Below are 71,244 nucleotides of genomic sequence, written 5' to 3' on the forward strand. Positions count from 1 at the left end.
CTAGACCACCAGGGATACTTAAACTAACCCCATTATCTCCCTAGGCCTTCAGGGATGTTGACATTAACTCTTTCACTGCCACAGACCACCAGTGGTGTTTATATTAGATGGGTTTTTCGGGACTTGATCATTGATGTCCTATCCATAGACATACTTGTTGACCTCCCAGACAAGTGAGAAAATCCCCCGGGCCACCAGGATACATCACTTAATATGTGCCAGTCATGTCCAAAAAGGGGGTGTTAGCAGTAAATTTAGTGCCCAAAGTGAGTGTGACAATGTCGCAAAGAGAATCGGGCAACAAAATGTTGGCAAGGGTGTCCTTAGGACGGGTCATCAATTGGAGATCAGCGGGTTCCAACACCCAGGCCCTAACCCATTGTCTCATCCCGCTTCACACGCCAAGTGATGTCAGATTCATCAGTCATATGGCTTGTTCACTGCTCACTCCCATCCAAGTGAATGGGGCTGAGCTGCAATACCAAGCATGGCCACTATACAATGTGGGGCGCTGTACTTGGTTTGCTTCATGACGCCAAACCGATGCTTGTTGGGGGGCGCTGGTGTCAAACCATTCATGATCCTACAGATAGGTCAACGATTACTAAGCCTGGACTACCGCTTTAACCTCCTGACTACCAGGGATGCCGGCATTAACCCATTAAATGCCAGAGACCACCTGGAATATATATATTAACCTCTTCACTGCTCTAGACCACCAGGCATGGCTGCTATTAACCCTTTCATTAACCTAGACCAGACTTTTGAGTTGAACCAACTATGTGGCAGACCATTTTATTTCCACGGGGCAGAAACCCCTCATCCATAAGAATAAAACCCATCTAGAATATTTTAAGACGCTGCTACTGCCTCCTCAACAAGCACAGGACTGGTATCATAAATAACGCATGCGGCAAAATTCCATTCGTCGTTTCCCTTCCAGTTGTATCTGTCAGCGAAAAACTGTCAGAAATCTAAATGACATCTGTTCCTCCACCAACATGGCGGCGGGGGGCGGACAGCTGCGAGTCACGTGACGAGGCCCTTCCAGCGGCCAACTTCATCTCCCCTGCGCTCTGATTGGTCAGCTCCAGCGGCTAAGACGAGACATTCCTCTACCAACATGGCCATCCGTCTCTATAGTCGCGCTGATTGGACGCTCCGCCTCAGGATCCCGCCTCTCTTTCTTCTCGGCGTTATCTGATTGGCTCCGGTCCCGGGCCGGCCAGGATGACTTCCGGCCTAGCGGAAGGAGTGGAGGGCTCAGTCTGCTAAACGGGGGAGACGACAGAAGAGAAACGCCAGAGGCACCCCTCCCCCTGACCGGAAGCGGAAAGCGGGCTCGAGAGAGGTCCCCCCTCATGGGAGTGGTGAAGACTGACCTCTGACACCCCTTCTATATTCATCCCTGACTGGGTGTGGCCCCTGACACTGACAGGGGCCACATGTGCTATATATCTGCCCCCAGGAACCGTCAGGGCAATTACCGCCCATTTTATGTCTTAACCATTCATTACTGCAGCCCGTAGCTCGGCTCGGTATACAGCTATCCTGTATGCTGCCCTCTCCCCCCTATTTGTGTTATAATGGAATGCTCCTTATAATTGATTGCCCCCTTTGGGGTGGTGGGAGAGCTCACCCTCAGGGGGGTGTTCTGTGTTGCAGCTAGTGATTTTATCTGTATCTTATGTAGTGATGTGTTAGCCTGGCACCTCTACCCGCCGGGCGCAGCCCTGCCAGGACCTATAGTGCCATTTTATATACAATAGTCTGTGTTTTATTTGGGGTTTGGGGGAGTTGGGTCACATCCTGCCGGCGGTGTGACATGTGCCAGGAAAACAAGGGTGACGCAAAGAGACGATTGTGACAGCCAGTCGCAGCATGGTGAGTATGTTGTGTGCTAACCATCTGCCTATGGGGGGGCCTATATATAGGGTATATGAGGATGTAACGAGCCCCTCCCCCTCTATAGGGGATGTAAAGGTACCGCTCATACCTGGGCCCTTGTTGGGAGATTTTGGTTTGGCGCCGAGGAGTTTTATGTTACACCAATAGGTGCAGTAATGATTATCGGGGCATCTTTTGGGCAAGGGATCATTCGTGAGATTTAACATAAAAGCTCCGAGGGGCCCCCAAAATTAGCTGAGGATAGGAAGCGGGATATACATCTGTATATAAATTATACTCTCCTCTTCCTTGCCATTCTGGCGGCGCGGTCCGTCTTCTCCATCCGCTTGCGGTGTGCCCGCTATGACATGAGTGGCCACAGCATCCAAGCAATGGTGGTCCTGTGCGGTGGTTTGGGTATGTCATTGCTGCGATGATGATGTATCTGAGTACTGCACAGGGATTGGCTACGTGGGGGGCCATTGACGTCATCTCTGCAGCTCTCCAGAGCAAAGGGGGGGGGGGGGGGGTCTTCTGAATGTTGAATCAGTGTCTGGGGGTTAGTTTGGACTCTGGAGAGAGGAGGCAGAGCGAGTAGGTGACAGGTCTGATCAGGTGCCCGGAGTTAGAATCAGCCCAAAATCCCCAGGTCCAGCTTCATCAGAAGCACAGGGGAAGCCGGTTAGTTTTAAGTCCCTGGAACACCTGATTTGAGTGACTTAAAGGGATACTACCATATTATTTAAGGTGATTGTATGTCCCCACCTGGTATTCAATGGGGGGTCTGACCTCTGCGACCCCATCAGTCCTGAGAATAAAGGGGATGCAGCATTGACACCACAGGCTGCAGAGGAATCGAGGCCGCATTGCCGATCCCTGCACAAAGGTTGGGGGCAAGCTGTTCAATCGGTGCTGTAGCCCCTCATCTCTCCATATTGGTGGGGGTCTGATTGCACCAGTCATAAAGTGATGACCTATCTTAGTGATATGCAGCGACTTTATAGATTGGGAATATGCCATTAAGTGACAAACTTGAGTTTTCTATCTATTAGGTTGAGACCACACTTTTTTTTTTTTTTTTGCAGGTTTTGCTGCGATTTCTTGAGCCCAAGCCAAGAATGGCTTTGAAGGAATGGAAAATATAAAGGAGACTCTTATACATGCACCTTCAATCCACTCCTGACTTTGGCTCAAACCCCCCCCAGCGAGGGGCAACACTGTGGCTCAGTGGTTAGCACTGCAGCCTTGCAGTGCTGGAGTTCTGGGTTCGAATCCCGCCAGGAACAACATCTGCAAGGAGTTTGTATGTTCTCCCTGTGTTTGTGTGGATTTTCTCCCATTCTACAAAGACATACTGATAGGGAAAAAAATGTACATTGTGATCCCTATATGGGGCTCACAATCTACAAAAAAAAAACCCCCAGCAAAATCTGCAACAAAAAATCGGCTTTTACCGCAGCTTTACAGGGGTGCTGCAATCTTCAGGCCATGCCATAATGTTCTGGGGTCCAATCTTTGGAACGATTGCAGAATGGAGGGGCCCTTTGGGGCAATGCTCAGGGACGTGCACCATGCGGGGGACAGTAATCCAGCCATGTTTAGGGGCTAGTTCTGCAGCCCCCTCATCATGTGCGTGGGGTCGTGGTAATCGTTTACCGTAACCTGCACATCTCACCGTATAGTCCTAACACAATGGAAAGGGACGCGGCTTTCCTTGCCATGTCGGCTCCTCCGCAGAGTACGGCCTGTGGACCCTGTTACCTACTGGTATTCCTGTGGTTATAAGACGCCCATATTATGGAATTACTTTCATGCACGGAGCAAACAAAGAGTTAATAGGATCTAGTTGCACAGCGTCTCTCATGCTGGGACTTGTAGTTCTGCAGTCTAGGCAGCCCCGCCGCCATCTGACACTGTAATGCTTTCTATTTTCAGGCGTCCGAGGAGGCTTCGCTCAGAGCCCTGGAAAGTCTGATGAGCGAGTTCTTTCACACCAGCACATCCAATGATCGCAAGAGAGAAATCGGTGAGCGGCGCCGCTGATGACTTTATACATATGCATGGGGGGGATATTTTTAGGTGACCTTGGCCGATGCTGCTGTCTCTTAGGAGGCCGCTATTGGATAACCTGAGGGGTGTAGATCAGCTGGTGCCGGGAAGGTTGTTGTAAAGGTGGGGATGATAAATGAAAGGAACGAGCGGTCCGTGTGATGCGAGGGTCTGCAGTCATGTGATGGGTATATATGTATATCTGTTCTGACCCTGCATTCTTCTTCTAGTCATCTGCACATAGACCGGGCTGTGCCGCTATGTCACATGATCACTAGGCGGGTGGTTTAGGTGACCGTGGAGTGATGCTCTTTGGATGTTTATTTTTTCTGGGACTCTTATGGATGCCCTATCCTTAGGATAAGTCATCAATATCTAACCAGTGGGGGGCCAGACCCCCGGGACCCCTACTAGTCATTAGCAGTGCTTCACTTCATAGGTCACATGTCCCGCTTCACCTGACAAGGACTGAGCTGCCGCCCCAAACACAGCCCTGTCCATATCAAGTTGCACAGTATAGGAATTATAGCATTGTAGGTTCCTGGCTCTGGTATTAGACAGCTGATAGTCCTTAATGTTCTTGGCTGATGGACTCCATGTTGGATATGGCCTAAAGGCAGATGTTATACAGTTGGGGGAGGGGAGACACTTTACTTTTGAAGTGGTGCTATATTTTCTATAGTGGACAAAGTGTCTTTGGTAAACGTCTCCTGTGTGCATGCTGGGAGTTGTAGTTCTGTAATAGCTGGAGACCAATGACGCAAAGAAACAAGTCCCGCCGTCTGCCTCTGAGCGCTCTGCGGACAAGGGTGCTGTTCTGGCTGCGTTCACACATTTCGTATATGTGGCACATTACTGTGTAACTTCCTCTTGGGCCGTAAAACTACTAAACCTATCTGCATTGTCGCTGATCGGGGGAGATTTACCCCTTGTTTATTCATCAATGGGATTGTATTAATAGATACAGTGTAATGTGGACTCCTAGTAGCGCAGATCAGTGCGCCCTGCAAGGGGGTTTCCATTTTTGTTTGCAGTTTTTTTTCTGACACTTCTCTACCTGAGGTCAGTGAATGGGAGCGTTGTCATCCAGAGACTGAAAACCTAATACACGAACACACTCCACACTATGCAATCCTCTGAGTTTAAGGCTATAGCCAGATTTTCCGTTATACCTATAGGGACACCAGGGGAAATTCTGTAGGTATAAGTGACATGCTGGGATTTCCCAAAACGCAACAGTTTCTGCTGCGCCTATTGTGTGGATGGGATTTGCTTTGCAGGGACCGTAAGATGCCGCGGTTTACACCACGTGGGGCTTAAAGGGCTCCTATAGGCAATGAGTTAAGCGCACATTCCACTACCATTATATAATCTATAGCTCCCGGGTTGTCTATATGCTGCGATCGGTATAGGTGATCACTAATAGATGATTCACTTAATATCTCTTTAAAGGGATAGTCCAGGATTGGAATAACATGGCCACTTTCTTCCGCCTGGGCATTTCACAGGCAGTGTGTGGTATTACAGCTCGGCCGCATTTCTTTTAGGAATTGCAATACCAGACACAACCTATGGGCAGGGGTGGCGCTGTTTTAGCCCAATTTATATGCAAAGCTAAACCGTTCACATTGGAGGCATCTGTTGTTGTTCCGCAGCGAGCCCTGCAGTTGTTTTCAAGCTCCGGATAATTTTGCCTTCTCTCTCCCTGTGTTTTTCTGCCCGCTTCCTCACGGCTTTGCTCTTCCTCACAGAGGCCCTGTTGAATAACTTTGCTCAGCAGCTCGGAGCCTGGAGGTTCTGCTTCTACTTCCTGTCCAGCTCACACAATGACTATGTCCTGATGTACAGTCTCAGCGTGTTTGAGGTGAGTACTCATTGCTTATCTTATAGTATGACTCACCGCCGCCTTCCAGTCCTCTTAAAGGAATTGTTCATGTTTCTGCACAGTCTGTGATGTAAAGTTCAGAGCATATTTGGCCGTGAATGACCTGGATCTGGGATTTAAAGGGGTTTTTCAGGGCTCTTATCAGTTGATCAGCGGGGGTCTGACCCTCGGGACCTCTGTAGATCAGCTACATGCAGTGCTTTTATTTCCCAGGTCACGTGATGGCATGTTTATCAGTCGCATGGCCTGATCACACCTCAGTCTCATTCAAGTGAATGGGACTGATCCTCGATAGTAAGCACAGCCACTATACACTACCGTTAAGAGGCCACAGCTCTCACCTGAAGGCTATGATCTCTTCAAACAGCTGATCAGCGGAGGTCCTAGGTGTGAGGCCCCTACTGGTCTTTAATAGAGATGAGCGAGTACTGTTCGGATCAGCCGATCCGAACAGCACGCTCCATAGAAATGAATGGATGCACCTGGTACTTCTGCTTTGACGTCGGCCGGCTGCTTAACCCCCCGCATGCTGGCTACGTCCATTCATTTCTATCCGAGCGTGCTGTTTGGATCAGCTGATCCAAACAGTACTCACTCATCTCTAATCTTTAACGGATGACCCCCTCAGGACAGTCTCCGCTGATGCATTGCCAGGGCCCAACATGGACCTTGGTTAGGTGTAAATTAAGCCAAGAGTTGGCATAAGAAGGGGTAAAGGGTCAGTGTTCACCCAAGTTTGGCGCAGTTTCTGCCCGTCATCCCTTCATCTTTGCTGCCTACATGTAGGACAGGAAGGAATAAATTTGCCCGTTTATTAATTTTGCAGAATTTAATCAATAAGATGTGGCTGGGCGTCCCGTCAGAAGAGAAGATGGAGATCCGCAGCTCCTTGCCCAAACTTCTCCTGAGCCAGCACAAAGCTCTTCCCGGCTTCATCTGTAACAAGCTGTGCAAGGTGATCGTGGACATGGGCAGACAGGACTGGCCCATGTTCTACCACGACTTCTTCACCAACATCCTGCAGGTAAGGATACGGTAACTTATAGCATGCACGAAGAGCCAGTGTCTCGGCACATATTCACCGTGGGCCTCTGTTACCCCCGATTTAGCTTATCCAGACCCCCAGCACGACTCCCCTGGGGTTGATCATGCTGAAGACCGCCTCTGAGGAGCTGGCCTGTCCCAGAGAGGACCTGAGCGTGGCCAGGAAAGAGGAACTACGCAAACTGCTGCTGGAACAAGTGCCAACCGTGCTGGGTCTGCTGACAGGTAAGGCCGTCAAGTAATCTGGACTAAAGAGGGCGCTATAACTTCTCGGGGAAGGGATACTTTCTATAGCCTTCTAATTCGGATATCCTTACCATGATATGTATGACACTGGCCTCTGTTCTTCTGCACCAGTTATGTTAAATCTTATGTTTAAAGGGGTTGTCCAGGGAGTTCTGGCCCCGTATCGCATGCTCTGAATCAGCCCTGTGCCATGGGGTCCTTCTTTACTATAGTTATGGAACCAGACCGGAACTCACCGGAAAACCCCTTTAAGGGTATGGTGCTGAACCTCAAAGGGGGAATACGACATTCAAAAAAAAAAAAATTGTTCCAGCGGCCTTTGTTTCCAGAGTCTGAGAAAATAACCCTAAAATGAATAGTCATTTACTAAACGAGGCTGCAAATGGACTTAAAGGGATATTCTAGTGAACCACTGATGACCTATCCATGTGTCACCCCAACACCGCGATTCTACGTGCCGCAAATGGTGCTTTGCTTGTATTCAGTGAGTGCTAACCAAACACTGCATTCTCCTTAGACTACCACCATTTGGGGGGTCCTAAATTCCAGGCCCCCACCAATTGCATATTGTTGACCTATCCATATTGTACAGAACACGAGTTTCATGTGCCAAATACTTACTGTGAACGTACTCTGAATAGGTGAAACATGATAAGACGGCATCTTGGATATAAGAGGGATGTCCAGTTCACTTTTATTGATGACTTATGCTCAGAATAGCTCAATAAAAGATCAGCGGGGATCCGACACCAGGTCAGCTATTCGCAGGGTCTGCGGTTCCCAATCGCCACCTCTTCACTGGTTACATTGCCTGCCGTCTGTTTTATAGTGGCCATTGAATGTAACTACAGCCTCACCTCGGTCACTTGTCCGGGACAAAGCTGTAATTACATGGCATGGCCGCTATGGAGCAGATGGTGTGCAATATATACTGTATCCGCTCCCACGAATCCTGCAGCTGATAAGCATTGGTGGTCCTGGGTATTGGACCACCGCTGATCTCCTACTCATCATTAAAAACAACCCCTGTAACCTACATGGAGTATATACCTGCTACCTTAGGGTGCATTCACACTGTATATACTGGGATAGATCCCAACATGTACATCAAGCATGCCCAGACGCCTCCATGCACCCGGCAGAGGCCAAATCCTTATCAGTGAGGGCGATATCCGCCTGACTGCCCTTGTCCGTTGTCACCGGTTTACGTTCTATAATTCACCATTTGTTTATAGGACAGAAACAGGAACTTGGCCGCTTTCATTTTCGTTTCTGCCAAACAAAGGAGGGGGTTGTGTGACGATGACGTTTTTTGGCTCCTCGTGCTTCTTCTATTTGCATAGAATCTTGCCTGAGGATATTCACTTAATTTCTAGGATATTTAAAGGGTGTGTAAGATGTGTTGCAATGCCTGTACGTTACCTCATACACTTCTTTCTATTATAACCTAGGAGTTCTTGAAAGTATTTGGGATAAGCACAGCGTGACGGCAGCCACTCCTCCGCCCTCGCCAACTGCTTCGGATGCCGGTACGTGTATGCACGCCATTCATAATGCTATACGTCCTATCGAGGTCTCGGCAATCTTCTCCTTTGTCAGTACTGGACTGTGGGCTTAACCAGGACATGGTGTGTAGGGTTTAATTAACCCCTTGTGCTTAAAGGGGTTGTGCCAGGTTTACACCAGGGTAGCGGATAAGCTGTAGGTTGGTGCAGGTCCATCTGCTTTGCCTCCTACCAGGGTCCCAATCCCACTACTGCTCCTTTCACCTCTATGGGATTGCCATAGAAAGCAGCGTACAGTGATCCGCCATGTCTGGCTATAGAGAAGTGGTCACTTGACATCTACAGATGGTGCGACAGGGGATCCCCTTTTGGTCAGCCCTGCACCCACTGATCAGATCTTCATCCCTTATCCTCCAATGTTGATGCATGACGCAACCTTTCATCTTTTATGTAGGATTACACCGCTTGGCCATGCCTATGGTCTTAAAGCTCATGCCGCGTTCACTGCCAGACACGGCTCATAGACAAAGGTTGTGCCATCTTTAGGGGAAGGGAAAGCTGATCACTTCACCTCTTCTCCTTTACCTCATAACCAGCTTTCAGCATTAGCCACAAACAATGGGAAGTGTAACCCCTATCTGAGCAAGTTCTAGTAATATGGAGGACCTCTTACTACACAGCAGACTTCCTGCCCGGTCATAGTAGTATAAAGGACACAAGTCTGCATTTTCGTTTCCTAAAAACGTCCAATAAATTTAGATCTATTCTAAAAATAATGTTTCCTTCTTACATATGGGATTGTACGTGTAACGTTTGCTTTTCTGCTGGGCCATATTAGAGGTCTACATCCCGTTTCTGAAGGCTTTCAACCTGTCATAGAGACATAATGTCAGAAGTTTTGGTTGATGGGTGTCTGGTGAGAGTCCTTGCACCCATCACTGAAGCAGAAGCGCTGTGCCCCTTTAAGCTTTGGTCCGTGCCAGAATCGGTGATGGACTGGTTCATAGGAAGAATATGGGGGTAGTAGAGCAGAGCTGATGGGGCTGAGCGCCTGCAGGATTTGGACTAGGCATGAGAGATACATTTATTCACTGATCTCATATAATCTGGCTGCTACAAGGGAAAGGGACACATTTTGGGATGTCGGGGGCTGCATTAGTGTTGGATGAGACGTCCCCTTTAAAGCAATGAGTGCATTTCTTCTGTGCGGTGTTACACACCATATAATATTGTGGATATTGCAATTTCCCCACACCGTCTGTCATCGTCACAGTGCAGCACCCTATCCGTCTTGTAGTGTTTTCGTCACTTATGATCCCCTTCATCTTCCGGCATGTATGACATTTCCCCTGAGATCAATGATGTCTGCTTGTTGCTTATTTCCTTCCTGTTCATGAAGCATTTGTGGTTGCCTTGTGTAACGTGGCCGAGCGCTGTACACTGGTGTCTGAGGAAGGGGTGCCGAGCTGTCACGCGCTACACGAGAAGCCGCACATCTTACATTTCGCTGGTATTGAGACTATGGCGCCCTGCCACACCGTGACATACAAGCATGACATGACAACCTGCATGTCACCTGCAGCAATGGCGGGTAAATGCAGACGGCATCATAGCCTTAAAGGTCCAGGGGTCTGGTTTCTTCCCAGGAAATGGCACCTCTGCATTTGGCCCTAATGACCTGTAATACCAGGCACTGCTGCTAGTCAGGGGTGGCGCTGTTCCTTGTTCCAGATCCATGTTGTATGGATTCATGATATAGCACCTATAGAAGTCTATGGGTCCATACTGTACACCTGTGGCTATGTATATGATGTGTCCTCAGGTAGGTTTGTTTGCTGCACTACAGACCATGCCACTGCGTTACTTTGTACTACGAGAGGTTTCCTCATCGCCCTAGTATATATAATCTACGTAGTCCTAGGTAGCGGACTCGCTGAACACAGGAAAAGCAGATCTTTCCAAAAAAATAAAAAATATCCTTGGCTAAAAATAGGATGTCCAAGATTGTGATTCTGCTTCCCCGCATGCATTAGCTCCTGCCCGGACTCCATATTTCCATATTTCTTACAGTCGTCCATTTCATTCAGCTACACAAGTGCACAAATAAAAACTTAATATTTCCTGCAAATGAAGTCCTATGAGAGCTCGGGCTCGGGTGACTGGGCCGGTGCCAGCGGTGGGCAGTGCCTGCTAATGACTCCTGCCTTGCTGGAAGCCTCCTTGAGATGTGTAGGGTAATGATACGCACAGAAATTCCAGGCCGTGAGGAAATGTCAAGGTTTTACAGTAATAAAGCTTGGAAATTCTAGAGCCGGGAGACCTTGGAACTTCAAAGCAATGCATGGAAAGGGTCCTTGGATGGGTTGCCATAAAGCATGTCGTGGGTTGTAGTCTTTCACACTAGATCTGTGATCTTTAGCCGTTGCAATACTGATTCCAGGCATGCTGGGAGTTGTAGTTTTGCAATAGTTGGAGGGCCACGAGATGGCGATGACCGTCCTAGAAAGGTTTCTTGTGATGACGCTAATGTTGCCCAGCACTGACTAGGCCTCAAGTTCTAGACAGTCTCTACCTTACTAGATGCTTTAGTCTGCATTAGTACTTACATACGTTTCTTCTTCCCTTCTAGACGACCTGCTGAGTAACCTTGTACACACCCCCACCTTGGCCAAGCAGCTGAGCCAACCACCACCAAGCCTGGAAGCCGAAAGCGAGCGTATTTGTGCCCTGGCCCTCGAGTGCCTCTCGCATCTCTTTAGTTGGATCCCCCTTTCGGCCAGCATCACCCCTTCGCTGCTTACCACAATCTTTCACTTTGCCCGCCTGGGTTGCGATGCCAGGTCACGAAGGACACATGTCAACAACACAAACGCTGTCACCCTTAATGGTGGCGGCAGCAGCAGCCCTCCCCTACCATTGACATTGCCCACCTCTCAGCAGGACTGTAACCGACTGGGGGTCTTGGCGATGTCTTGCATTAATGAACTTATGTGCAAGAACTGTGTCCCCCTGGAGTTCCAGGAATATCTGTTACGTGTGTGCCAGCAGACCTTTTACCTCTTGCAGAGGATTACACGAGAGACAAATGCCCACAGTGTGCGCAGTCGGCTGGAGGAGCTGGATGAGAGGTACGTGTCGCTTCTATGCCCACATTCACACCCATTGCTTTATTGCTCCAGGGCTGGGAAGAAGACAGGGGAGACTTTGCAAATAGCCTTGGTTAAAACTCTTGTATCGTTCTGAGTTTGCAGCTCCTCTGCAGATCTAGGTGTTGTCTTGGTTAGACTACAGACCAACCCTGTGTAGTCCATTCCTGCAGTCACGCTTCCTTCCATCTGTGCTTTCTTGCTATATTATGTTTGGTAGGCAAGTAACAAAGGACAGATGGAAGGACCCGGGACTGCTGGATCAATATGGCGCTGACCTGACAACTGGGTAAAGGCGCTTGAGATCTGGAACAACTGGAGAGATTTTCCTGGTGAGAAATCTTTACAATTGTTGCAGATATGATATTAATAGAGGTCTCCATCCATTTTGAAATAGGATAAATGTATGTCCCTTTAAGGCAGTCTTAGATGCAGCCATCTTGCTTGCCAGGACAACACTCCTTTACCTGTACAGGGACAACACTCCTATGCCTTATTTCTATGGCTACTTTCTCCCTCTCTCAGGATGGGATTGTGTTTCACGTGCTGGGCAGCTGTGCAGTGAAGGCCTCTAAAGACAGTGGGGCAGATTTAGTTAGACTTCATGTTTTTGGCATGCCGGAGGACCAAAATGAAGATATCTGGGGTAGATGTATATCCCATCTCTTCCATAAACCTGGAGTGAGTTACAATAAATCTGTTGGGCCAAGGTTTCTTTGCTCTGTCGACATTTGCAGAATGGGGGTTGTGCTGCAGTCAAGAGCCTTGTGCCAGAGATGCAGCACAGTATCCCTTCTCTATGCCAAAAAAACAGGAGGAAATTTATCCATTCCCTCCCCCTCCCACACCAGCATTGGTGAGAGGAATCATGGGAACTGTAGTGCTAGTGAGACTGGTAATTCCACCTGCGGCAAGCCCTGGTAGCATCAAAACAAAGGTGCTGCACATTGCTGAGCAATATTGTGCAAAGAAACCTTTGTCTGTGCAGGAGACCATTACGGCATAGCTCAGAAGTTTTTAGGTACTTTTCAGTTGTGTGTTTTGTTTGTTTGGTTTTTTTTTTTGGTTTTTTTTAAAGAAACATAGGAAAACCCCTTTATTTGAGACTCTTGGCGGATCCGCCGTTCATTCACCTACTGGATTCAGTTTGACCAGAGCTTTGTCACGAGAAACGTAAAACTATAAGAAGGATTTGGGTGAGAGATGGGTCAGAGACCTTGCACCGGTTTTGTGGCCCCCAGACACACCGTAATGACCCTCCTTGGGTCTTCAAAGCCTCGGGACGTAATGGCTCTGCCTGCTTCACTGTACGGCCGGCTTGTTACAGCATTCTGACATGTGATCCTCCGCCATCTCTGGTCACCCCGACTTAGTGAGGTCACCGCACCCCAGGCTGTATCTGCGCCGCATTGACCTTATGTTGCGTCAGGCGCCTTACTAAATAACGGGATGTCGACCAAACTCCAGATCTTCCTAGTTATATGGCAATAGGTGTACAGTGGGGTCTCTGCGCCATTCAGGAGCCTAGAAAATCTGGATGACAGCCATTGTAACTGCCGCGATCTTCTGTATTTTGTCACTTTTACAGAAACTGGTATGACGTTGGTGACTATTGAGAGATGCGTATGTACACTTGTCACGCGCTGACCTCTTCTTCATGTCATTACAGTTACGTGGAAAAGTTTACGGACTTCCTTCGGCTCTTTGTCAGCGTTCACTTGAGGAGGATCGAGTCTAATGCCCAGTTCCCGGTGGTGGAGTTCCTGGCATTACTCTTCAAATACACCTTTCACCAGGTATTATGGTGGGCCTCGCTAAGGTCCCTTTAAGGGTCACACGCATCTTAGACCTGTATTAGCGTCGCAGAGCCATGTGCATTGAGACATACACAGCTTGCATGGCTCTGTACTATAGAGCTGTAGACACTCTGTGCTGCTGTATAGGGTCCTGACCCCAGAAGTATGCTGTGCAGTGGCGTAACTAGGAATGGTGGGGCCCCATGGTAAGCTTTTGACCGACTAGCCCCACATTTCTGCGCTCTCATTTATGCCCAATGGTGGCCCCTGTATACAGTATTATCCCCCATAGTGGCCCCTGTATACAGTATTATGCCCCATAGCGGCCCCTGTATACAGTATTATGCCCCTGTATACAGTATTATGCCCCATAGTGGCCCCTGTATACAGTATTATGCCCCTGTATACAGTATTATGCCCCATAGCGGCCCCTGTATACAGTATTATGCCCCTGTATACAGTATTATCCCCCATAGTGGCCCCTGTATACAGTATTATGCCCCATAGTGGCCCCTGTATACAGTATTATGCCCCTGTATACAGTATTATGCCCCATAGTGGCCCCTGTATACAGTATTATGCCCCTGTATACAGTATTATGCCCCATAGCGGCCCCTGTATACAGTATTATGCCCCTGTATACAGTATTATGCCCCATAGTGGCCCCTGTATACAGTATTATGCCCCATAGTGGCCCCTGTATACAGTATTATGCCCCATAGTGGCCCCTGTATACAGTATTATGCCCCATAGTGGCCCCTGTATACAGTATTATGCCCCATAGTGGGCCCTGTATACAGTATTATGCCCCATAGTGGCCCCTGCATACAGTATTATGCCCCTGTATACAGTATTATGTACCATAGTGGCCCCTGTATACAGTATTATGCACCATAGTGGCCCCTGTATACAGTATTATGCACCATAGTGGCCCCTGTATACAGTATTATGCACCATAGTGGCCCCTGTATACAGTATTATGCACCATAGTGGCCCCTGTATACAGTATTATGCCCCATAGTGGCCCCTGCATACAGTATTATGCCCCTGTATACAGTATTATGCACCATAGTGGCCCCTGTATACAGTATTATGCCCCTGTATACAGTATTATGCACCATAGTGGCCCCTGTATACAGTATTATGCCCCTGTATACAGTATTATGCACCATAGTGGCCCCTGTATACAGTATTATGCCCCATAGTGGCCCCTGTATACAGTATTATGCCCCTGTATACAGTATTATGCCCCATAGTGGCCCCTGTATACAGTATTATGCCGCATAGTGGCCCCTTCATCCAGTATTATCCCAATTTGGGAACCCATGAACAATTATTCTACTCTGGGGTCTTTTCAGACCCCAGAGTATAATAATCGGGGAGTGAGGGGAATATACAAATATAAAAATACACACTTACTTGACTTCAATGACATCGGGACGTCACATGATCCGAGATGCAGGCCCCGGTCATGTGACGTCAGGGACGTCACAGAAGTAGGCCCGAAGCCTGTCTGGAGCCCGGACAGGTAAGTAACAAGGTTTATGTTCCCTTACCTCCCCTGGGCCTCCGATCATTATACTCGGGGGGGGGGTCTGAAAAGACCACCCGAGTATAATAATAGTGTTTGTAGGGGGCCACACGGTGGCTCAGTGGTTAGCACTGCAGCCTTGCAGCGCTGGAGTCCTGGTGTTCAAATCCTGCCAAGGGCGTAAAACCATCTGCAAGGAGTTTGTATGTTCTCCCCGTGTTTGCATGGATTTCCATCTCATATTCCAAAAAGACATACTGATAGGGACAAATGTACATAAAAAAAATAATAGTGTTTGTGGGGTCCGCGACATCACTTACCGATCCCGGCCTCTGCCAGGATCGGTAAGTAAATAGGGCCTGTTACCGGCTGCAGTAACTTATTAATGTGTTTTTATTTCTGTTTTTCCCGTACGTCTCTGCAGCCGACACATGAAGGCTACCTCTCGTGTCTCGACATCTGGGCGCTCTTTTTGGACTATTTAACAAACAAGATAAGAAACCGGCTTGAAGACAGAGAGGCCATCATTGGCAGGTAAGGGCTCCCATCGTGATCTAGGGGTAGGAGGATGGCGGCTTCAGATTATCGTGAATTATAGAGGAACTTTCTCCACAATATGGAACGTCTGGACCTTGGCTCATATTGGTGTCACTTCCCATACAGGTACGATGATGCCCTGATGCTGCTGCTCACTGAGGTGCTGAATCGGATCCAGTTCCGCTACAACCAGACACAGCTGGAGGAGCTGGATGACGAGACGCTAGATGATGATGTAAGTGACTTACATGTAGTGACACAAACCATAGGCAGGTGGCGCTCTTTTAGGGAGTTTTTTTTTTTTTTCGTCATTATTTAATCTTGTACATCCCCTTTTAAAGGTCTTATTGTGCTGACCTGTATGTTATATCTTGTTCTACAGCAGCAGACGGAGTGGCAAAGATATTTACGTCACAGTTTGGAAGTGGTAGCCAAAATCATGGAACTGCTCCCCACGCATGCCTTCAGTACTCTGGTAAATACCGGGCTCGTCTGTCACCAAAGTTATTTCTACATATAGCTGTGGTTTTACACAATTTTTAGCATTGCTATTATTAAACTATCTTGTACATCCTGTACTGATCCTGAGTTATATCCTGTATTATACTCCAGAGCTGCGCTCACTATTCTGCTGGTGCAGTCACTGTGTACATACATTACATTACTTATCCTGTATTATACTCCAGAGCTGCGCTCACTATTCTGCTGGTACAGTCACTGTGTACATACATTACATTACTTATCCTGTATTATACTCCAGAGCTGCGCCCACTATTCTGCTGGTACAGTCACTGTGTACATACATTACATTACTTATCCTGTATTATACTCCAGAGCTGCACTCACTATTCTGCTGGTACAGTCACTGTGTATATACATTACATTACTTGTCCTGTATTATACTGCAGAGCTGCGCTCACTATTCTGCTGGTGCAGTCACTGTGTACATACATTACATTACTTATCCTGTATTATACTCCAGAGCTGCGCTCACTATTCTGTGTAGATTCCCCCCCCCCCCCCTCCTACATAAAGACTGTGACAGTGAAGGTTCTAGATATACACTTACTTGGCAGCCGGAGTATACATGCAGAGTTCCCATGTGCTATATACAGTGACTTGGGGTCAGTATACATGTAGCTCCTATGTGTCCTGCTTCCTTATATACAGTCTGTCTCTTACCTTACAACTAAAGCCCAGTGAGGCCTAATGGAGCAGATGAGAGGTTGTCTGTCTGGAGCCGCCGGGCACTGACTCTCCAGTTTCCATCTTATTTATTTTCCTGTCTGGGAGATGTCACGTCTTTATCGTCTCTAATAGTCGCTGACGTTTTGCTTTTACAATTTCCACCATTATACTCGTATGGTTTTTTTAATCTTCCCAGTCGGCAAAATTAGTTTTATTTATTCCTGTGGGTGATGGAAGTGGCAAGAATTGTAGATGGCGCGTCTGCTTTGGGCGTGTAGACTGTGGTTGCCGTCCATGTACAGCAGTCACCTCACTTAAATCACATGCGACTTACAATAGAAGATAACACCTCTATAGATAACACCCGGGGTGACCCATCATTACATCACTGCTGACACTAGATGATGTCACAGTTTCTCTTCCCTCTCTCTGCACGGAGCATGTCTAGAAAACTCTCCCATAGACCTCAATGGCTTCTTTCCTGTCTATTGCTGCCTATGGTCATGAGTGCTGTAAAGCAGATCACTAAATGCTGTGCTAACTGAGCAGAGGAGAAGCTCAGGCAAGATGGCCGCCGCCATGATCATGGCTAGAGGATTGGTAAGGGTGTATACTGTCTATCGGTGTAGGACAGGAATCGGCTACCTTCGTCACTACAGCCCCCAGCAATGTCTCTGCTGTTCTTGGAACTGCCATTGAAGTGAATGGGGCATGCTGGGAGTTGCAGTTCTGCAGCAGCAGACGTGCTGAAGGTTTTGAACCCCCTTGTTAATGTTTGTTACAGTCCATGTCCTAATGTAATGGTGCTCTTGTCTCTCTGGTTTCTTACAGTTTGCCGCATTGCAGGAGAACCTGGATGTGTATCTCGGCCTGCAGCAGTGTATAGTGAATACAGGGGCGGGTAGGTACTGCAGCATTGATGACCTGTATACTATGGGGTGTATAGTACCCTGTAGCATCAAAGCCTCAGCGCTGACCTGGGGACCAAAAGTCATGGTGGACCCCAAAGTTTTGGAATATTTCCAAGTAAACAAAGCTATTTCACCCATCTCTACTGTGAAACCATTGTAGCAAATCCTCAGCTGTGACACCTTTTACATCAGGGCAAGTTTTTAGCCCCTGTTTATATTCCTAAAAATTGTGAGGATTACTCTATTTTCTGTGCAGATGGGCGAGGACGTTGTTAGAGGAACCCAAAAAGAATAAATAGATTATTCCTTCAGAGCCTTCTATGTGCAAAGGAGGTAAAATTGGCAAAAATACTGATGTGCAGGGTAAGGATGCCACAGGAAAACTGCATGATGGGAGAATCTGGGCTGATAGGAGTGGGAAGTGATACAGGGGGGAGGCGGAGGTGCAGGGGATCGGGTTTCAGCGGTGGATATTATGAAATTATTATATTTTGGAGAAATTCACATTATGGAAGGAAATAATATCTGTGCAGGGAGATGACTGTCCTGTTCATTACACATATACTTGGCTGCAGCCCATGTTACATGTCTCTCTGAGGCAGGGGGCATGTACAGTACAGAGCTGTATACCCCTCCCCCCTTCCCTTTTATCCATTACTACTGCTACTGGTTTCTTTACATGGAATTCTGCCAGGAGTAACTGTAAAACGGTGGAGAGAAGCCCAAGACTATATAATTCAGGAAGTCCAAGGACACTGGACTGCAAGTTCAGGTTATGATGTAGCTAAAAGATCTCAGACACACAAAAAAAAGAGATTGGAGCAGAGTTTGGAAACTTGTGCACTGTCTGACAAACATCCCATCAGCAATAACTCCAGCAGCTAGTCAGTCTCTGCTCTTGAGTTGAGAAAAGAGATTTTCCCCTTTTCACCTCCATTTCTGTGTCTTAAGCCTGCTGGTTTCTAAAGTCAGAACTTCCTTAGTAACAGGGAGTGAACAGCAAGTTAGTAAGGAAGGTGAAACCTAGCGGCAGCAACTTTTTTCAGGCAGGAAACAGCAATGTATTTGGACACCTATGGTTTTTGTCTGGAATCCAATGCTCTGAAGTTGTTGATAAAGTTATTGACCCTTTAATGTCTCCCTCTCCCCTTACAGAACAGCGTCTCAATGTGACGGCAGAAAACGACTGTCGCCGGTTGCACTGCTCCTTGCGTGACCTGAGCTCCCTCCTTCAGGCCGTGGGTAGACTTGCTGAGTACTTCATCGGGGATGTGTTTGAGGCGCGCTTTAATGACGCCCTGACGGTTGTGGAAAGGTAACACTTGCCTCTGGTTTCCTAATCCTGAGGATTGGAGATGACATTGAATTTCTCATCCCTCCCTTCCCCCCCTGTCTCCGCCAGGTTGGTCAAAGTCACATTATATGGCTCTGAGATTAAGCCATACAATATGGAGACCGCGGTGCCATCCGTGCTGAAGCCAGACCTTGTGGATGTGTGAGTATTTCATGACTTGTGCAGGGTTTCTGCTCAGACTGCTTTACACTTGGCATCTTCCTTGCGAGTTGGCGGTCTGGTGCGGTATATTATTAATGAGTATTAATAACAAATCCGCCTATAGGTTTGTAAAGTACATCATATCTGCGGTGTTTTCTACCTTTGGCAGCCATGCCCAGTCCCTGGCAGCGTTACAAGCTTACTCCCACTGGCTCGCTCGCTTCTACAGTGAGGTTCAGCACCAGAACCCTCAGCAGTTTGTGTCTATCATCTCCACAGCAATGGAGGCGCTACCCCCGCTCATCAGCACCAAGGTGAGTCTCGGAGGAAAGGGAGATGATCTTAAAGAGGTTTACTTTAGATAACCTATCCTTGTGATAGATCATTTGTCATCTGACACCCGGGCCCCCGCACTGATCAGCTGTCACCATTCGACAGAACTCTGCAACCCCAAAAAATGCAAGCGCAGCATTCTATAGGATAGCAACTGTCTTTGGGATGGGAATGAGACTGAGCTAAGAACTGACCAACAAACATGACATCACATGGCCTGATAGAAATGCAGCTGATCTGTGAGGTTTTGGGGTGTTTGACTGCCCCCTATAAGGATAGGCCTTCAACTGAAACCCCAGGAAAATTCCTTGACTGACACATTTACTTCTGATTCCCTCTTTCCAGGTACCAGAAAAGCTGCTGCTCTCGGCGTGCCATCTACTGGTCTCTGTGGCCACAACGGTGCGGCCCGTATTCCTTATCAACATTCCTGCCGTCCAGAAGGTGTTCAGCCGTGTGACAGACAGTTCTGCACAGAGACTACCAGAGGAGGTAGGGCTCCGTCTAATTGGGGTGTCCCTATCTATTACAAGGTCATCACTCTATGATCAATGGGGGTCTGACCTCTTGAACCCCCAATTCTAAGAATGAAGGGATTGTCAGCAGTCCCTTCAAGTGAATGGGGACCAAGTGGCTGTGCAGTAAGACTGTGAAGGGCCGGCTGTGCCACACCAGCGGTAAATGCTGTATCAATCAGCAACTCCTGATACCGTCCTGAATACACTTCCACGGCTTGTAGGCTTTTTGGGTAGTTGCTTGCTGTCCTCTATTGAGTCCACTCTGTCTTAAAGGGCATGTCATGAGTGTGCATGTCTTTGCCAACGACTCCTAGTAGTTCTCCTGCTCACTGTCTATATCCGGGTGCCTTTTACAATTTATCACGCAGCCGTCCATTGTAAATGATTCCTCCTTCTGTTTTGCAGGCTCAGGTGCTGCTGTGTCGTGCCCTGTCCAATGTCCTTCTTCTCCCGTGGCCAAATGTCCCAGAGGCGGAGCAGCAGTGGGCAGAGCGCTCAAGTCATCATGCCAACCTCCTGAACAGCTTGACCAGAGAATACCGCCAGCTGAAGGGCAGCGCTCCTCCGCAGAGGAAGGGCCAGCTCGAGGCCAGTGAGTAGCAGAACGCCACGGCAATTATTGAGTTAAAGGGGTTATGTGATTTGTAGTCCATGGATATTAGATCTGTAGGGGCCCGACATCCAGAACCAGCACCGAGGCAGCGCGGGAAAGCTTTGTTGCTCACTCGCTGCCCTGTTGATGTCTATGGAGCAGCACCCCAGTATCTACACTCAGTGTTGGAGCGCCACCTATCTAATATTGATGGGCTAGCCTAAAGAAACTGGATTAACCCTTTAACTTCCTGTACCACTATATCACAGGATCATTTCCCATGCTGTTTCTTCTTATATGGTTTCCTACCTTGTTCACCTCCATGTTTTCCTTTCCCTCTCTCCCCCTAGCCAAGCGTGTAATCTGTCAGACACTGGGAGTGTTGAAGGACATTGTAGAGAACATCTCCGGTGAGGGCACCAAATCTCGGCAGACCTGCTACCAGTCTATGCAGGAGTCGGCTCAGCTCTCGCTTGCTCTCTTCCCGGCGTACATTCACCAGTCAGGTAGGTGGATCCAATGGCTGATGTGCTGGTCTTTGTTCTGTAGCAGATGGATCTGTTCAGTAGTCATAGAATTACTATAGACTATCAAGTCATACACACAAGGTGACTGGCCGACTGTGTAGGTTTACTGACTGTCTGTATGTGTACTGACTGTCCCTGATATTGGGGGGGGGGGGAGACGGATGGTACATGTTAGATGTTCTCTATACAGTTATATAGCAGTAATGCTCGGTATCAGAGCTCAGCCCATTCCCTTGAATGGGACTGAGCTGCAAACGGACGATGTGATTGAATGTGATACCACATGGCCGCACTCGGAGAGCACCACTATTGCTTCAGAAAGCTTATCTGTGAGGATGCCATGTATCAGATGCCCATTGAGGACCCATCTTTAGGATCGGTCATAAATTTTCAAAGCCTGGAAAACCCCCCTGCTTGTCAGAGTCAAACATGAATGGGGGAAGAGGCCATGGCTGGAAGCTGATGCAAGATGTAAGCTTCCCTTTGTCTTTCCCTCATTGGATCTAAACCTCCAGAATCGGCCAAGTGTGCATGTCTGAGAGAGTTTAGTGACATGTCTGGAGGCCAGGCGTATTGCTAACATGGACCTGATGTGTGTTGCCCCTTTAGAGTCCGGTTACTTCCTTCAGGTTTGGGAAGAAGATTGTTGAAATCCTCCAAAATACCATCACTCTCTATGACTAGACCTGGCAGTGCAGGGTATAGGTGGTATTATCTTCATCTTCTGATATTTCTTTCTTAGACGTGACCGAGGAGATGCTCAGTTTTTTCTTAGCCTTATTCCAAGGACTTAGGGTACAGATGGGGGTGCCATTTACTGAGCAGATCATCCAGACCTTCCTCAACATGTTTACCAGGTAACGCTACTCTTACAGCCGTGTCCTATGATGGTCAGGTTATCGTACCCAGTGCTTATTCTCTCACCCCGTCCCTGCAGGGAGCAGCTGGCGGAGAGTATCCTCCAGGAAGGCAGCGCCGGCTGTCACGTGGTTGAGAAGTTTCTGAAGATCCTGCAGGTCGTCGTCCAGGAGCCTGGTCCGGCCTTCAAGCCTTTCCTGCCAAGTATCCTGTCCTTGTCCATGGAGCAGCTCTACCCCATTATAGCGGAGGTAAGTGGCCATTACTACGGAGCATTGTCATTCCCACCTACTGATACTTACGCCGTTGTGTAACCATTATTCCTGCAGCGCCCCTCCCCCGATGTGAAGGCGGAGCTATTTGAGCTCCTGTTCCAGCTTCTGCACCACAATTGGAGGTATTTCTACCGATCCTCTGTTCTAGCCAGTGTGCACCGTGATGGTGGCGATGAACCCATGGAGAACCAGGCGCAATTTGTCGGTGTCATGCAGGTTGGTGCCCATATCACCCCAGATGATGGAGCAAAATAATTCAGCTTACTTGCCAACTTAAAGGGAATTTTGCAGCCCCAAATCCAAACCAAATGTGTCCATCACATGACCACGACAGGTTTTTATCCCATGGATGTAAATGAAATCTTCCTTTAAATGCAAAGGGTAGAAGAATTGTTTTGGGACATTCAAGACCCGAGGAGATGAGAACTGTTTTTTAGTCTGCAGGGCCGAGGATGCAATGTCTTAGTAATTCCCTCCTGTTTCCCTCCAGGCATTTGGTCAGTCATTTCTGCAGCCGGATATTCATCTTTTCAAGCAAAATCTGAGCTATCTGGAGACCCTGAACAGCAAACACAAACTGTACCATAAGGTGAGAGGTTACTCCTGAGGTCGGCCATACACCTTTAGATTGGGATTCCTTTCATACGTGCACCCTCGGCTCAGCTGAGCTCTCAAAGGGAAGGAGAATAAGCCGCTGCCAGATGTTTCTTTATAGAAGTCTTCCAGGAATTACATTAATTAGAATTAATGATCTGTTCTCAATATCTGGGGGGTCTGACACTTGAGACCTCCGCCTTCTGGTGACCGTTGTGGCCTTTTCACTGAATACCAAGCACAGCACCACCCATCGTATAGTGGCTGTGCTAGGTATTGCAGCTCTGTGTCATTCACTTGAATGGGACTGAGTTGCAGAATAACGAACGAATGTGGGCTGGACTGGTGAATGTTGGGTATCCCCAGTGCTCCCATTGAAGTGCATGGTGCTCCAACCATTACTTGCCCTGCTCTTGCAGCTCCTAGGGACAAAGGTCCTGTAGAACGTTACTTCATGGGACAACCCCGTTTATTGCGATGCATTGTTTAGACCCTGTGAACCTAAAATACCGATGGTCTTCCTGCCTCTTATCCCCTCTCATGACTTGTCTCCTGTCTCGTAGAAACTGTTCCGGGCCATGATGCTGCCGCAGTTTGTCAGTGTTTTACTTCAGGTTCTTATCCACAAGTCCCATGATCTTCTCCAGGAGGAAATCGGCATTGCTGTCTACAACATGGCGTCTGTGGACTTCAGCACTTTCTTCTCTGCCTTCTTACCTGAATTCTTAGCTGGCTGCCAGGGCCTCGATAGCGGTCAGAAGAATGTCCTCGCCCGAAACTTCAAGATGGAACGGGTGAGAATAGCTTGTCGCATCAAATCTGTATGTGAACGAAAGAAGTCATTGCTGAGGGTGTGAGTGAGTCGCTGACTAGGCTGTCGGTATATGGTGGTCGGATCTTTGTGACCCCCACCGAGGTCAGACCCATGCAACCTCCCCAGTCTATCAGTAAGGGTGGGCCATGGAGTCTTAAAATCTACATAGGATAGGTGGTAAGTGCCTCAGCACTCAGACCCCCGCCGATAAGGAGGAGGTCCTGGACTCTTATGCCCTATCCACAGGCTGCAGGTAAGTGTCCAATCACTGGGGGAAGGGGGGCCAGCGTTCAGGCCCGCAGCAATTGGACACTTCCCCTTTCCTTTGGATAGGGGTGAAGCGACCCTAATGGGACAACCCCCTTTAACCATACACATTGTCACTCAATTAATAGTCTATGGGACTGGGCTATATCTTCTTTCCTTAAAAAGGGGGTATAGACCCTCCATCTGTGGAGTGATGGCCCTAATAAATAGATACTTGTCACCTCTCCTGCTGTTCTTCATCGGGGCACAGCAGCCTTATGGAAATATGGCTGGTATTGCAGATCAGTCTTTTCACTTGATGCTCTCATCTGTTGGAAGGGCCAAGGACGTCCCCTCATTCTGATCTGCCTTGGTGCCAGGGGTTAGACATGTCACCGACAGGAAGATGTTCTGTAATATCTCTTGCTAGGACAAAGCAATCCCTACAAAACGGTATATGGAGCTCCTGAGCGGTGGGGACACAATACGCAGGCAGTTTTCCCTTTTTGCAGATCTTTGACACGTTGAATGAGATCTCCAGGTCTCCTCTGCTGGTCGTCTGAGGTTTCCAATAAGGTGACCCAATAAGTTAGCACCATGAAGAAGCGATGCTCAATACCGCCATCCTGACATAGTAGATATATACCTAGAAGTTGCAAATGGAGGTTAAACATTATGCAGCCGGTCCGGTCCCTACGTCATCGCTCCGACTCAGGCGTCCCCGCTCGTTCGTAGCTCCATATACTGTAGGGCACATTTTGTTCAGATTACTTTGTCCTAGTGAATATTCCGGGCCTCTCCCTGTATATTTCATAGATCATTTAAGAGTGTTTCCAGGCAATTTATATGGATGACCTGTCCATGGGATTGGACATAATATTAGATTGGCAAGGGTCTGTGACCTGGGACCCAACTGATCAGCTGTTCTCAGCCACGCTACGAAGAACAAAGCTGGATGGAGATTGCTCTGCTCTCTGTGAGCAGCCATGCTGTGTTACTGCAGCTCCCATTCACTTGTACAGGAGCTGAGCTACAACATCATGGCCGCTACACAGAGATCAGAGTCTGAAACAGGTCTCCGTATAGTGGCCTTGTTAAGTTTCTGCAGCGTAGCTCCTATACAAGATGTTGGGACTAGGATAGGTCATTGGCATTTGCCCAAAAACCCCTTTGAGGTTTTGTTCACATCTCCATTGGAGTCTCCATTGGAGTCGGCTGAAATTGGTGGACAAGTTTTTTTCGTTTGTTTTAAAATGAGACTCCGTTATAATCAATAGGGTCCTTCTGTCTCCATATGTAACAGATGTTGTAGTGGTCCATTGTTCTGCTCCTCCTCCGGACAAGAACAACGGACATCTCGATGCAAATGTGAACTTGATGTAAGATAGCAAAGCTGTACAGTGAATGGCTTCTATAACCATCGTCTTGTCTCCCCTTCCAGGACCTGCCTTCGTTTACTCAGAGCGTCCATCGCCTGGTCAATGACCTCCGCTATTACAGACTCTGCAATGACAGCCTCCCCCCAGGAACTGTGAAACTGTGACAAAAACACATCCCCCTGCCCCTCGCCTGAATCTTGCATTGATAGTCTTAACTCACCCGCTCCAGATGTGAATCTCGCTCCTTCACTCATCCCGTATATATATATATATATATATATATATATATATATATATATATATATATATATATATTTTTTTTTTATTTTTAATAAAACGATCAAGGTTTTAGCACTTTCTCTCTGCGAGATCTCAGTGCCTCCCCCGTTTACTCCACTTAATCCCTTGGTTTAAAGGATTGTTCTAAATCCCTCTGGTAGCTCAGGGGTTAAGGAAGCGCTCCCTCGTCTTTTAACTGAAAAGAAAAAGAAAAAAAAAAAAAAGTCAATTTCACAAACCTTCAATACCATTCCCTGATCTCGGAGAATGTGGGTGACAGTCGCCCATTATGGACACTGACGTCTGGATTTTAAGACTGTATTGGCCACTTATTTGCCCCCGGTCGGTTGGGGTCACATACTTTATGTATTTTTATTTTATATATATATTTTTTTTTCTTGTGTTTTTGTTACCATTCCATTGTGAAATTGCAGTCGCTTCTTGCGAATAAAATGAATGCCTTGTTTAATATCGGGTCTTATTGTAGTCTTACACAGGGTGTTAAAGACATGACCATTTGAAGGGGTTGTGATGTTAGGGACATGGGGGCTCGTTCACACGGGGCAAGAGGGGGCGGATTTTGGCGTTGAACCCATGTCGTAATCCGCCCCCTCACAATAGAGGTCTATGTAGACCGCTAGCGTTCTTTTTTGCTGCCCTTTCTTCAGGTGGATTCTGCGTCCGCCTTGCGACAGCATGCTCCAGACTGGACCTATTCATTTGGGCCTACTCTGGAGCAGGGAGGTGCATTTTGGTGCCATTCTGACGCGGCTTCCCGTGTCAAAATCAGGACCAAAATACGCCCCCGTCTCATGTGAACTAGGCCTTATTCCCCATCCACAGGATAGGGGAGATAAGTGTCTGATTAATGGGGGGGCCTGGCATGTCAGAATTCTCCTTATAGCCTCTTTGGCAATGGAGCGCTAGTGTATGTACTTGGCTGGTGCGCCATTCGTTTCTATAGGGCTGCTGGAGACTACAGTCCTGGCAGCCCCATAGCTGTGAATGGGCCCCTGGTGATGTGACTCCTATTGCTTGAAGGATATATGCACACAACTGGTTTACAATGCAATAAATCCACACCTTTATCTATATGGGTATGTTCACATGGCAAAATTTGCATTCCATGTGTGAACATTCCGTGCAGCTAGCCGTGATGGGATGCAGTGCACTGGCATCCGTCACCGGATTCTGCTCCAGATTAGGCCCGAAGAATGGGGGGGAGCCTCGTACCATGGTGGCTGAGTCAATCGCCGAATCCACGGAAAGATAGAGCAGCACGCTGCTTTTTTTTCCTGCTACCAGCTAGTAGAGATGAGCGAACACTGTTCGGATCAGCCGATCCGAGCAGCACGCTCCCATAGAAATGAATGGAAGCACCTGGCACGCAGACTTTGCCGGCTGCTTGACCCCCCCCCCCCCCCACACGTGCCGGCTGCTTCCATTCATTTCTATGGGAGCGTGCTGTTCGGAATGGCTAATCCGAGCAGTGTTCGCTCATCTCTACCAGCTAGCAGAAAAAAGTAGCAAGCGGCTCCCATTGAAGTCAATGGGATCCGTTTTTGGAGTCGGATTTTGAAGTGTATTCTGCGTCCAAATCTGTTCCAAAAAACTCTGTGTGAACATACCCTTAGGATTAAAATCAATGAGAATTTCTGTGGGTCATGCACATTATACAGAATTCTTTTCCCGTGCAGATACTGACCTATGGAGTAGATGTTAAAATCCACAGTATGTCAACTCACACACATCTCAGGTCTTCAAAATCCACGTTGAAAAAGAGGGAGTGACTGGTTATGGGGGCGCGTATATAGGAAGAATTCAACTTGACTATGGAAAATAGGGCGCCTTTATTCCAAAAAAAAACAAAAAAAAAAACCGCCACCCTTGTTCATGAATTGTATGGAGTAGTGAAACTCTGCTATATTAAAGTGAATTGGGCAGAACAAAGAAATACTAAACTTAACCGTCCAGGAATCCCAAGAGACAACTTACAGTATAGTTTTTACTAGATCAGTGTTTTTTGGTTGTAGTGCCATGTTTGAAATGGCCACTAGAGGGAGCACTATTACATTTGCTATGAGGCAGCAAAGATGGGGTTGTTGAAGCTCCACTGCTTGTGACCCCCTTTGTTCAGTTGTGGTGCGGCCGCCTTCTCGCCCTCCCCTAATCTTCTGAGAAATCTTCCCATGTTTGTTTTGTTTTCCCCTCATCATTATGGAACTTCCTGCTACAATGTCATGTCAGGTTATAGCCGTCCTCCATTTCTCCCCCTCCTGGTGTCCACAGAACACTTAATGTCCTCTTAGTCACCGGGACGCTTGTGCCAGATGTCTCGGTTTCACTGTGATCTGCCGCGTTCTTCCAGGGTGAAAACTGGGATAAGTTACTCTATAGTATCAAGTCTATACAAAGGTCATCCTATTAATATTATAATTGTGTGTTTGGATGTTTGTTCCTCAATCACGCAAAACCCGCTCCACCGATTTGGCTGCAAGTTTCCACAAACATAGTTAATACACCCGATTGCGCAATAGGCTACTTTTCGTCACAATAGCGCACATACGTTTGTGCCAGGACCCCCACAAAACCCAAACTCACACCACCATCTCTGCAATCTCACACACTTTGGACCATAGCAAGTCCCAAAATTCATATTGCCCTCTACAGCCTCGCCCCTAACCCCACACAATCACATATACATATACTTTACCACTCTGCCCCTCACCTTAACGATACTCCAGGAGGCGCTCTTTAACGCTCCGGAGCAGCCATGTTTGCCAACCCCCACCGCTCTGACAATCCGCGACACCGCCCACCCATGTCAATACCCCTAGGCGGTCTAATAAATGCAAAAACAAAAAAAAAGGGAAAAAAAAAATAAAATGAAAAATAAAAAGTATTACAAATTCAAATCTCCCCCCCCCCCTTTCCCTAGAACACATATAAAAGTAGTTAAAAACTGTGAAACACATACATGTTAGGTATCCCTGTGTCCGAAATCGCCCGCTCTACAAAGCTATACAAATATTTTGCCTGGACGGTTAACGCCGTAGCGGCAAACATACTGAAAAGTCCAAAACTGCTGTTTTTTCACTATTTTCATTATCTTACAAATATCAATCAAAAGTGATCAAACCAATAGCATTTCCCGAAAATGCACCAACTAAAAACTACACCCGGCCCCGCAAAAAAACACATCCCCCGACACAGACAAATAAAAAAGTGACTGCTGTCAGAAAATGGAAACTTTTACAAACAAAAAAATGTCAACACACTACTGGCAGAAAATAACAAATCATACAATGTCGTATATCAAAGTAAATTCACTTGTAATCCCTCTGTCCAAAAGTCACTATGTAAAGTTTCTCACAACACCGTATAGCAGCTCAAATACAAATTACATTTAACACAAAAGTCTCACGTATTCTCGGAATTACAGCAAAAACAAGATACACAGTTACATTTCATATCCCATCCCTTATACACAGTACAAAAACCTTACCCACGCCTGTATATACCCACTGCTACAATCACCACAGACGAAATCGCGGGTACCAGCTAGTTCTATATAAAATAACTGGAGACCTGGGTTTCAATCCAACCAGGGACCGGGTCTACATGGAGTTTGTAGGTTCTCCCTGGGTTTGGGTGGGTTTCCTCCCATACTACATATGTATGTATACCGCCCCCATGTCCTACCAACCATTTTTGTGTACACCGCTCCTATATCAGCTGATACACCGGCAACCCAGCTCGTACACACTGGGAGAATTTACTAGCCCACGTTTGCCAGTCTTATATAGTATAGATGGGTATAATAGTGGCACATCATGGCCGCACAGCCTGTTACTGCATCAATGTTGGAGGGCTTGGGGATAGTTTGGGCCTACGAGCTTACAATAACTCGCTAGAAATCTGGTGCCGATGATACCTGGACTCTGTGCCAGCTACTGATTGCCATAGGTTTCAGTTCAGACATGTCTCATGCCATCTAGAGACTTCATTAAGACTGGCATTAAGTTCTCCACATTGGGGGCTGCTGGGTATCGGACCCCCACCACTATGATATTGATGCTGTACTTGAAGATAAGGTTGTCTGTATCTAAGGGCTGGACTAGGGGCTATAGGGGGTGCAGAGGTAGGAGCCACATAGCAGCTCTGGTACCTGAGGGGTCCCCCTATACGTGGGGGAATCTGGTCCGTACATTGGCTGGATCTCATAAGCTGACCCCAGTCAGTAGTCTGGGACTCCTTACATCATGGTGATCTATCATGCTAGGGGTCCTTTTAGAGGGAACTCTGAAATAATTAACCCCTTCCCAGACCCTGACTGACGACCCCTCCCCCACCTGCATTCCTGCACACATTATTACGCCCCATAGTGGACCCCAGGGGACGATACAAACATAAAAAAAACACTGTTACCTACCTCTCCCTGGCTTCGGCGCTCTCCCCACAGATGTCAGCCATCTTTAATGATGCACGGGAGGTGACGTGAGCAGGGTCTTGTGTTGCGACACATAAGTACACAAGCCCCGGTCCATTTCACGTCTGGGACATCACCAAGTAGGCCTGAAGCTTTCTGGAGCCAGGAGAGGTAAGTAATAGAGATGAGCGAGTAGTATTGGATCGAATATCGAATAACATTATAGTCTATGGGTAAAAACAGGAATGTTGTTCGACACATTGGATCCTCCAAGTTCCGGAAATAGCAGGACGAGGAGCACGAGGAGGTTTTTGCATTGAATTCAATGGAATTTTCCCGCGTGGTATTCGACTGAATACTACTCGCTCATCTCTAATAAGTAACTGTTTTTGTTTTTTTCTTCCGATTCTGCGTCAGACATATTACTTTATACGGTATACAGAAACGTGTCTGACGCAGAATGCAGAACATATAAGTATAAAATGTCTTTCGGCGTTGCGGTATAAAGTATATCAGAACTGAGGACGGGACATGTGAGCGATTAGTCAGAGACGTCACTGAATGTCACTGTCCTGTATTCACCTAAACTGTCTGCAGAGCCGATATATACCACTGTACAATCACTGTATACTGATAGTACCGGTATACGTTGGGGGTCCATTTGGACATGTTCGCCCCCGTTGTGCTGCACCCCTAGCTACGCCTCTGGGCGACTATGAAAGTACGGCGGCACATTGTTCACTTCCCATGACCTCAGAAACCTTCCTCAGCCCCATAACAGATCTGAGACAAGTTGCTGTCACGTGTCACTTCCCCTCCTGTCTACAAGGCTCCATTCATCCGCTTCCCCTGTGTGGTCCCCTTAAGGGGGCGTGGTGAAGGCGCTCAGAGGCGTGGCCTTAGAGCTGCAAGACTGCGGGTGGGCGTGGCCTCTAGTTTAGAGTCCCAGATTGTGGGCGTGATTGTCGTCTTGTCAGCCACGCCCACCCGCTGACATAGGAGCCGCCGGCCCGGGGAGCAGTCTGTGCACCGGTCACAATGAGCTTCATCCTCCGGGGACTGCTGAGCGGGGGGAGAGCCGTGTACCGGGCCCGGGCACCCTGCCTGCACTACGGCTCTGGTGAGTGACTGACCGGGAAACTCCCTAAAAGTTTATTGCACCCCTTTATTCCATCTAGTATAGAGGATAATGCAGTGTATAGCCCCTATAGGGCATGTCTAGGGGGGCAGAGAGTGTGTATATCTATCTATATATAATCTGGTCTATATTCTTCAGGATGCATTCACACTGTGCAGTTTTTGCTGCAGATTTGTTAACCCTTTCACTTGTAAAACTTCTAGACCTGCATCCGTATTGCTTGCAACATATTAACTGCACCCCAAGTGCTCCGTGTGAATACACCCTTACAATACTGACTGATGCATGTTGTATTATTCAGGGGAATCCTGTTTTTGTTGTAGTTTAAGATGTTAATTGTCATCTTTAAGTTTAAGAAACTGCATCATGTGACCGCAGCCTTAAAATACTGCCTGCCCTGTGCACACTTGCTGTTGTGATGCCCGGTTTGTTGTTACCCCCAATATTAGATTACACGCCACGTCCCCGCCCGTCATTCATTTGCTGCCATTTTTCCTTCCCAATGGGTTCAGCAGCTTTCCTCAGTCCCAGACTTGCATTATCTGCACTGACTTTTTGGGCTTGAGGTGCTGCCCCCTATAGCCTTGTGTGAGACCTAATACATGACCTGTAAAAAGTGAGGTGATCAGATTAGGAATGAAGGTTGGAGGGGACATGTCATTGTCTTATGGTGTGACTAAGAAGCTATAAACCTTCCCTCTATCAATAAATACTATTAATGCACCTTTTTGGGGTACCTGTGCCTTGCAATGGATTAATTGGGGTGCACAATTGAAAGCCTCATCACTGTTATGTGATGGCTCCATTGACTTCTATTGTTCTCAGTGGGACTACTCAGGCTGCCTTCACACTGTGCATTGCCAAAAAGTTCTGATTCAGATTTTGGTGCAGTTTCGTAACGTTGCAAGTGAGATTTCTTTATTTACCACGTTACACCCAGAAAATCAAAGATTGCATGGAGGTTTTTTTTTTTCAGATGAAGTTCGACTTAGGTCATGTTCACATACAGAGATTCCACCGCCAAAATTGGCAGCTAGAAACGTCCTGCACGGAGGACAGTACTTGCAGTTTTTCAGTTGTAGTTTTAACGGAGCCCAACTGCAGCATGTGAATATAGTGCAGGGATATTGACCGCTCAGACTACAACTCCCAGCATCTCCTCCCTTCTATGGTGACTTTACTCCTCTGCACTTCTTTCCTCCAGCAGGTCCTAAAGGCGACATTATCAGTCCCGGACACTCAGTTGAGTAGTGACACACCCCGCTGTAGTATAGCAGCACATGCATGCTCATCCATCATGTGTAGATTATACACATCCTGCAGGCCATTCATTAGCGGCGCCCCCCAAGCTCTGTGTTCATTACTGGTAATTAGTAGCAGCTGATTGGGCAGAGACTCTCAATCCAATTATGAATGAAAAGCCCTAATTGCTTGTACAAGGAAACCTGCTGCGCAGCGGCTGCTGAGCATTAACCGGCCGGGGCGGCCTGTCATATACTACTGTACGGTATACAGATCATAGGCTTCAATTATACACTGCATTCAAGAGCTCTGCTTGCCTATGGTGAATGGAAACCTCTGAAGAGACTCAAACTTGTTCCTGTCTTGGGTTCTTTAATTCAGCTGCTGTTTGTTACAATGTAACGGTGTATTCCATCCTAAGTCCAACAGGTTCACAAATCGTTCTCCAGGATTTGAAGTAAAGGCCCGGTTCATATCTGCATTCAGCAAGTCCACTTTAATCCACTGGACAGAATTTTGGCTGAGAACTTGGTCAATGTTTAAATCAAAATTCTGTCTCTAGAACCTGCACGCTTTCCAATCTCGAGTACATCTGGAGTAACTGAGGTCCTAAGACCTCTGAATATCTTCAGTGTCTATCTCAGGGGATGCCAGGCGGTTTTCTGCAGGTCTTCTCTCCAAGCACCTGATGCATTTTTATCAGAACCTGCTCAAAAATGAATATTGGGAATGAATAGATTTGAGGTGTGATGATGGTTCTTCCCAGGGTTTCATATATGTCCTGGTAACCCTCTGAGAAGAAGCTTGTTAATCTGGTCAGGCTCTAAGTTCCTCGCCCTCGCTGGTGCGAATCCGCTGGTGAGGATTGATTGTCGCAGACAATATGGCCTTGCTTTTTGCTAGACTGGTTGCCCAACGGAAAGGTATTTCAGCATATTTTCAGACTTGCAGGTATCTTCTCCGTGCCCAGATAGTTTGGTGGGGGTCAGCCTTACAGTTCGGTATCATCGCTGGGCAGTGAGGACCCTGATAGTATCTACTACCCTTGTAGTTATGCCCATGCTTGAATGCTAAGAGTTCTTAAAGCAAGCACAACTGTTATCGCTGCATAACTATGAAAATTTTGCAATTCAGGATTTTTGGAAATTTGGGTGACTGCTTTCTGTAAGTTAGTAAGTATTGAGGGGGCTGCAGACTTCCCAGTCCAGTTTTCTCTCCCCCCCCCCCCCCCCCCATTGACTTTTTCCGGTGTCGGGAGGAACCTTGTAGAATGGAAGGGGAAGGGGGGGGGAGGCAGCACTACCCTCAGCTGGAGAACTTGAATTTCAGTCTTGTCAGTCCATCGTCCCGTGACGCAGAAAGGGAATTTTAACAATTTGCAGTATTTAGTAAAAAATTGTGAGGGACGCCATAGTTTAGGCTCTGTTCACCTCTGTATTGGCCGCTTACGTTCTGTTTAGTGTGAGAAGTAGCACGATGAAAACGATGGCAGGGATTGACATGAGCAGCATCTGAAGAACCCCATTGACTATGACTGTCCATCACTTTACCAGACAGATGGTGCTGCATGCTGCGCTATTTTGCCTGGTGTCTTGTTTTTGGACATGTGCACTAGGTGTGACCGGTCAGTATTCTTGCTTAGTATATCTGATGTTGTTTGCTTTCCTTTATGTCTAGTGGCTCCTGACATCTGTGAAAGAACGCTGGTCGCTGTGAAGCCTGATGGGGTGCAGCGCAGGCTGGTGGGAGAGATCATCAAGCGATTCGAGAAACGCGGCTTCAAGTTAGTGGGAATGAAACTGCTGCAGGTACCTATCAAAGTGCGAGCACAAAACCTATCGGTAAAGCGCCAAACAATCCGTGTGCAGCCGTATGTGACAGTCGAGAGCTCTCAATACTCTGCAAAACAGCTTGAGATTTGTATGGTCCTCTTCAGCATGAAAAGCAGCTCTGAAGTACAAAGTGCTGCTTTAACAAAGCCGTTTGTGCATGTGGATCTCCTTTTCGTGATCGTCCTCTAATGGTCTTGCAGGGGTTAATCTGCAGTCCTATGTAAGACCACAGATTACACGTTGTGATGACTAGTGTAAACTCGGCACTGCTGCATCTGTATGTAACCTCAGCAGAGATCACGTACGTCTACTACACATGGACTCCGTCACCCTGGGTGTGTAAGACATCCTGTGCAGACAATGTGTGATTCACTATTTGTGTTTTTAATCTTGGCTCAGCGCAAAATGGTATTTATGGGATATAAGGGAGAAACGCTGTCTAGGAGGAGAACGTCAGAAGAGTTGTTGTGACAGAACCCTGTATGTGGTGTTAAGAATATGTCAATGGTGGCATGATCGGGACTGTCTGTGGGGTGGAAGACCCCTTTATTTTGGTGTAACTACTAGCTAGGCCTTCTTTCAGCAAAGGCTCAGTTCATTACCCTTATCCTGTATCTATCAGAGTATTTAGATACGAGCCAACTTGTCGGTGCTGACCCTAGTACCCAGGGCACATGTCCTAGTTAAACCCAACCCTCTCCCCACGTTACGACCCTGCAGGTGTTAGCTGCTTACTCACTAATAAAAACCCACGCCCCATGATGGTGGTATACTGGCCCATTGGATAAAACCAGTAGACGGTGGGTTATGGCGCCCCCGCTGGACGGGAGTCTCTTACTTCTGAATATATAGATGGAGATTTATCTATCTTTTTTCCTCAGGCTCCTGAGGGCATCCTGTCTGAACATTATCACGACCTGCAGAAGAAGCCTTTCTACCCTGCACTTATACATTACATGGCGTCCGGACCTGTGGTAGCAATGGTAAGGGTTGGGGAGACCCAAGATGGTTCCCTGTGAGTACACTTGAGTTATTGTTGTTGTTCCAATGCCTTCGGCACCACCTTAGGAAACACTTGGGTAACCCAAACCTGGAATTTTTGCCCATACCAACCAACCAGAGCTTGGCTTTCACTTTCTAAAGTGTCATGGCTGACCCTGTGCTCTGATTGCTATGGGTAACGAGGCTTGTGGTGAATGAGGCCCAGCTCTTATTGCTATTAGAAATCTTGTGTATAAATGAGAAGTTTTAGTAACTGAATATCAGGGAGTCGGTGTCCTTGCATATCCCTAATATTGGGCAGCCATAGTGCCGATATTTGAGCGCTAGTCTATCGGTATGAAAATGGCGGACTATCTGGGTTTAGTCCTTAAAAACATTATTCACTTCTTCCTGCATGGACATGTAATGGCATACGCTAGACACATCTTAAGTCTTGCTTTGGTATACTCGGTGAAGGCCTTTGCCTTGGTGGTCATAGCTATAGCTTGGAAACAAACTGCAGCATTCCAAGATGGCGGCAACTGTTTCTTCTTGAGTAGTGGGGCTCAAACACATGCACGTGGCACCTGAGCCTGTAATCTGTGGCCCACGGTCTTTTTTATTCAGCTGGCATGGCAGAACCAGGGAGAAACGTTTTCCAGGTGTTGCCCCCAGTGGGCCTCTCCATGTGGACTGTAGTCATGGTATGGCCTGTGATATGTGATCAGATAATGGACAACCCCTTTTAATGTGGTTCATTTAGATGCAATCCAGTTTTATTGAGTCTTTATATGGAACGGAACACGCAGGGAAAAGAAAATAAGAGCCATGCCATAAGCCATTACATAGGCAAATAATGTGGTTGATTTATGTGTAGCCCTAAGACTTGCAATACTCCATCTTCTGTTTTTGCAGGTTTGGGAAGGACACAATGTGGTAAAATCTTCCCGTTTGATGGTTGGTGAGACGGACTCTTCCCAGGCCAAGCCCGGTACTGTACGAGGAGACTTTAGTGTCCATATCAGCAGGTCAGTATATATTTCATATGTAGTAATTTTTCTTTTAATGTCCAGGAGAGTTCTCCACCTAAAATTTACTAGAACTGGTAAATAGAGATGAGCGAACACTGTTTGGATTAGCCGATCCGAACAGCACGCTCCCATAGAAATGAATGGAAGCACCTGTGACGCTGACTTTGCCGCCGGCCAGCATCACAGGTGCTTCCATTCATTTCTATGGGAGCGTGCTGTTCGGATCGGCTAATCCGAACAGTGTTCGCTCATCTCTACTGGTAAACTCTAAGCGGCTCTTCTGTTCGTCCACAGGAACGTCATCCACGCCAGCGACTCCGTGGAGGTGGCGGAGAAGGAGATCGGCTTGTGGTTTCACAGGGCAGAGTTGGTCAGCTGGGAAACAAATGATCATATTGACTTGTATCAAGTTTAGTGCTGCTCCGTGGCCCCTCAGCCCCGCACAGACATCACATCTTGCTGAGGAGCCCAAAAAACTTTGAGGGTGATAACGAGTAAACGACAGACATAGTCCAGCTCAACCCTCGGCTTTGGGTTGTGGATTCTTTGGGCATTGACTGTCCCCACCGGCCGCTCTTGTTACTGTTCAATAAACTCTGCCTTTCTAGAAAATGAGCTGTGTGCCAGCGTCCTGTTTATACCATCCGCTCCAGAGACGTTCCGGTCAGGGCAGCTTTTTCCATCTCGTTCCTTCCCATGGGAATGTCGTGATCTGTCGTCTCTTTCCTGCCTGTGCCCGAGAGGTGATTGTTATTTAACTCCTCTATAGCTGAATGTAGTGTGGGCAAGATCCTTAAAGGGAGACCACCACCAAAGTCTTAGGAGCTGGTGGTGACTTGGTAAACTTACCTTGTATCACAGTGCTATATTGTTGCTGTATTCCATGTGCAGATAAGCTGTTTGGTGCACTCAGGGCGGGGTCACGCCTGCTGGAGCACTTTATTGAGTGTGTTGTGTGTGCAAAACACGGTCCAGCGCAAAGTCTGTTTTGGAGATGGCAGCCAAAAAAAAAAAAAAAGCTGCTCCAGCAGGTGTGGCCCCGCCCTGAGTGCACCAATAAACTAATCTGCATATTAACTAAAAGTTGAATTTCTTAGCTGCCAGATTTCCCTTTGCTGGAAGAAATGTCTGCTCACGATGTCCCTCCCTTTAAATGGTGTATGGAGAAGTGTTGTGTACATCCATTGACTCCAACCACCATGAGCTCTGGTCTTTACTGAGTGTTTCGCCCCCTTCACGTTCATCTTTCAGTCCAGGCACTAGTATGCTGGGGGCTATAGACATTTTGGCATAGAGCCTGTGATTATTTGCCGTGACCCTGATCCTCCTCTCTCCTAGGCTAAGGTTACATGATGACAATGGTCCCTCTGTTCTGCAGTGATGGGGCTCACATGAGTGGGATATATCAGTCCGTACACATAGATTCCTCATGTATGTACAGTACAAGCCGCTTCCTGAGTGACTTCTGCTCCTGCTTTGTCAGCTTCTTACTCCACCATGTTGTGTAAACAGCAGATAACTTGCATTATTTGTAGCTATAGACCTTTCTATAGGATTTATATAGGGTAGGGCAGGGATCGGTGACCTTTGGCACTCCAGCTAGTGCAACACTATAACTCCCAGCATGCACACTCACCCCTTTTTGCAGGAGTCACCTGGACCTTTCAGCGGTGTTGGCTAGTATGTCTTTTTGATGCCCTACAGATTAAGAGGCAAATGCAGCATTTTTAATGGGTGTTTTCCAAGCCCTGTGAAGTAATGCCCTTCCTTTACCTTCTTCATGATGTTTATAGCCACTTTGGCAAATTCCATGCCCCTGGCCCACAATGCAGACTCCGTATCGCTGTCCCCTGTCACGATGACTATGTAGCAGCAGTACTGCTTATACACTGCCTGTAGCCTCTGCAACCCCTATACAGCTTGTATCAACTATAACAATGGGCCTACAGGAGTGGTCCTGCTGCTTTGTAAGTAGAGATAAGCGGCACAGAGCTTCACTGCATCCAGAAAAAGTTCTGACTTCTTGTCCTGGACCTATTGGGATTAAAACTTTGAAAGGTATTTCACATGAAGATCATTGGGCTGTGGATTACGGTCTACACTTTGACCAAAATTTCTAAACACACATGACTGGAAATTTATGGTGCTACAATTGGAATACACTGAAAACTGGCACACAGGGATGATATTTAGGTGCACATTTGGCGCAATCTTGCTCCAAACTTGTTCCTTAAGCCCTGACCTGTGCCTCATCCGCCACATTGTGTAAATATGGGGAGGTATAGGGGACGGCTGAGGTGTCTGCTCCTCTGTCCAACAGATTGATTATAACTGACACCACTTTCATCTATCTCTCAGTCCCTGCATCAGTCAGGCTGTTTAATTCTAATATTGTTTCACCTATAAAAGTAAGAGAGCGCCCCAAAAATCGCATCGAAACGGTGTTCAGTTTTACCTGTGCCCAAATGCATTGAATGCACCTTAAGAGTAACATTAAACCTTGTGTGTGTGATAGAGATATATATATCTATATATATATATATATATATATCTCTATCTATTTCCATGATTTATTTATTTATTTTTTTTTCTTCTCTATCTATCCATTTCTATAAATGTGTCTTGTGGGGAGGGTACCTTGGTAGCAGCAATGTCACGGACCCAACCAGTCAGGGACACAAAATGTGATGTGAACAGGTTTATTTAGAAAAATGGCAAAATAAATAAACCTTCACATCAGGTACAAAAATAAAATAAAGCTTTAACTTCAGGCAAAAAAAAGCTCCTGCTTGTCCGAGCTCTAACTAATACAGTATAAGGCTAAGGGCCCCTTCACATCGAGTATACACTGGCTGATTCGGAACGTGTAAACGAACGTGTTCCGAATCAGCGGCGTTTAAAACAGATCCCATTGCTTTCTATGGGAGCCGGCATATGTGCGCTCCCTATAGAAGTGAATGGAAAAAAAAGCAGCCCATTCATTTCTATGGGGAGCACATGTACGCCGGCTCCCATAGAAAGCAATGGGATCTGTTTTAAACGCCGCTGATTCAGAACATTTACACGTTCAGAACCAGCGAGCGTATACTCCGTGTGAAGAAGCCCTAACAGTTTGCATACCTTCCAACCGTCCAGATTTCCGTGGGACATTCATGATTTCGGTGTCCTGTACTGGTTGGAGGGAGGTACGACCCGATTTCAACTCCGATCTGTCTCTGGAGGATGCAGATCTGAGTTGAATACATATGCGACTAAAGCAAGGAGCTGTCACAGATCAGCTCCTTGCTTTGCCGCTGCACTTTGGCTAGTGGCTGTGTAGAAGCGATGTGATGACGTCACATTGCACCTACAACTGTGTTAGCGAGACTGCGGAGAGAGCGGTGGGGGAGCGAGGAAAAGGTGAGTGCAAGTGTTTTTTGTGTGTAGACCTTGAGATGGAACATGAAACTGGGAGCAGGTGAAGGAGAGGACGGCATGACACTGGGGGCAGAGATGGAGGGGACATGAAACTGGGGGCAGATGAAAGGTGTATATAAAACTGGGGGAGAGATAGAGGGGGGGGTATATAATTTCTGCGTGACTGTAGTTGGATTATACTGTGTGTGGGCACATGAAAAATTAATGAGACTAGGCGGAGTCAACATAAAAGTGGGTGGAGCTAAATTTGCACACTGCACATTTTGTCCCTCTTTCGGTTCTTCAAAAGTTGGAGGTATGCAGTTTGTGTGGCTTACTTTGGACCGCAACTGGGCTGAGGCCTATTCAAGACCCGCACTGGACCACACTTATGCCAGACACCTGGGGGAGATATACTGTAGTTGAAGCAGGGGCGTAACTACCGTGGTAGCAGCAGTAGCAGCTGCCACAGGGCCCGGGCCATTAGGGGGCCCGGTGACAGCCGCTACTGCTGCGGGTTTTTTTTTTTTTTTTTTTTTTTTTAAAAGTCCGTTACGGGCCCCATTCACTTGCCGATCCTGGCTGGGCCGGGATCGGCAAGTGACACCGCGGGGCCCACAGAGGCTATCATTATACTCGGGGGTCTTTGCAGCAACTGTCTCTGTTCTTTTAATGGTTTTAATCCCCCGGGTCTCCGATTATTATACTCTGGGGTCTTTTCAGACCCCAGAGTATAATAAATGTTTATAGGTGTCCACAGTGGGACATATGGGGACACTATGGGGGATAATACTGTGTGTGCAGGGGCACTATAGGGGTTAATAATACTGTGTTTGTATTGGACACTATAGGGGTTAATACTGTGTGTGCAGGGGACACTATAGGGGTTAATAATACTGTGTGTGCAGGGGACACTATGGGGGATAATACTGTGTGCATTGGACACTATAGGGGTTAATACTGTGTGTGCAGGGGACACTATAGGGGTTAATAATACTGTGTGTGTATTGGACACTATAGGGGTTAATACTGTGTGTGCAGGGGACACTATAGGGGTTAATACTGTGTGTGCAGGGGACACTATAGGGGTTAATACTGTGTGTGCAGGGGACACTATAGGGGTTAATACTGTGTGTGCAGGGGACACTATTGGAGATAATACTGTGTGTGCAGGGGACACTATTGGAGATAATACTGTGTGTGCAGGGGACACTATTGGGGATAATACTGTGTGTGCAGGGGACACTATTGGGGATAATACTGTGTGTGCAGGGGACACTATTGGAGATAATACTGTGTGTGCAGGGGACACTATTGGGGATAATACTGTGTGTGCAGGGCTTACTAAGGGACATAATAGAGTGCGGAGGAGGGGGTCAGTCGAGGTCTTCGGCATCGGTTTGGGGAGGGGGGGCCCCATGTCAAAAGTTCGCCACGGGGCCCCGCCATTCCTAGTTACGCCACTGAGTTGAAGCCTACAAATTGTACAGCGCTGCGGAATATGTTGGTGCTATATAAATAAAATGTATTATTATAGTGTGACTCTAGCACTCAGCCTGTCACCTTCTCACTATATATATAATGAGTGTATGTGTGTATATATGGAGAGTGTGAGTATATATGCATGCTATATGCCACTAGTTTATTATTTACTACAATGTAATGGACACAATATGTAACACACACACATATATATATATATAGTGTGTGTATATACTGGATACATATATATGCTATTATTGCACTAGGCCGCACTCCCCGTTATTAACCCTTCATCCTCCTGAGGTTAGTTTCCTAGGCAACCATACGCAAAACTGACGTCTGCTTTCATAGAGATCTACGCAGGCGCAGTCCCAACTTCACGAGCCTGCGCAGACGCAGAAGGCATCAGACATGAAACTACAATTCCCAAGATTCCTAGCGATCGGATTAAAGATGCAGCGTCGCCAATAATACAAAGTCCGTCCAGTCGTGCGGGAAGTGTGAGTATGTGGTGTGGGGGCTCCGGGGGGGAGAGGCCTCCTGTCTGTGCTGGACTATGTGCCTGTATACTGCTGCCTTGTCTTTTAGTATACATTGTGCATTGCTGTGGGTCACTACACTGCAGTCTTATCAGCCTGGGGTCACTTACTTAAAGGGGAAGGTAATAGTCTGATGGCTTTATGGGGAGGTCTGAGCCCTTTGGTCCTTCTCAGGGTCTTCTATTACTGGAGAGATCTCTGTGCGGCGCTGACGGGTCTGATCTCGCCATCGCGCAGCGTCATGCCGAAAATCAGGGATAATCACAGATTGCAACCCCTCCTGTGTCTGTGACCTAAAGGATTCACATCTGGTCAGGACTTTCATTATTATTGATATTATTATTATTTTTTCTTCTATCTGCAGCAGTGAGGGGGCGCCAGAGAGCAGTCACATATCACACCGAATACATAGAACTGGTTTCAATGTTAGAATGGCGTCTGTGTCATGTAGTCAGGACCATTGGACCTGTATGTGCTGTATGTGCTACAGTCATACCTACGTAAATACCAGCGATTTCCCCTATGGGGGGGGGGGTCTGACTCCCAGGACTCCCACTGGTGAGCTGTTTAGAGAGGCTGCTCCCTATTCTGATGACATCACTTCAGTGGTCACATGACCATGCTGCGTCTCAGTCCTCTTCAAGTAAATGGGGCTGAGCTGCAATACCAAGCACAACCACTACACGTTGTATGGCACTGTACTTGGTATTCAGTGAAGAGTTCGCAGTCTCTTGAACCAGCTGATTGGTGGGGGATCCTGGATGTTCGATCATCACCAATCACGTTTTGATGACTTAGGATAGATAATGATTAGTCCCTGATACTCCTATAAGGGGTAGACCGGCCGTACATAAGCCCCCTTAGAGAATATGGTGTCATAGAGGAGGGGTCCTCTGTGGGTCAGAGCAAAAACTGCTCCAAAGTGTGTTTTTGGCGAATTTCCGGGCAGTACCATGGGATCAGCACTAACCTGTCCAGATTTGTCATCCTCAGCCGTCTACGCCTTGACCGTACACCATGGCCGCACTGCCCACTACAGACCAGCCCCCTGAAGATGTTGATAGTGATGACTGCCTCCTGTCCTACAACTACCTCTACAGCCCGACTCTCCTCCAGTAAGTACCGCGCTCGCCCCTATGTTGTATACATGCTCCAGGCTATATTCCCGTCACAGTAGTAATGGTGTCTCTTCTCTGATAATAGGGGCAGGGTGGCCTTCATCACCGGAGGGGGCTCTGGAATTGGATTCCGCATTGCTGAAATATTCATGAGGTATAAAGTTCTGTCACTGTATCCATGCGTTCTCCTGTGACCCCTTCCCCTGAACCACAGTCTCTATGAATATGTCTCTGTCCCCACAGACACGGCTGCGACACCGTCATCGTGAGCAGGAACCTGCAGAGGGTGACAGAGGTAACGCCAATGTTTGATCATTGTGATCAGCGTCCCCTTTCTATAGGATCGTGACACCGTACCATAAATCTAGATGGAGCCAATGTTTGGCTTGCTTTTATAGTACCGACACATTACAGACATTGTCCTCACTCGCTGTCCCATATGGGGCTCACAAGCTAAGTCCACTATCAGTGTCTTTGTAGTGCGGTAGGAAACTGGAGGACCCATAGGAAACCCACCCCAACATGGGAAGAACATACAAATCCATTTACACCATCTTCAGTCACCTCAACATCTCATTCCCAGGCGTCCGAGAAGCTACGAGCAGCAACTGGGCGATACTGTCTCCCGCTGAGCGCCGATGTGCGACAACCCCAGACCCTGACTGATGCCGTGGAGGAAGCTCTGAGGACCTTCTCTAGGATAGACATCCTTGTGAACAGTAGGTACCCCCTCCCCCCCCCCCTCAGGCACTGAATGGAGCCGATCTCCTCTTCATCGCTCTCACCCTCACTCTTCTTTCTGCAGATGCCGCTGGGAATTTCCTCTGTCCGGCCAGCAGCTTGTCTTTTAACGCTTTTAAGACCGTCTTTGACATAGACACAATGGGCACATTCAATGCCAGCAAGATCCTGTTTGAGCATTACTTCCGGGTAAGTAGAGGATGTGTGAAAGAGCGGGCACATGGCGCCAGGTCTATGGCTACACAGGGACTAGTCGTGCAACCAAAGGTCGCTGTGAGTGGTGTCATATTGTGACCCCGAGGCTGCCGGACTGTGACTTCTAGTTACATGAAAATCCAGCAGTGCTCAATCTTTTTGTGACTATCAGTCGCAGCACCCTTTGGGGTCACGATGCTACTCCATTTACTAACATTAGAGAAGGAGTAGCAGCAATCTTTCACCTTGTAGCCCGTGCTTAAAGGGTTTGTCCTACAATTGAACACTTACTACCAATCCACAGGATAGCTAATAAGTCTCTAATCTCTGGCACCCCCACAAATCACAAGAACAGGGTTTAGTATCCCCCATTCCATTGAGCGATGGTCACACATGCACACTCACCCCTCGATCCCATCTGCGTTGGTATTCTGTCCCGCAGGGGGACCCTCTAAACGGAATACCAAACGCAATTGCAAGCACTGTGCAGTAAAAGCACATGGACCCCATAGACTATAATGGTGTCCGTGTGCTTGCCCGCACGCTGTCGGCACGAATCATGCGGACAGAAAAGTAGATTGTGAACTACTCTTCTGTCCATATGTTCTGTGTGGAGATCTGGCGGCAAGCACACAGACCTCATTATAGTCCAGTGCCTGCAATTGCGTTTGGTATTCCATTTAGAGGGTCCCCCTGCGGACTCCCATGGACAGAATACCAAGGCAGATGTGAACGAGGGGTAAGTGTGCATGTGTGACCATCCCTCAATCAAATGGGGGATACTAAACCCTGTTCTTGTGATTTGTGGGGGTGCCAGAGATTAGACACTTATTGGCAGAGAGGGCCATGCATGGTGCTGCATTGAAATTGAGGACACTGGACCCCTGTTCTTGTAATTGGTTGAGGTCCCAGCAATCACCTATCACTTGGATCGTTGATACGTATCCATCTTTTATCATTTCCAATAAAATCCTCTATATATGACTGTATACCTAGGTCCTTTAAAAAATCGGTAGTCTTGATCTTTGATGAATGGGGCCAAGTGATTGTCTAGAACCAACATAGGAATAATAAAGCTGTAGATCTTGAAACATCATCATTTTTTTTATGTTAGTTTGGGATTATTTGATCGGCACTACAGTGGAGTCTTCAGTGATTCTACTGGATATCCACTAGGGGGCGCTCTGATATTATTAATCTACAAACCCAGCTCGGATGTCATCAAAGGAAATCAGAATATGTCACTTCTAGACCATATTTATATCAGAAACGTATTGGATATATACGCTCCTATTGGTCATTGGCACACGTACAATATAGTGTATACAACGTATGGAATAGACAATGTGATTTGGACCATTAAGACCCCACAGAGCCTTAGAACAGGGGTTCTTGTTGCCGTTTTTGATGGAGATGGATGGATCGAAGTCTCCGGTATAGATCCATGGGAAATCGCTGGTGACTTTAGTTAAAAAGCGCGGACCCCATTGAAGTAACGGGGGTCCGTTGTAGAACAGATCCCCCTTTTCCCTTCTTTTACGCAGGTGTGAACATAGTGTTATTCAACAGTACAGTCTGTCTGCCCAAAACCTGATAACAGAGGGCAATAGATTTGTATGCAATGGGTGTTTTTTTCACTTCCAGGATCACGGGGGAGTCATTTTAAACATCACAGCAACACTAAGTTACAAGGGAAACGTCCTGCAGGTTCACGCCGGGAGTGCCAAGGCAGCTATAGGTCAGTTACATATACAATGTACGCATGCAAAGTATGTAGAAACCACATTACCATACTTGTCCCATTTTGGTCTTTCTTCCTACAGATGCCATGACCAAGCACCTGGCAGTGGAGTGGGGTCCAAGCAAAGTGCGGGTGAACAGTTTGGCCCCAGGACCCATATCCGGGACAGAAGGACTGCGAAAACTGGGTACGTGGCTATGTAGATCGGCTGCCCGAAGAGGCCCCCATTAAAGAGAGACCTTTCACCACATCCATGCAGTTAGATTTGGTGACTGATGTTCTCTTTAGTGTCTGTACTGTCAGGTGGGCGGTGTCAGGCAGGGGCAGACAAAGGGGTGTGACTCTGAGCGGTGACACTGACTGGCTCTGAATCGCGCTGAGCCGCTGCCTCTTCCCTTTACCGATGATGTTAAAGTCATCGGTCACGCTACACCAGCAGCTCAGTCCCATTCAAGTGATTGCAGTCCCAAGCACATTATGTACTCTGTGGCTTGTTCAGGGGTCCTGAGTGATCACATATTAGTGACCTAACCTAAGGATAGGTGATAAGTATCTGATAGATGGGTGCAACACCTCTAAGTAAAACAGGGGTCCTGTAGCAACAGTTGCACATGGACCCCACCGCTCATTTCAGTCTTTATGGGACCTCTTGGTCCTAAATGGAGCAGCAGAGTACATGTGGGGTTATACCTCCATTCAAACATGGGGTCGGGTTTGTAAGTGCCCTACTTGTGTAAAACTTGACACATGCTGTATTTTTAGGTGGAGCTGCTGCAGAGGCCATGGGCGTCTGGAATACTATCCCTTTACAACGACCAGGAAACAAGACCGAGATTGCACATGGAGCCCTCTTCTTGGCTAGCCCCCTGGCATCCTACGTGACGGGCACAACCCTTGTCATGGATGGTGGTTCCTGGATGACGGCCCCCAATCATTTGGCAACAGTCCTGGGTACCGCTCCTTCTCCTCACCTATAGGTGACGTTATTCTTGAAAGTGCAGTAAGAGAGTAGCGTCAGGACAGGCCGAGGCCTTATGGCTAATGTTATACTGAGTAACCCTTTCTAACACCGCTGTGGTATAGTGAATATCTAATATTACATGCTAGCACATGGCGTATGGCGTGGGCTGCCACACTTCTGACCTCTGGTTTACCTTTCACAGATCTCTGGTCTTCTGAAATGAAGAAAAGCAAATGAAATGACCGCGGCCGTAGATGAAGCCGGACCTGATCAATACTGATTCTCACCATGAACATTCCCCCCTCACCCCCAGAGTGCGACTGACGGTCATAATGTTCATTACTATTGTGGGCACTCAATGATTAGCAAAAAAGCCCCCCCGAAATCACATCAAGGGGAGTCTCCTATTGTGGCAAGCCAGACGGCCGTAAATATTAAGTCACATGACCCTGCGTTTCAGTTTGGGGATGAAATATTAATACTCATGTACAGAATATGGACAATTATTAACAATTAAAATTGTATATGCAATGCTGCTTGCCAGTGATGCCCAGCCAACTTACATCAGGATCATGCGCGGGTTAGGTTTTGCAGGGGCTGACACCTGTGGGGTAACACTGTGCCTGCCTGTCATGGAGGACGGGACACTTTCAAAGAAGGTGTTGCTGGGGCTTTATCCCTGTTCATCCAGGACAGGCAGTCGGTATACACACCTAGCTGTATATACGGAGCCGCTGCACCACCTCTTCATGCCCTGTACTTTGCATAACACCGCAGCAGCTTTGTCTGGAGTGTTCCTTGAAGTACTAAATGTATTAGTAAAGATAAGCGTTATGGAAGACGTGAATGCCAGACAGAGAGGATATCAGGATTTAAGTGTCAGGAGCGCTTTGCTAACATTATCGGCTGTGTCCAGGCTGATAGAAAGCTCAGGGTTCACAGCAGCTTAGATAGTGGAGAGTGAAAGGGTCCTCGTGCTTATCTGCGCTCTCTGTATGTAATTCACTGTTTAGCCACTGGGTGTCTCCTACTCTCTAACTATTGGAAAGTCACCGAAATTCATCTGCTATGGATCCAAGTTGCTAGTGACTATTTTAGAGGTATGGTTTGGCTGTAAACAGGCAATACCGCAGGTATATTGCAGATGCACATGACTTGCATTGAGATCTATTCTGAAAAAAGTTGCTTGCAACCATAAATCCAGCAGGTTTAGATTTTTTGCAACAGTTATGTTGTGGTCGCTTATTGCAACGTGACTACTTTGGCAGCCATTCATTGTCATGTTGCAGTGTGACATTGCTGTGCAAAATATGCCGCTGTGTATCCATAGCCTTACCGTTAGTTCACATCTGCGTTTGGTAATTCGTTTGGGGAGTCTGCTTGGGGATCCCCCGAACGGACTGCCGAACGCATTTGCAATTGCATTTCATTTGCATTGCATTTCCCCAATGTGGGACTATTAAAGGATTATCTTATAGTCTAAGACCCCTTAGACTATAATGGAGTCCATGTGCTTGCCGCGAGATCTCCGCACGGAACATGCGGACAGGAAAGTAGATTGAGAAGTACGCACACGGACCCCATTATAGTCTATGGGATCCGTGTGCTTTCACTGCACACCACTTGCAAATGCGTTCGGTAGTCCATTCGACAGGGGGGCTCCCCAAACGCAGATGTGAACAAGGCTTTAGTTGTTTTCTCTTAAAGAGGTATCCTTAGCACAAGTTACCCCCTATCCACTGGATGGGGGGGGGGGGATCTAGCTGATTGGTGAGCAGGACTCAGCCGATTATTAGTGGGGTGTTTTGTACCCCAGTACAGGATGAATATATGCGCTGTCATTCATTTCAGTGGGAATCACTGGGGATAGCGAAGTCCAGTGCCATTGAAATTAACAAATTTTTGTGGCCTGCCAAACTTTGGTGCTGAACACCCCAGTTCTTGTGATCAGGGTAGGGGCCCAGAAATCAGACCCCACTGAGATCTACAAGATCCTTCCAGTCCTGTGACCTGAATATCCTTTAAGGTATCTATACACATTGTGGGTAAATTAGACAAATTTGTTGTGTTCCGTGTATTTAATGTGTATGGGGGGGGGAGGGGTGTTCTCACTCCTCCCCATGGGGACAAGTAGGACCAGACATGATGGATTTCATTATACCCAAATATTTCTTCCTGCAAGAGATAAGATACCACCTGTCTGTCAGTGGCTTCCGCCTATTGAGAAATCATGCCTAGTCCGGTAAGCCAAGTGTGCACCTGTATGGGAGAGTTGGGAGAGGTAGCTGTCAGCTGAGGATACATTGAGCCTATGGATATCTAGAGTGCCTGGACCACGATACTGTCGGTCATATAAGCGGGATGACCTGCCAGCTTCATCGCTGTCTTATATCTAGGTGCAGGGCAGCTTGGAGGAGTCTGGGAGCGGCAAAAAACCTCTATCTGCCAGCACTAAAAGTTACCGCTTGTAAGCGTCCATTATGTGCGGGTGTGTCTGGACTAATAACCGTACATTACCTCTAGTTATACAGCAGATCAAGGCCAAGACAATGAGACCTGCTGCCTGAGTCACTAGTTCTCAGCAAAGTCATATGCGGTAATACGGCTAGTTATAAAATTATACCTGTGCCGTATATGGCTGGGGCGATGTGGAGACTTGTTGTACCAGGACATTGGGTGAGTTCGCGCACAGCATGTGTTTGGAGCCAAAACCAGAAGTGCAACCAGAACTCAGTCCTTCATTTACTTTGTCCATTCCTTCTGAATCCACTCCTAAACAAAGCGGTTTATTAAGCCACGGTAAGGCCTCACGTGGCGAAACGCAGCTAAAAAAATGCAGCCAAAGCGTTTTATTTTTTTGTGTGGTTGAGATGAAATAAAATCTCATTCACTTTGCCAAGACCGTTTCTGCAACAGCCCAAAAACATTGCATTCCTGCAAACATGGCTTAAAGGGATCCTATCATTAAAATGCAATATTTTGTGACTAACACATAGGAATAGCCTTAAGAAAGGTTATTCTTCTCCTACCTTTAGATGTCTTCTCTGCGCTGCCGTTACAGTATAAATCCTGATTTTCATCAGTATGCAAATGAGTTCTCTCGCAGCACTGGGGGCGGTCCCTGGCGCTCAAACAGCACTGGGGGCGTCCCCAATGCTGTGTAGAGAACTCTACAGTGATGCCTCCATCTTCTTCTGGAACAGCTTCTTCATGTATCTTCCTCAGGCCTTGGTTTGAAACTTCTACGCAAGCGCAAGTTGGCTCTGCCATCGGGCCTCGGGCAGAGCCGACTGCACGTGCCCGCCTGGTGTAAGCGGCCACAAGAAAACGGTCACCAGGCAGGCATGCACAGTCGGCTCTGCCCGAGGCCCGACAGCAGAGCCGACTTGCGCTAGCGTAGAAGTTTCAAGCCAAGGCCAGAAGAAGACGCACGAAGAGGCCGTTCCAGAAGAAGATGGAGGCGTCGGTGGAGAGTTCTCTCGCAGCATTGGGGACGCCCCCAGTGCTGCGAGAGAACTCATTTAAATACCAAAGAAAACTGGGATTTCTCAGCCTTTCTTAAGGCTATTCCTACGTGTCAGACACAAAAAAATTGCATTTTAATGATAGGATCCCTTTAAGGCAGAGGCGACACGTTTCGAAAAGGCAGCTTTTTATGTTGCAGATTCTGCTGCCAAAGCCAGGAGTGTCAGGGGCTCTTTAAATCTGTTCTCCGTCCATAAGAACTGATGACTGTGTAAAGCAGACACAGCGCTGACCTGTCCGCCGCTGCCATTGTGTCCACATCTCATTATAAGTGATCCTCTACTTTCTGTCCGTGTCAGTCCCACCTGAGCGCTATTCACCGCAGCTGAGTACAGAACAATGGCCGTGTGTACCCGCTCCAATAGGAAAGTATGACGTGGGGAAGAGCTGACATTATGTTCTATAGTGAAGACACATCTGGGAGTGATGGCCTCCTCGAAGACCATCCCGTCAGAGCTGCAGGGAGGGCGACGTGTGTCACTCCGATTTCAGTAATGAGTGTTATCCGGGGGATGGGAAAATTAACATCACGTACATGGAATTATTCTGAAAGGGAGGCCTATAGACGGAGTGGACTGCCCTGGATTATAAAGGGTTAAAGAATATAAATGCCAAAAAGTGAATAAGGCCTCATTCACATCTCTGTTGGAGCGGTCAACAAAAAAAGGCAGCGGAAAAAAAAATTATTTATGTATCGTGCATTTGTGGCTAAAATACCCTTAAAGGGGAATGCCTTCAGACTGGGGAATGGACCCCACCAAACCAGTCTTAATAAATCTCCCCCATTGTGCTGGTGAAGGAGTGTGCACCAAACAGAACAAGGGACCGCTCATACCATTGACATAGCAGTGCTCACTGTGTAGCTACATCCATACCACTGCTCATACAAAATGGCCGACCACCTTCATGGATGCTTATTTTCATCGGGTTCGGTAGTCCCAACCTGTATGTAAGGTTCCCTATCCACATAGTGTACGGTAAGATAGCGCCATCTCCTGCGTGGACATCATTGTTACAGAGCTGTGTGGACTAGCTTAGTGAAATGGCCGTATCGGCCTCCGCGGTGAAGGCCGCACGTTGCAAGGTGACGGCCGCTGGCAGCAAAGTCGTACTTTGCAGGAGTCCCGACCTCCGCCAGCTCTCCGCGTCCTGCTGCGGAAACTAGGAACGCGCTGAATAATTGATGTGACATGTTGGAAACGATTAATTCAGCTTGGGTTGGCGGAATAGTAAAACGTGGGAAAAACAAGTGTAGACATTTTGTTGGTGGGTGAAATGGGCCATGATGGCCGCCTTGTCTATCGAAGGGATTTTATAGGTGTGAAAGTAACGGATCCCACCCTGCGGCAATGAAAAACGACAACATACAGGCAAATATGGGAACCTGTCTAAAGTCTGTGCCAATCACAGCACAGCTTTCATTTCTGATAGGGCTCTTGATGAACAAAAGCTGCGCTGTGACTGGATGCCATGGGCGACCAAGACAGTTTAATAAAGATGACACAACATGGCTACCACATTCTAGCCCCATCCAAAATGGCCGCTTACCACAAAGCACTATGGTCATTGTATATATCCGTATACTCCGCTGGAATTTTTTCTGCCCAGGGCGAGAACTTTTTTTTATTACACCCACTAATCGCAGAGTTTCAGGTGACACCCGCTTTTTGGGAGGGATTGGCATTCATGGCAGTGACAATGGTGGATTGTGTTACCAGATCTATTGCAATCTGTAAATGAGATTATATTCGTTAACCCCTGATGTCCAGGCCAGGTCTAGGGGGTTGTCCTATAAGGGCCCGTCCATGTACCCTATCTAAGGGTAAGTTTGACACGGTTTTCTGCCTCCTTTACAAGATCTGACCCTGTGGAAACCGCAGCGGCACCCTAAAGCCAAGCCTCTACTTTACACGCTGAATAATCACGCTTGAGCCACGTTTTTTGCGCTACCATCTGGCCGAAACTCAGGTGTCACTTGGATTGCAAAAACGGTTGCGTGCATGAAGCCTAAGCATTGAGGGTATCTGGTGACCCTGACCCTCTAGGTATTACATACACCCCGAACTCCCCTAAAGTGGTGTAAGCCGGCAATGGCGAAATGTAGTGCGGGCGCCATTATCCGCATAGACACTATCTGACAGGTAACAGTCTGGGGGTGTCCTAACTTTCGGAAATGATGGATTTTAACATGGGAAGATAAGCCACTGACCAAGATGCCTGGAAATGGCTTCCTCATTCAGAAGACGAGCATGCTTGGCTGAGCTGAGCGTACATGTGTATGGAGACGTTAGAAGGAGTCTCTGTCAACCACTTGACTAGCTGTAGCTATAGGGAATAAAAGATGCCACCGGGCCCTGGACCCTGAGGGGGCCCGATCACTGCTCTGCCACTCTTTTAAATGCTATAATGTAAGTAGTGGCCCCATAACAGATTTTGGAACTTCAAGTTACGCCTACGGTCCAACCGATAGCTACCTATATACATGGACAGCTTTACATCAACACCAGATATCAGGGGACGGACAGCAATCCCTATGGACACAGGACTATCGGCGTATCAGGACATATGGATTTACTTAGAAACAGATCCTGGGTGACTACTACTAATGCCTGGAGGAGTCACCACCCAGCTTTCCAAGGCTCTGACACAGAACTGACCATTGTTATGCAGTTACACTTCCCCTGCTTCTTCTCTCTGCCTTTGTGTCAGTCTTTACTGTAATTCTGGCATGCTATTTACAAAGTAGGATGAACAGACAGAATAACCTCTGACGCCCTGATTGTGGACACTGCAAAATAAGAGGTGACATGTTAAAAATCTGTCATAAATATCAGGAGAGAACTAGAAGCAGCAGCAGCCGGTCTTCCTCATACTTGCACTGTCATGTCCCATGGCCGGGGTTATATAACAGCAGGTATTGGGATACACTGAATTCTCCGGGGTAATGATGTCATGGAATCTCACACTGAACATCCAGCTGCTCCACTCCCAGGTGTTATCTCCCAAACACACGCCGGCGTACCCAGGATACAGGAGCGGAGACAGGTGCCCGCCTCGGGCCTGGTGACCCCTCACCCCTGACCGGCTATAGAGGTGCAAAATAGACTGCGAGATCTATAGGGGAGATCAGTATACTGTAATGCGGTGCAGGACTGGGGTACCATATGTAAGCAGACGGAAGAGAAGGATCACCAATGGCTGGAAATCTGATATGTACCATCCACAGTCATTTCAGATCTCCACTGCCCCCTCCCCACTAATACCCCCAGCAATGTCACGTCTATACTGCCCCCACCACTAATACCCCCAGCAATGTCAGATATCTACTGCCCACACCTACAGCCAAATCAGATCTCTACTGCTCCTTCCCTAAATACCCCCCATCCCCAGTCATGTTAGATCTCTACTACCCAATCCACTAATACCCCCAGCCCTACTTATGTCAGATCTCTACTGCCCCCTCCCTAAATACCCCATCCCCAGTCATGTTAGATCTCTACTACCCCACCACTAATACCCCAGCAATGTCACATCTATAGTGCCCCCTCCCTAAATACCCCATCCCCAGTCATGTCAGATCTCTACTGCCCCTTCCCTTAATGCTCCCCATCCCAGTCATATTAGATCTCTACTGCCCACTTCACTAATACCCCAAGCCTTAGCCATGTTAGAGCTTTATTACCCCTTCCCTGAATAACCACATCCCCAAACATGTCAGATTATTACTGCCCCCTCCACTAATACCCCAAGCCTTAGCCATGTCAGAGCTTTACTAGCCCTTCGATGAATACCCCTAACTCTAGCCAAGTAATATCTCTATTGCCCCTTCCTTTAATACCTATCTCCAGCCATGTCTTATTCCTACTGCCCCCACCACTAATACACCCCATCCCCAAACATGATCTCTGCTGCCCCCTCCTCTAATACCCCCAGCCACATCCGCTGCCTTTCCCTTAATGCCCCCATGGCCAGCCATGTCAGATCTCTGCTACCCCTCCCTGAATGCCCCCATGCCCAGCCATGTCAGATCTCTACTACCCCTCCCTGAATGCCCCCATGCCCAGCCATGTCAGATCTATGCTACCCCTCCCTTAATGCCCCCATGCCAGCCACATCAGATCTCTACTACCCCTCCCTTAATACCCCATGCCAGCCATGTCAGATCTCTACTACCCCTCCCTTGATACCCCCAGCCCCTCTCCCTGCACACAGCAGCCCCTCTCCCAGCACACAGCAGCTCCTCTCCCAGCACACAGCAGCCCCTCTCCCAGCACACAGCAGCCCCTCTCCCCTCCAGCAGCTCCTCTCCCAGCACACAGCAGCTCCTCTCCCCTCCAGCAGCTCCTCTCCCAGCACACAGCAGCTCCTCTCCCCTCCAGCAGCTCCTCTCCCAGCACACAGCAGCTCCTCTCCCCTCCAGCAGCTCCTCTCCCAGCACACAGCAGCTCCTCTCCCCTCCAGCAGCCCCTCTCCCAGCACACAGCAGCCCCTCTCCCAGCACACAGCAGCCCCTCTCCCAGCACACAGCAGCTCCTCTCCCAGCACACAGCAGCTCCTCTCCCCTCCAGCAGCTCCTCTCCCAGCACACAGCAGCTCCTCTCCCAGCACACAGCAGCTCCTCTCCCCTCCAGCAGCTCCTCTCCCAGCACACAGCAGCTCCTCTCCCCTCCAGCAGCTCCTCTCCCAGCACACAGCAGCTCCTCTCCCAGCACACAGCAGCTCCTCTCCCCTCCAGCAGCTCCTCTCCCAGCACACAGCAGCTCCTCTCCCCTCCAGCAGCTCCTCTCCCAGCACACAGCAGCCCCTCTCCCAGCACACAGCAGCCCCTCTCCCAGCACACAGCAGCTCCTCTCCCCTCCAGCAGCTCCTCTCCCAGCACACAGCAGCTCCTCTCCCAGCACACAGCAGCCCCTCTCCCCTCCAGCAGCTCCTCTCCCAGCACACAGCAGCTCCTCTCCCCTCCAGCAGCTCCTCTCCCAGCACACAGCAGCCCCTCTCCCCTCCAGCAGCTCCTCTCCCAGCACACAGCAGCTCCTCTCCCCTCCAGCAGCTCCTCTCCCAGCACACAGCAGCTCCTCTCCCCTCCAGCAGCTCCTCTCCCAGCACACAGCAGCTCCTCTCCCAGCACACAGCAGCTCCTCTCCCCTCCAGCAGCTCCTCTCCCAGCACACAGCAGCTCCTCTCCCCTCCAGCAGCTCCTCTCCCAGCACACAGCAGCCCCTCTCCCCTCCAGCAGCTCCTCTCCCAGCACACAGCAGCTCCTCTCCCAGCACACAGCAGCTCCTCTCCCAGCACACAGCAGCCCCTCTCCCAGCACACAGCAGCTCCTCTCCCAGCACACAGCAGCTCCTCTCCCAGCACACAGCAGCTCCTCTCCCCTCCAGCAGCTCCTCTCCCAGCACACAGCAGCTCCTCTCCCAGCACACAGCAGCTCCTCTCTCCTCCAGCAGCCCCTCTCCCTGCACACAGCAGCTCCTCTCTCCTCCAGCAGCAGCCCCTCTCCCAGCACACAGCAGCTCCTCTCCCCTCCAGCAGCAGCAGCCGCCCCCTCTCCCCTCTCCTCTCTCCTCCTCCTCCGGTCGCTCCTCCTTTTTCTCCCAGCCTCCCCATCTCAGTCTCCCGCAGTCTATCGGATGGAGGTGCCGCTGGATTCCGATTTTCACCCGCTGGACGCCCGTACATCCTCCGCCAGGCCGCATTCACCAGCCCCGTGACCCCCTCCCCCTATCCCCGCCGACAACCTCCGACCACCAGACCTGCCGCCGGCGGCGATCGCCTCTCCATCTGCTGCACCTTGCAAGCGATACTAACCCGGATTACTGCTCTGCTGCAAAGATGATGGCCCCCGGGACAGGTGAGGGCCACTGACCCCTTCCCTTTGCATTTGGAGGAGGAGGAGGGGGCATCTGCTGAGGAGCTACTGTTTGTTACCAAGCATGGAGTCTGATGGAGAGCACTGGCTGAGGACATGATGTGAGCAAGTGCTGAGCCCTTCACAGCTTCCCCAGCTACAGCCTGCAGGCACTGATGAAGATGGAGGGGGACCCAAATGTGACTGCCTGGGGTGTCATGAGGGGGCAAGCTCTGGATCTGATCACCCCCCAGCAGGTAGTGGGGGGCTTGCTTCTCATGAATGCAGAGGAGAAGGCTTGCTTGGCACTGCAGCCGAGGCTGGAAATCCTGGCGGAGCAGGGTGAGCTCATGTCTGCTCCCCACCCTCTCCTGTCCCAACACGACGAGTCCCTACTAGGGGCAGGAGAGGGGCAGCAGCTGGGGGACGGGCACTGCCAGTCTCGGCATGCCACCACTGAGCCATGGACAGGCGAGGAGGACGGTAGGCTCACCCTTTGCACTTTAAACTTACTACCCCCAGACTCTGCCCCTATTTATAAACCCTCTATGGACGATCAGTTGCCTCCGCTTATCATTGCACCCTCTGCAAATGCCCACCTACCCCTGTGCCCTGCACCCTTCATCCCAGACCCCGAGCATACTCTTGAAGTTCCAGATCCCCCGGTAACTGATTATATCGTAGATGTCCGCTCCTTACTCATTCCCGATCCCAAATCTGACCAAGACGCTCCAGGATCTGCCTTAGGTTCCCATCAGGTCCCAGTGCCCATGAATAGTTTATCACCAGATCTGCAGTTTACAAATGAAATGCACCAAGATGGCGAGGTACCACTCGAAAATGACCAAATTACCCCCCTAGAGTCACATCTACCTCTTAAAATTGACCAGCCCTGTGATGATCAACCCTTGTTAGACCCTGATGTAGAACTTTTTACCCATTTTTTGCCCCAGTTAGAACCTATTTTGGAAGAGTTGTCCGAGTCTGAAACATTGGTGGACAGGCAGGATGATGAGACTGAGTCATTGCCCCATCCTGAATCCCATTTGCTTGATGACTTTGACCAACTGCCCCAACCTGAATCCTCACAGTTGCCCCAGTGTGCCCCTTGTTTACCCCAGTCTGAGTCCAACATAGAGCTTGAGACTCAATGGTTACAACTTATTGAATCTTTTGAAGGCACCCAAATAAATTCACGTTTGGTTCCCAACCCTGACTTATTGCCCGTACCTAAATCAAGTTTAGACTCTGACCCTGAGCAGTTGCCCCAGACTGAATCCGAATTGGATTCTGACTCGGAACAGTTGCCCCAGACTGAATCAGTTTTGGACTCTGACCCAGAACATTTTTCCCAGACAGAATCCGAGTTGGACGCTGAGCCTGAGCAGTTGCTTCAAACTGGACCAGAGTTGAACTCTGACCCCAACCAGTTACCCAAGAGTGAATCAGAATTGGACTCTGACTCAGAACAGTTGCCCCAGACTGAATCAGTTTTGGACTTTGACCATGAACAGTTGCCCCAGACTGAATCAGTTTTGGACTTTGACCATGAGAAGTTTCCCCAGACTGAACAAGTTTTGGACTTTGACCATGAGCAGTTGCCCCAGACTGAATCAGTTTTGGGCTTTGACCATGAGCAGTTGCCCCAGACTGAATCAGTTTTGGACTTTGACCATGAGCAGTTTCCCCAGACTGAATCAGTTTTGGACTTTGACCATGAACAGTTGCCCCAGACTGAATCAGTTTTGGACTTTGACCATGAGCAGTTGCCCCAGACTGAATCAGTTTTGGACTTTGACCATGAACAGTTGCCCCAGACTGAATCAGTTTTGGACTTTGACCATGAACAGTTGCCCCAGACTGAATCAGTTTTGGACTTTGACCATGAACAGTTGCCCCAGACTGAATCAGTTTTGGACTTTGACCATGAACAGTTGCTCCAGACTGAATCAGTTTTGGACTTTGACCATGAACAGTTGCCCCAGACTGAATCAGTTTTGGACTTTGACCATGAACAGTTGCCCCAGACTGAATCAGTTTTGGACTTTGACCATGAGCAGTTGCCCCAGACTGAATCAGTTTTGGACTTTGACCATGAGCAGTTGCCCCAGACTGAATCAGTTTTGGACTTTGACCATGAGCAGTTGCCCCAGACTGAATCAGTTTTGGACTTTGACCATGAGCAGTTGCCCCAGACTGAATCAGTTTTGGACTTTGACCATGAGCAGTTGCCCCAGACTGAATCAGTTTTGGACTTTGACCATGAGCAGTTGCCCCAGACTGAATCAGTTTTGGACTTTGACCATGAGCAGTTGCCCCAGACTGAATCAGTTTTGGACTTTGACCATGAGCAGTTGCCCCAGACTGAATCAGTTTTGGACTTTGACCATGAGCAGTTGCCCCAGACTGAATCAGTTTTGGACTCTGATCCTGAGCAGTTTCCCCAGACTGAATTGGAGTTGGACTCTGACCTTGAACGATTTCCCCAGACAGAACCTGAGTTGGGCTATGACCCTGAGCAGGTACCCCAGAGTGAATCAGAATTGGACAATGACTCAGAACAGTTGCCCCAGACTGAATCAGTTTTGGACTCTGGCTTGGAACACTTGTCCCGAACTGAATCAGAGTCAAACTCTGACCCTGAGCGATTTCCCCAGATAGAACCTGAGTTGGTCTCTGACCCTGAGCAGTTGCCTCAAACTGAATCGGATTCTGATCCTGAGCATTTTCCCCAGACTGAATTGGAGTTGGACTCTGACCCCGAGCGATTGCTCCAGACTGAACCAGATTTGGACCATAACCGTGAACAGTTGACTCTGTCCAAGCCCGTTGTGGATAGTGAAGAGTTGCTCCATCCCAATTTGGATGCTGGTGCCCAATTTGACTGTGACCCTGAAGAACTGCCCTTGTCTGAATCCATTGTGGTCACTGAGGAGTTGCCAAAGTCAATATCTCAGTTGGTGGCCCAGTCTGAATCTGATTGTGATCCTTTGACTGACCCCTTACCCCAGTCTGAAAAAGAATCCTGTTTGACCCCTGACCATGACCTTCCTTATGCCTCGGAGACCTCTCCTGATCTTTGTGTACTGGAGCCTAAATTGTTACCTGAAATCTCTGTGACCTCTGACCTGTCACCCCATTCCATAGCCTGTTTGGCACCCAACACTGGCCCGTTGCCTCTGTATGACCATGTTTCTAGTACTGAATACTTGCACCATTCCCAACCCATTCAGGACTGTGTTGATGACCCATTAGAATATTTTTGCCCTGGGATAACCCAGCCTGAATATCACTTAGATACCAATGAACTTTTTGAGTCTGAGTCGGACCCTCCTAAGGACCATTCACAACTCTGTTTAGACCCGGACATTGAAACTTTCAATCTAGCAGAATCCTTCATGGCCCATGAAGCTGACCAGTCTATAGAGTCCTCGGTCCACTATACTGACCCATTGTTTTTGGATTCCACACTACCTGATATAAGCTTTGACAGTGTCCATCTACAGCCAGAGTTACCCCATATGGGCCATGACAAGGTTGCCTGCAGTTATTTGTTGCCCCACTCCGAATTATCTCTGGATGTTGAGGAGACTCCTAATTCTGAATCTATTCTGGATCGTGATCCAGATCGGTTGCCTTGGTTTGAACTCTCTATGTGCGCCAACACTGCCCATTTGCCTTTTTCTACACACAGTGTGAATGAGGGCGAGTCATCACTGGCCCATGAGGCTGACGAATTGTCCCTGTGTGACCCTTTCCTGGCCCCTGACCATTACGAGTTTTCTGTACCCAAATTTGCACTTTCTATCCCTGAACAATTGACCATAGGTGATCCATATTTGGAGCCTAGTGGTGGACAGTCATCTAAAACCGAGTCTTCTTCTGACATGGACCATGAAGCTCCGTTTGATCCTCAAGTGGTTCCCAATATAGAGACTTCCCAAAAGTCTGAAACTTTTTTGACTCCTGACACTGAACATTTGCCCCATTCCAAAGACCTGTTAGACCAAGACGCTGACCGCCTGACTGACTCTTCCTTGGACAGTGACCAGTTGCCTAAGGTTGAAATATTTTTGGACTCTGACCATGTACCTGTACTCTCTGAGACGCTTGACATTGAGCAGTTGCCTGAATCTTGTTTGGTGGATAACTCTATGAGATTGGATGGTAGACCTGAGTTTGAGTCTTGTTTGACGTTAGATGATGACTTATTTTTTCTGTCTGAAACTTTTTTGGCTCATGATCTAGACCACGTTCCTGTACTTGACCACTCCATGACTCCAGAAACTGACCAAATATCTTCATCCGAACTACGTGAAGTCGACCAGACTGAACCTTCTGACCAAATATCTTCATCCGAACTACGTGAAGTCGACCAGACTGAACCTTGTAAACCCTTTGATTACGACCATTTGCCCCAGCATGAAACCCTTCTAAGCCCTCATACTGACCAGTTGGCTTTTTCTTATAATGACCAGTTGACCTTCTTAAGTCCCCATAATGACCAGTTAGAATCCTGTGACCACTTACCCCAACCAGAATCCTGTGTATACCAAGAAAGTGAGCAGTTATCCCAAACTGAATCTAATCTGGGTCCAGATCCTGATAAATTGTCCCCAACTGAGGCTTGCTTGGACTCTGATAGTGATGAGTTGCCCTGTTCTGAAACTCCATTGTCCCCCAGTGGTGACCAGTTGGCCCAGACCGAACTTCATTTGGTTCTCAACCGTGATCTTTTGCCCCAGCTTGAAACCCAGTTAGACCTTGAGAGCGATGATGTGTCCCAGTGTGAATCGCATTCTGAACACCCACATTCACTTCCCCACACTGGCCAGGTGACCCAATTTGAAACCGGTTTCCATCAAGACTCTGACCATTTTGCACTGTCTGAATACAAACCACCCCCTGACACTACCAAACCAAATGTTTTTGAATCGACTAGTACACCTGACCAGATCCCTCTAGTTGCTTCTCCTTCATGCCCCGACACAGATGTTTTATCCTTGGCCCATGACCCTGACTCCTTGTTTGACATTGAATGTCCCTTGTTTGAAACCCCTCCTACCTTACATACTGACCATTTGCCTTTGTCCAAGTCTTTTATGGATCCAAATTTAGATATGTTGCCCTTGGTTGAATCTACCGTGGTTCACAACACTGGAGAAATGCCCTTCTCTGAAATTTTGTTGACACCCAGCATTGACCACTTTCGGTTGTTAGAGTCCACTGTGCCACCTACTGCTACCCAATTGCTTGAACCTTCTATTCCCCATAATGCCATGACTTTGCCCTTGTGTGATGGGTTAACTTATTCAGAAAACCCCGAGTCACTCACACCACCCAGTTTTTCTCCTTCAGAAACCCCTGAGACAGTCGACAGCACCAATATGCCCTCGTGTGATTCCTCCATTGCGTTTGATACACCATCTAGCACAAATTTGCCCATTGGAACTCCAGAAGAATTCCAGTTTTCTTGGGACTGGACGTTAAATTTGCCCCCAATGGACAATTTGGTGGTGGAAGAGTCCTCCCACACCGCAACCAAGCAACATGATGAACCTGAGGACAGTTTTTCAATATTTTGTTTAGATACCCCTCCAGATTCTAACCACATGTCCCCCGAAGCTGACCTTACCCTATCAGATGACTTACTGTCCCTTTGTGATGTTTTTTTAAATTTACAAACAAGTGATATTCATTCCGAAAGTGACCAGTCACCCATCTCCACCACCAATGGTCAAACAGATCAGTTAGCCCCAAAAGACCTTGAATCAAACTCCCCCCCTGAACCCGATCCTCTCCATAGTGCCAGCCCTGCCAGTGACCATAAGTTCCTCAATTCAGAAAATGACCAGTTGGACTCTTATTGCTTGGATTTATTGTTTGAGCCCCCCAACCTAGAAAGTTTGGCCAGTGAGCAACTTTTGCAACCCAAGCCAAGGACATCTACTGAAGAGATGTTGGCCTCCACCAATTCAAAGGATTCCGCATCACAAATTTGTATAAATGGGTCACCCCTTGTGGATACTAACAACAATTCAGGCAACTCCTCGTTGTCTCAGCCTGATACCTCCCTTATCTCAAGCCGGTTTGGTCAGTCCAGCTCACAGATGATCGATGACCTGAGTTCCTTAAATTTAGAAGCACCCAGTGAAAGGACACAGCTGCCAGTGATTGTCGTAACAGATCCCTTGGAGTTATTGAGTGCCTCGGATAACCACACGGATGATATTTTGGCTACAAATGCTTTACCCTTGGACACGTCACCGTCGTCAGAGATGGATTCGGATGCCCATCTTCAGGTGGCAGAGGTGCCATCATGTGAGATAGAGGATCTACCAGAACTAAAGCTGGACCCGTATGAAGATAACCAGTCAACCACTGGTTGTCCAGACTCCTTGAAGGGTTCTCCTCCATCCCCTCAACCTCAGTCAGACTCTACTCTTGGGACTACTTTGCCCTCGTTTATGTCCACTGGAGAATTGCCGTTAACGAGTATGGGTTCACCCTTTGAGAGCATCAAGCTGAGATCACGTGACTCCCAGGATTCAGCCTGTGCCCTCATGGCGTTCGGGGAGGGTGATCCACTTTTGGCGTTTTCTTTGGACAGTGATTCTCCTTGTGCTGGGGACGAGCTGGCCCGTCTCCGAGCAGTATTTGACGCCCTGGATAGAGATAAAGATGGCTTTGTGAAAATGGAGGACTTTGTTCAGTTTGCCACAGTATATGGTGCCGAGCAGGTAAGTCGAAATTTTTGTGCTGTATAAGTATTAGTAACTATGGATATTTTTATAACTAAGGAACACCAGAACGCGTTGTTACTGGTGGAAATCTTCTGTAGTTGTAGACGTGTTGGATGCGCATGAAAATTTTATGCTTCCAGTTCTACTTCACCAAACTTAGGTGACCATTGAAGACTGGTTGGTATACTAGAACCTCTCATGGTTGACCCTCTATTACGCACATACCCATAGACAATCTTGCCCTTTGAGGCACCATGTTCTCCTCTAGAGGTTGGCTCTGAAACATCAAATTTTTGGTAGTGAGCGAAAAGTTACAAAAAATTTCACAAAAAGTTGTGGTGCAGTTTTGGAGCCACAACTTCTAATGTCGAGGTGGACCTCCTTGTTTTTCATTTTAAGAACATCATGTATTGGATTTTGGATATTTTTGGAAAAAATAAAATAAAATTAAGAAAGTTGAGGGGGTTACCAACCAACGTAAAGAGGACACGGCCAGTTATTTCCTTTGTCACAGGACTTAGGTTTCCATCCCAGCAGAAACTCTTCCTTTTGGTCACATTGGGCCATTGTTTTTGGTTTTCTTTTTGTGTTTGTGGCCAGTTTTGTGTTTGTTGTGGTGTAGGTGTGTGTTTGGTCTTATCAGCTTGTACCAAGGAGAACAATGGTCTGAGGAACTGTGTGATGTTTACTCGCGACTTACTCTTGTTTGCATATAATGGAACATTTGCTTGCCTTATTCTCTGTGGCTTTCGTGGTGTGTTTTTTTTTTTTTTTTGCAGAGTTGTCTCATCGCAGTTGGATTTTTGTGGTTGCGCCTTGACGCATGGCAGAAGTTGTCCACTTCTTTATTATAGATATCGGTCAGAATACTATTTAGCTGTGTTGGGCCGAGGGGTTAAGTCTACACAGACCTGTAGACCCGGCTAAGAACCTGTTCTGTCAGTGTTACACCATTCTTGCCCCTCCCCCAAAATTTGTGAGTCAGCTGCAGAGCGGGATCCGAGTTTGATGGATACGTATAGGCGCGTGGCTCGCTCATAGCTGGACGCTTCCCAAGAGCCAGGTGGCCAGTGTATACTGTTTATTCTTCTATGCCAGTGGTGAGCCGTCAAAAAAAAAAAAAAAATTTTTTATCTTGTTTGCATTTTTTACCGAGATAAGCAGCGCCAGAGATGCCAGGCAGCCACTTATCTCATTTACTGAGCTGAATGTGTATTTTTCATTGGTGAGCTGCCATCTGGTTGTCTCAGTGCTCATAAACTGTGGGGCTGGCCTTTAAAGAGGACCTTCTACCGACACCAACTCTTTGCATACTAATAGAAGCCATTTCACTGATTCCAGAACAGTTGGAATTTTTTCTCTAGCCCCCACCGTTCCTGAGTAATTAGTTCTGTTAATTTCAGCATGCTGGTTAGGCTCGTCATTGTTGGGTGGGCGGTCTTAGACTATCTTCTCCATCCTGGGACCACCCATCTGACAGTAGATGGCCTAATTAGCATATTGGGTACTGTAATTAAAAGAACTGATTGCTCGGGAACGGTAGGGGCTAGAGAAAAAATTCCAACTGCGCCAGAATCAGTGGAGCGTGGGCTACTAAAGGATACAAAGACTGGGAGTTGGTGAAAGGTCTTGTTTAAGTCCCGATATGTATTGTACGGGCCAGAAAATTTTTGGTCGACAATTTATATTGTGTCTGTGGCCGGCTCAACACTTACGTCTTCGTAGAGAAGTCTCGTCTTCAGGCTATAAAGCGTGTGAAGGAAGGCTAAATATAGATCCTGTTATTTCTGCAAGTGGGAAGAGGCTGGATTTCCTGCGTTCAAACAATGTTTGCTCTTGCTGCTGGCGAACTTCAGATCCCAGCATGCCCTGCCAGACAGGGGTTGACATAAAATGTTGGGTATTGCAGCACCGTAATAGCGAGAGTAACATGGGATATGCCACGATGGCTGCCCTTTGTAGAGAAGCCGAGGGGGATGCTATCAGAGGTGGACTAGTCGTTGCAATTGCACCCACTAAAAATCCAGTCAGGAAATCGGGCCTTTCCTGTACCTTGGTGGTGTGGCCTATTGGGTACTGTATAGCGTGCGCCAGATGCCTGAGCGCGGGGGCCAGGGGTGACCTGGAGCTTTGGATGGGGAACTATGGTTGAGGTAGATGGCCACCTGGCTCTTAGGGTATGTTCACATGGCGGTATGTGGCCAGGCAGAAAAAATTTACTTCAGGAATTGTAGATTGATTTTTGAAGCAGAACAGGCCGCTAGACGCCACTATGTTACTTGAGCACTGTATGGCTGGGGCATCGTCGAAAGTTCGACCCTGCGTATACGCCATCGGTCTCCACCCGTGACTCTGACACCATAGCTTCTAAAGGGCACTGCAGTTGCGAGAGATCACAGGTATTAAGTTTTGTGTCTGCTGTCAGACAATGGGACGTGTTTTTGTTGGATTCTTGTCTGTACAGGTTTCGTCACAATGTGTCAGACACAATGCTGACTATATGTTAGGTAAACATTCGTTCTTGGCGTTCCCTCCATGTACGGGGCCTGTGATGTGTGACATTATGGCTCCTCAGTGAGGTCGGTGGCTTTTGTCTCCACAGACTGTTTTTTTTGTCCTTTCGGGCGATATAGCAATTTTTTCCCCATTCACCCGCACAATAACTATTTTTCCGCCTCCTGTCGCCTTTGTGACTCCCAACAATTGTGTCGTGCGGTTCAGCTTCACCCGCTGAGAATACGTCAGTAAGAAAAGCGTTATATATACACGTTTTGTTTTCTCCTTTTATGTTTTTTTTTTCTTTTCAAGGTTTTGAGCAATTTTTTGTTTTCATGTACCCTTAGGGTTCACACGGGGGGGGGCGTAAGGACGTATTTTGGCACCGATAGTGACGTGGGGTTTCGGGTCAAAACTCGGCTGCCACGACAGTCACGGCTTCCCCCTCTGGAGCAGGCTCAAATGAATGGGCCGACTTCGGAGGTCGCTGCTGCGAGGCGGACGCCGCGGCTCAACGAAAGGACAGCCCGCTTTGTGAGGGGGCGGATTATGGCGTGGATTACACGCCATAATCCGCCCCCTCTGTGCCTGTGTGAACTAGCCCTTATGGGGCGAGGATAAGAGTCGCTGCCACAGCGGGTGAGGAGTGCGCTGATCTTGGGGAAGGCAGTGACCTGTCCATAGGAACCAATGTTATGATGCATGGAGTGGAGACAAGATGGAGGGCGCATTTTGAGCAGGTTCCCCAGCAGCGCAGAGTATTTCAGGAGAATATCAAGGCAGATTTATGAAGATCGCCGGTTTCAGGCCTTAGTGTTGTGACATGATAGGGAACAGTATGGAAGCTAATAATTGGGGTATCTTTGGCCTCTTGCTACCGCTTCAGGCAGAAGGGCCTGGGTGCAAATCCTACCTATATCCCCTATAGCTAGCTCCCTGATATAGGGGCAGGATATAGATCAGTACCGTAAAGCAGACTTATTTAGAAATGGGGGTCAGCCTCTGTGATGGCGGCCATATAGATAGGCCTGAAGCATCCCCCCATCCTCCTCCTCCGCTTTGTTGCATGGAGCCGTGTCATTTGCATTTCGTAATAGACTGGGTTAAATTCCGTGAATTGGCGTGAAAAGATCCCCATGTCAGATGATTCGCGGCTCCTATGGGGCCCTGGTTAAATCTTTACCATTTTCCGCCGGGCATCAGTGTTGTGTGTGTAATGCCCGGAGGAATTATGGGAGGTAATGAGAACCCAGAGGGAGCGGATCTGATTCCATGCTATTGTCACCGTGAACATGTTGGTGTCATGCAATGCTGGGCTACGAGGCCGGGAGGAGGAGACCTCATAGAAACGTGACTAATAAGAGTGGGGAAGGGGCAAAGGTCACCGCCATTGTTACAGGGCACTCACTAACTACAAAGCTGTCAGATCTGTCCGTCATTGTGCGGCTTTCTATTTCGCCCATGAGGGGTCTATTAACTCAATTTTCTTATTTGACATTGTCGTGACAGCTGCAACTTTTAGGGCAGAAGTATTTCTTTCCCCTTGTCCTATATTACCAAACATGGCCCTTAAAGGGGACCTTTCACCAACTCCAAATCTTTGCCTCTGTTGATGCGTAACGCTCCACTGATTCTGACGCAGTTGGAATTTTTTCTCTAGCCCCCACCATTCCTGAGCAATCAGTGTCAGATACAGCACTGGATCTAGTAATTAGTGTCTTTACTGTCAGGTGGGCGGTCCTGATCTGGAGCAGATAGTCTGGGACCAGCCCACCTGGCAGTAGGAAGCCAAATTAGCATATTGGGTGCTGAAACTAACACCATTGATTACTCAGGAATGGTGGGGGCTAGAGAAATAATTCCAACTGTGCCAGAATCGGTGAAGCGGTGCCGATTAGACTCTGCAAAGAACCGCAGCTGATGAAGGTGGTGAAAGGTCCTCTTCAAAGGGAACTGCATCTGTTTTAGGCTTCATGTACACAACTGAGTGTGCAGTCTGTGTGTTTTGTTCCAATGTTTTTGTTCCTCTGTAACTCCTCCTGGAATTGTATGACTAAAGTGACAACGTAGGGGGTAACCTACCTGTCGGAGCATTTCAGCCCTAACTGGATCGTGACCAGAGTGTGTAGAAGACAGGGGTGACACTAAGTGGACAGTACATTCATACATTTCCAGGGGGAGTAACAGAGGAATATCACAATACAATAAATGATGGTTTTGAGTATTTCCTAAAACTGACATGTCAGGACAGCCGGTCGGTCCTCTTTAAGGGCGTGCTAAATAACTGCAGGCTAGATTTAGGATTTCTGCACTGTGAAGTGTCAGGATTATACCGGCGTTATAAGTGATGACTCAAAACAAGCTGGTATTTTAATCTGGCAGCGATTACGGCTGGAGGATCCGAAGATCATTAATAAGCGCAGTCAGGATCAGCGGCATTAACAGGCAAGCGGAAATACTGACTAAGATGCTGTCCTATAGCCGAGCCCTGCCAGGGGCTCACTTACAGCTCGTTCATCATGCCCGCTGCAATCTCCTCTGCACTATTGGTCAATCGCTTGACTGGTAATCCCCTGATGTAATATTATACCGTGTACCTGTAGGGAAGTGTGCAATAATATCTCCGATTCCTAATATTACCCCGAAGAAGAAGCAGACAGCAGATTGTATAGGCGACAGAGACTGTTGTGGCATCTTGACGGGCATTGCGCCAACTTATGCCAGCACTACATTGTCAAAATACAAGGCAATATGGCTGCCGGCCATCCTGGGTCTGTGTGCATACTAATGGGAGGATGTATTGACCGTTCAATCAGTGCTAAAACTGTTATTGCAAAAATATTGGACCCCTAGTCGAATGGGTTTGTGCTCAGCGTAGTCGCAGTCCAGGCCTGGCAATGGGAATGAATGAGCTACGACTGGGTTAACATGTGTATGGGATGACTGAATGAGGCCAGTGTATACGGGAGGTGCAGTATCACCTAGCATGAGCACATACGGTAATCCCGTGACAATAACCCCTCTATACAGCGGGACTGAATAGGGAAAAAGCAATGAATCCGTCTTTTTCATGCACCACTGAGTCGCACATAGAGGGCTTGGTAGAAGCTATATTTATCCTTCCTCATTCTCTGGTAATAACAGTTTGGGGTTGAGCTGCGTACACATCTGCGGCGGGTAAATGTGGCACTGAAATTGGGTGGGGGCTTGATGTGGCATCGGATCAAGGGATCGTCCAGTCCGTACTGTCCAGTCTGTGCTGTACGGTATCACGTGCCTTATTAACGAGAGTTAGCAGGAGGAATAATAGAGGACAGAGGTTGCGCTAGGATTGTTATCTCATAGGCGTTGCAAATATTTCCTTAGACCGTGTTCACATCTGTGTTGTTTTAGTCCGGTCTTCTGGAATGGATGAACGGACTGAACAGTAAAGACGGGTCCGTGTAAGAAAGGACACCATTGGGGGAATTTATCATGGCGTTTCTGGCATACAAGTCAGGAAAAAGTTGCAAATTTTTGTGCAAAAATTTGCAATTTTGCACAGAATTTAATTTTTTTGCTCCACCCTCGTCTCTTTTTTTTGAATGGCGACGTGGCATGGGTGGGGCAACCAGCTGTACCAGATTTATGATGTCGTTAGGGCTCGTTCACAGGGGGTGGATTATGGCGCTGAATCCACGTCATAATCCGCCCTCTCACAATGGAGGTCTAGGTAGACCGCTAGCGCTTTTTGTTCCGTGAGCGGCATGTTGCTGTTCACGGAAAAAAGAATCGACGTGCCCTTTCTTCAGGCGAATTCCGCAGCTGATTCAGCCGTGGCGTCCGCATTTGGGCCTACTCCGGAACAGAAAGCCGCAACAGGACGCCGTGCACTGCAGCCACGACGGAATATGGACTTCAGAATCCCTGTGTGAACTCAGCCTAAAGGATAAGCTACAGGCTGGTGTAGATTTTGGCGCACACCCACAACCCGACGAGGGATGCGCCAGATTTGTGAGGAGATGCATGAAGTGCGCCATCCACCGTTGCTGGGGATATGAAATCTGTTGCGGAGAATGGCAAGTCTTCATGAATCTGTCCCACTGACTGTAATGGTTTATGTTACGTTCGCCATCGTTTCGCCAGACGAGTAACGTAGCCCAAGACAGACGTGTCAGGAGAGCTCACCAGTCCTTTACAATGGACGCAGTGATACGCCTTCCTATTCGACTTCGCGACTAATATTTTTATTGTTCATTGCGATAGTCTTGCTCATGTACATGGGATTTTCGTTACAGATCTGCATTCGCCATTATAGGCGTAGTGTGAATCGGCCTTTACTGAAAAGACGTTTTTTGCGCGTTGTTTGTATCCCGTGCGGAGTTAACATGGTTGTGTTAAAAAACCAAGATGTTTCCAGAGCGTCTTCTCTGCTGAAGGCAGCGGCGCGCTACGAAGATGTAGACAAGCTGCTTTCACGCAGGAGGTGTTCACGATCTCGCTGCTTTCCAGAGCCATGTCTCTTGCCGACCGTGTTGCTAGGCTGCGGCGCTGTGTGGGATAAAGACACTGATTTTTTTAACGCACGTGTCCATGACAGGACTAGGTCAATGACAAACCGCTTGACTCATCAATTCATTGCCTAATTCCCTCCTTTATATACCGTGACAGCCATGTTTTTTGAAAAAAAAAACCTTGTTTAATCCGCTGAAATTCCCGGCTCGCTCCTGCGCCACCGTTATCGTGTCGAAGGATAAGGCAGTCGGGGGCATCTATGGTCTGTCACAAAGGAAGCAGCCATTTTGTGGATTTGGAAACTAGGCCTCGGGTAGAATCACGTATAGGCCTTGTTGCCCAAAGCAACTGGTCGGCTTAATTGCATTAGGGAACGGAAAGGAGGTTCGCTTGCTATGGGCAACAAGGTCGCGTTTACTGAGACGTCTTTTTATGTAAAGCGACTAGACTCTTAAAGGATTGTTTAGACAGCGCCACACAAGTCCATAGGTAGTGTCTGGTATTGCATTCAAGTATATTAAAGTGAATAGGTCTAAGCAATACCACACGCATCCTGTAGACATGTTTTATTGAACAAAGCCGCCATGACTGACCAAAGAAAGGCAGCCATTTTATGGGTTTTCCCAGTCATAGAATGCGGCCTTTTGTTTGTGTGCCGATTCTGTTAGCTATAATAGTATCCGCCATGATGCCTACCTCACTACTTTCCCATCTAAGGGTGAATTCACACTACGTAACGCCGGGCGTGTATGAGAGCCGTACACGCCGGCATTACGGCAGACTGCCGAACACTTCCCATTCACTTCAATGGGAGCGCTCGTAACAGCGGCGTTTACGAGCGCTCCCATTGAAGTGAATGGGAAGTGTTCGGCAGTCTGCCGTAATGCCGGCGTGTACGGCTCTCATACACGCCCGGCGTTACGTAGTCTGAATGCACCCTAACGTCTGCCATGATGTCCATGGAGACGTCACTAATGTCCCTCACGAAGGCGCGGTCCATATGACGTTGGTGTAAACCCCATAAATTTTAAGCTGACAGTGCTGTTATTATTGGGCCTCAAAATGGCTGTACATTGGACATTGTGATGGGATCATCCATCAAGCGAATTTATGGGAAGACAACCTGATAGGTTCTCACAAGACTAGATAAATCGTACAGGCCTGTTTCTTATGAGATAAGCAGCGCCCAATGTATACGGCCGTAGCTTATCTCTCTTCGTTCATGGAAATAACATGGATGTTTAGGATGGGGTTGTAGGACAATATGGCTGTCAGTCGGACGGTCATTAAAGTATCAACCAGCCAATGTTTATGGCCTCAGAAGAAAGCAAAATGGAGCCAGGCGAGCTGTACAGACTTTGAGCCCCTTACAATATGGCTTCCATGTGCCCAATGACACATCGCCACTAGCAGGAAAATTGTCCTTTTTACCCGTAACGATACTAAAGCCGCTATTCACTTGCCTGTATAATGTTCTGATGTCATCCTGCGAGCTTGCTAAGCGATGCCGGTTACAGACGTGATCACCGGCTGTGCGTAGGAGGGTGCGAGCCTGGGCATGGAGTGGAAGAAGTTGCATCATTATTACATCTTACTCTACTTGTGTTCAGGATTGGCAACAATAGGGTTAATCTGTTCAGTCTCGGTGACAACCAATAAGGCCGCCATTGGCGC

At 47.9% G+C, this 71,244-nt stretch overlaps 4 protein-coding genes across 5 annotated transcripts in view; all 4 read left to right on the plus strand.

The window, feature by feature from the left end:
• The first annotated feature begins 1,224 nt into the window (after window positions 1-1,224).
• Window positions 1,225-25,614, plus strand: XPO6 (exportin 6). Its single transcript, XM_075285597.1, has 24 exons — window positions 1,225-1,884; window positions 3,823-3,913; window positions 5,688-5,800; window positions 6,648-6,845; window positions 6,931-7,090; window positions 8,563-8,640; window positions 11,246-11,744; window positions 13,432-13,558; window positions 15,514-15,623; window positions 15,753-15,861; window positions 16,009-16,101; window positions 17,646-17,715; window positions 18,881-19,040; window positions 19,128-19,220; window positions 19,390-19,534; window positions 19,899-20,045; window positions 20,477-20,663; window positions 21,014-21,169; window positions 21,933-22,047; window positions 22,128-22,299; window positions 22,378-22,539; window positions 22,814-22,912; window positions 23,481-23,711; window positions 25,419-25,614. Exons 1-24 carry the CDS (start codon window positions 1,882-1,884, stop codon window positions 25,518-25,520), a joined length of 3,420 nt encoding a protein of 1,139 aa, XP_075141698.1. The 5' UTR covers window positions 1,225-1,881; the 3' UTR covers window positions 25,521-25,614.
• A 5,488-nt stretch (window positions 25,615-31,102) lies between these two features.
• On the plus strand, window positions 31,103-36,765 carry NME4 (NME/NM23 nucleoside diphosphate kinase 4). The gene is made up of 5 exons (XM_075285920.1): window positions 31,103-31,184; window positions 34,122-34,252; window positions 35,158-35,259; window positions 36,173-36,285; window positions 36,583-36,765. Exons 1-5 carry the CDS (start codon window positions 31,103-31,105, stop codon window positions 36,701-36,703), a joined length of 549 nt encoding a protein of 182 aa, XP_075142021.1. The 3' UTR covers window positions 36,704-36,765.
• A 4,811-nt stretch (window positions 36,766-41,576) lies between these two features.
• On the plus strand, window positions 41,577-47,011 carry DECR2 (2,4-dienoyl-CoA reductase 2). Of its 2 annotated transcripts, none has more exons than XM_075285935.1 (10): window positions 41,577-41,666; window positions 42,699-42,820; window positions 42,909-42,977; window positions 43,067-43,118; window positions 43,407-43,542; window positions 43,629-43,753; window positions 45,404-45,497; window positions 45,583-45,687; window positions 46,263-46,477; window positions 46,664-47,011. In XM_075285935.1, exons 2-9 carry the CDS (start codon window positions 42,723-42,725, stop codon window positions 46,475-46,477), a joined length of 894 nt encoding a protein of 297 aa, XP_075142036.1. In that variant the 5' UTR covers window positions 41,577-41,666; window positions 42,699-42,722; the 3' UTR covers window positions 46,664-47,011. The 2 variants fall into 2 exon arrangements, with proteins under 2 accessions (XP_075142036.1, XP_075142035.1); XM_075285934.1 differs by having other exon boundaries at window positions 46,263-46,451.
• Window positions 47,012-56,019: 9,008 nt separating this feature from the next.
• Window positions 56,020-71,244, plus strand: part of RAB11FIP3 (RAB11 family interacting protein 3) — a 40,836-nt gene continuing 25,611 nt past the window's right edge. Inside the window, exon 1 of the mRNA XM_075284762.1 lies at window positions 56,020-62,577. Within this exon, the coding sequence (XP_075140863.1) occupies window positions 56,020-62,577 (6,558 nt within the window). The remainder of the gene's footprint in view (window positions 62,578-71,244) is intronic.

The sequence above is a fragment of the Leptodactylus fuscus genome, chromosome 8 (assembly GCF_031893055.1).
Source record: "Leptodactylus fuscus isolate aLepFus1 chromosome 8, aLepFus1.hap2, whole genome shotgun sequence".
Classification (NCBI taxonomy): Eukaryota; Metazoa; Chordata; class Amphibia; order Anura; family Leptodactylidae; genus Leptodactylus; species Leptodactylus fuscus.

Bases quoted from the DNA above. Each gene is read 5' to 3' on its own strand.
- XPO6 (XM_075285597.1), top strand. The intron at 15,624-15,752 runs GTAAGGGCTCCC...CTTCCCATACAG, and splicing joins AGAGAGGCCATCATTGGCAG to GTACGATGATGCCCTGATGC. The intron at 17,716-18,880 runs GTAGGTACTGCA...CTCCCCTTACAG, and splicing joins TATAGTGAATACAGGGGCGG to AACAGCGTCTCAATGTGACG.
- NME4 (XM_075285920.1), top strand. From the start codon at position 31,103: ATGAGCTTCATCCTCCGGGGACTGCTGAGCGGGGGGAGAGCCGTGTAC. The intron at 35,260-36,172 runs GTAAGGGTTGGG...CTGTTTTTGCAG, and splicing joins CCGGACCTGTGGTAGCAATG to GTTTGGGAAGGACACAATGT. The intron at 36,286-36,582 runs GTCAGTATATAT...GTTCGTCCACAG, and splicing joins TTTAGTGTCCATATCAGCAG to GAACGTCATCCACGCCAGCG.
- DECR2 (XM_075285934.1), top strand. From the start codon at position 42,723: ATGGCCGCACTGCCCACTACAGACCAGCCCCCTGAAGATGTTGATAGT. The intron at 42,978-43,066 runs GTATAAAGTTCT...CTGTCCCCACAG, and splicing joins ATTGCTGAAATATTCATGAG to ACACGGCTGCGACACCGTCA. The intron at 43,754-45,403 runs GTAAGTAGAGGA...TTTCACTTCCAG, and splicing joins TGTTTGAGCATTACTTCCGG to GATCACGGGGGAGTCATTTT.